The 72,089-nt window shown below is 38.6% G+C and overlaps 1 protein-coding gene across 1 annotated transcript; it reads left to right on the top strand.

Moving 5' to 3' along the window:
• Positions 1–34,204: 34,204 nt before the first annotated feature.
• Positions 34,205–66,657, top strand: THBS2 (thrombospondin 2). The gene is made up of 22 exons (XM_062572201.1): positions 34,205–34,265; positions 35,446–35,520; positions 36,495–37,051; positions 38,581–38,665; positions 42,713–42,909; positions 43,769–43,909; positions 44,166–44,262; positions 45,440–45,610; positions 46,437–46,613; positions 47,915–48,088; positions 48,528–48,655; positions 48,757–48,909; positions 49,967–50,185; positions 53,186–53,293; positions 54,612–54,771; positions 55,846–55,964; positions 57,456–57,690; positions 60,802–61,029; positions 61,501–61,772; positions 62,761–62,858; positions 65,160–65,299; positions 65,943–66,657. Exons 1-22 carry the CDS (start codon positions 34,259–34,261, stop codon positions 65,948–65,950), a joined length of 3,549 nt encoding a protein of 1,182 aa, XP_062428185.1. The 5' UTR covers positions 34,205–34,258; the 3' UTR covers positions 65,951–66,657.
• Positions 66,658–72,089: the final 5,432 nt, after the last annotated feature.

Below are 72,089 nucleotides of genomic sequence, written 5' to 3'. Positions count from 1 at the left end.
TTTTCTAAGATATGACTTTTTTATGAGTCTTTTTCCTCTACCAAATTCAAACTCTAATTTTTCACTTAAGTTCAAGCAATATCCTTTTTCTAGCCTAAAAAAAAAAAAAAAAAAAAAAAATGGAATCTTGCATACAAAAACTCCTCAAGGTCACAACTGCATAATTCCATTTTCTTAGAGCCTCTAAGTTATCTCTCTATTGTACCCATTCTCTGGTTCCTGTTACTGTATTGTATCAAATATAGCCAGAGTATCTTCACTTTTAAGGCCCTTCATGAGCAATCTGTATTCCCATTGTTGTTTTTCTGCTCAGGCCTGGCTTCTGCTGTTCATCATGTTAGTTTTATTTCAGAGAAGATCTTAGTTCTTCCCTTCTTCATGCTAGTACTTTACATTGAGGAGACCTCTCCATAAATGTCTACAAAGCCATATCATTGCTTTCCTTATGGTCATTCCTTGGGATTCTCCTTCAGAAAACTCGAGAGCTACACAGTCAATACGGGGTTTAATATCATCCTGCTCCTTCCTTGTGTTCCTCTACATCTACCTTATCTCACATTGTGACTTTAATTTTTTTGACTTAAGAATTGACTTCTGTTTTGGTTAACTGGGCTGTGATCAAGACTATTTTATCTTTTCAAAAATAAACAGAAATAAGCAAGAAAATTGCAAAAATGAAGAAGAAATACTGAAGCACATACATTCTCTTTTCCACATAGAAATTTATCAGTACTTAGCAACTCTCCACATGTCAGAGGTTTGATTTAGAATGAGACCTGTGAAGACTGAATGCTGATGTAGAATTTACCGAGCAATATCAGTTTTGTGAATCTGAACAGAAAAACTTGTGAGCATATGATTTAAAAGATTTGCACTTGCAAATGCAGTCACAGTCAGAACTTACAGGACAGAAGCAGGAGCAAAAGGACACAAAGAACTAATAATCAGAACAGGATAATAGATCTACAAAGATATGAGTAAGCCCATATTTTAACCATACGGTTTTCTTGTCCCATGTTCTTTATCAAGAAAGAAGCCAGATAAGTCACCACTATTTTTATTTATTTCTGGCATTTCACTCATGTCTCATAACAATTCTTCCAAAGAACAATTGCCTCTCAAGATCTGCCTTGTATGTGTAGGCAGATCAAAAACTAAGCCAATGCACCAAAGTGCCTTTTCAACCTTGGAAGCATAATGCAGTCCAAGTTCTACCATGATGTAATCGACAGCAGCATTAAAGAGCCAAAGAAAATAGATATATGTCAGCTGATACTGTTAGGACAATTATATTCAGGAAAAATTCTTAGAAGACAGAGCAGTAACACAAAATATGTTTGATATTTGTAAAATGCCAACCAAGTGTTTGTTCTGTCTCTTTGCACATGTTAAATGTAGATCCTCACATTATCAGCTTCTTCACAGTTTTTACTGGCAATTAGGTAATGATAATTTATAATTATATTCATTTTCTTTATATATGCCCTTCCTCTTTGAAAATGAACTGTCTGAGTGAACTGCAGTAGCAGCAGTAAAAAAACCACACACAAAAAAAGCCCAAATAAAACCCCTTAGAAACTCTAGTACAGCCTGTATTTACAGCAATCAAACTAGGGGTGGAATTTTGACTGTCCTTTCTGCTCCTCCATTCAAAACTCACAAATGCACATTCCCATCCTGATCTCCCTGTCCCTGCAGCATGCCATGACCACACTAGGTTTCAGGGTAGGGTTCTCTCCTGACTGTTCTCTTCCTGGTCCCATTATTCTCCTGCTCATGACCAAGCAGCCAGCAGGCTTCAACAGCAGCTGTTGGGACTGTCCCCTCAAACACGCCAAAGGACTGTACTCATTACAGTACTACCAGTAGTAGAGCAGGAGATGTTAATTTGAATCCCTGGGGAGAGAACAGAAGACAGGTTTCCCCTTACCCAGGAGAGTATTCTAACTAAGAATATTCATCAACTCCTTTTTCAGTCATGCTTTACAGTCAAAACGGCACTGGCTATACCCCAATCTGCTGTATGTTTCTTTGGATTTATTTCTATTATCACTTTAGATGAAGTGGTCATGATGAGTTAGATTTAGGCTGCTTTGCCTGTATGTTGTAATCCCTATAAAGTGAGCAATGTGATGGTGTTCAGCCCAGGCGAAGAGGGCAGCTCTTCCACACAGTTGCCCAACTTGAGGTGTCTATGAAAAGCATTTAGGCATCTGTGACCTCTAGACACTCCAGAAAGTTGAAGAGGGTCTTTTGTATTCTTAAACTTAATTTAGGCATTCAACGATAAGTTGGGTGCTTAGATGTATTTTTTTTTTGGGGATTTTATCCTTGAACAAATTACAAAGGCCATGACTCATTCAATTATATTTTATTTTCTAGTTTTATAATTCTTCCAAACAATTTTCAACTCCTCTGTTCTCAGAAGCTTTTCGCAAAAATATTTATTTTGGCTGACAGCAAAATTAACTAGTGACATCTGTCATGGATTGGTGAACTGAAGAGTTACAAACAATAAATTTGGGTATTTGTGATAGGTATAATTTGAAGTACCTTCTCATTTCTCCTGTGACACTAACTGACTTGTGCCCCTAGCTTTCCAAGGATGCAGTTACTATGAAGAAACAGACTTCATCATTCTCTTATGTTTTCTAAAACAATAATGATCACAAGTCATATGCAAAACAAAACTGTAAACCAGTTACTGTGGAGGGAGATTCCCTCCCTTCTAACCAAAAAAATAGTTGTGAATGATCTTTTTTATCTCATGACATGGCAGTCCTTGAAGAGATTCAAGCCACTTGTGCTGGGCATTAATAAAAACATAGAGTGGAAGCATCCGCTCCATGGTATCTCTTTAAATGCAAGAACATAAGTAGTGTTGTTGACCTCACGAGGATAGGTAGGTTCCTAATGACAAGCAAATTTGCACTGAGGTCCAAATAAATAGAAGAAAACATAAGAACAAAATCGAAGAGCCATTGTTAGCTCCTTTTCCTGTCTCTGTGTTATTCCTGAGAGAACAATTGTATTTAAAATTGCTATTTTACAGCCCTTTACTCATCTTTGGCTTCTCTTTCCTTTTATTTCCTTGTTTCTAGGGGGGGGAGAGGGGGGGAAGGGGAATATCCAGACAGCTCCTTTCATATTTTCATTTATAGTCAACTCCATGAATTACTACTGGAAAATTGCTTCACTGCTCTTATAGACCCATAAAACTTTTAAGTAATCTTACTCAGAGTGGTAAAACATGCATTTGTCAGTAAGGTAAGCAAATATAATTTGGACACACATAGGGATCAGAGCTGTTGAGTAAGAAGCTACTGCACTGACTTTAACTGCAATTTAAGATCCTTGAAGAAAGGAAAAGCAGAAAGATGATGGAGAAAGTCCAGCTATGATTCAAATAAAAGATGGAAAAGCCATAAAGGAGGGAGAGAGACAGCACAGATTATAGAACATGTGAAACATACTCAGGGCAAAGGAAGGCAGGAGAAAGAAAGTTTCAAGGGAAAAGAAAAATTGAAACAACATGGGAAAATTGAGGTGAGTTATTGAGGTGAGGTGAAATTGTTTTAAAATCAATGACAACCTCTCTTGACTTGTATTCTTGGAGTCTAGTTCATAGTGCAAGTCCTGGCAGAGAGACCAAATAAGAGGTGTGAGCTGAAGTGCTTGGATTACCTTGAGAAATATTTCACTTTACTTTTTGATAAGGAAAAGATATCTATGTGTGAGGAATGCTGGAACTTTATATGAATATAGGCTTTTAAATTCTCAAACACTATCATGACCCTAACCCTTTGCCAGCTATAACTGATATACATTCTGGATGGGATTAGCTGAATATAATTTTAGCCACTTAAAAGTTAAATACCTGGCCCAAGCTCGTTGCTCCATGTACTGTTAGTGCAAGTACAACAGACAAGCATCTCCAGAGAATGATTCAAGACGTCCTAAGTTTGATGTCTAAGTAAGATGTGCTGTCCTCTGCAGGGGCCACTGTTTCTATCCTGCCTATAGGCAGATCCCGGGCAATTAACTTTTAGACAGTTAAGTTAGGAGATAAATCCTACACTCTAGGCATATATTAACAGACTTTGTAAGACTCATCTATCCTTAAATAAAAATATTTTTGTTGTTGATAGTATCTATGAAAGATTCATCACAATCACATAGCAAATACAATGCTTTTATTTTTTTCTCTTGTGGGTAGTTCAGTAACAGCAATAAAAAGCAGTGTTGGGAAATTACTCAGTAAGCCGCAAAGTAAGAAAGAGTTTGCACAATAACTTCAGACAAGTTGAACAAGTAGTCTGAGAATTCTGCTTTATAATGTTCTTATTCTTACACATTCTCTGCAAGAGTCTCATTCTAAGGAGACATTTCTTTTCTTGATGAATTCTAAAATGCAATTTTCTCTTAAGTGCTACACAATGTATAATAACTGCCACATTGCTGTGCTCTGTAAGAGGAGGTTGTTCAACTCTGCTTTTTGTTACTTTGTTATCTTTTTTTTTCTTTTTTTCCCCCATTAGAAAGCCCTTCACCACTACCACATTGCTTACGAAGTTGAATTTATAAACTGTGGTAAGAGTATTGACGTCAGTGGTATTGTTCCATTTATCTCTCATACTTGCTCCATTAATGCTAGTTCACTCTGTGGAATTTTCATAGTCTGGGCAATGAAAATAGATGAATCAGTCTCACTTTTATTCCTCGTAGATTTGTCATCATTTCATTACTCAACAGCATCCCAAGAACGTGTCATTGTCGTGTCGCTTAGCTTCAGCTGTGCCAATGCTATTGTACTGGCAGAGGGCTTGAGACAGAGAGGCTGAGAGGGCTTGTGTATTTGTTGCAAACATTTGCAGATGTTTTGGTATTCTTTTACCTGGAACATTACGGCAGCTCTTAGTTAGGAGATAAGTCTCTGACTAACTCTAAAGTAGAGCTTTTTCACCCAAAAGTTAAGTGACAAAATATAAGAGCCCTGTCTTACAGTGGAAGCATAGCTTTCCTTTTGACCCCAAAGTAGCTTCCAGAGGATGGAGCCACTTGGTTCTTATTTATTTATATCATCCAGTAATTCCCTTTTCAAATACAAGTAAGTTATTGCAGTAAGAGCCAGGCCCCAGGTCCTTTTCCACTGACAAATTCCTCATCTACTGGGCTGCAGGGTCATGCCCCTTTTAAGTGCTTTCTTATTGGCAGATTCAGATTAGAAGATTCAAGTAGTTTTCTGCACAGTGGGACAGATTCTGAAGGAAAGGAGCAGATGGAGATGGGAAATGGAGCCTATCTCTTCCCTCTGCAGCCCGCTGCACACCATCTCTTGCACACCTTTTGCCCTATGTTTAAGTCCGTGGTTAGACTGCTTTCGGTAGCAGTTTGATCTTCATAGGTAGTGGAAGGAACTAAAACCAGATCTCCCACATACTGTGTGTTTTTTTAATACTTAAGACTTATTAACACTTAATAAAAAGAGTTTTTTTTCCCCCTCTAGCTAGATTTTAAAAGAAAGCAGCAGCCAGTGCTGCATTTTTTAAGGAGCTTCTTGGTAGTGTGTTATGTGTGCTCTAAGGAAACTAACAGAACTGAGCCCTTAATAACGTTCTTAAGCTTTTTAAGCAATGTGTATTATTTCTGTTCTGATCATGGTGAGCTAGACACTGAGCTACTTCAACAGTTCTCTGCAATTCCTCAGGCACCTATGAGATACCCAGAAAGTTTCAGCATCAACTTCTGTAGTTTGCCTGCCTCCGAGGTTGGTTGGCACCCGGAGCAGAAGGGTTCAGAATCACAGTTTTGGATTTATGTCCTGCTTTGGGACCACAAAGTCCTTGAATGAGAGAGGAACTCAGAATGAGCATTGTTACTTCCCACATTGTCATGAGACTTGTGACAACAATCTTTTTTCTTAAAACCATAAGCGATGTGATTCTTGGAAGACCCCCAGCTTTCAGGATTTTATGTTAGAATTCTACTATATGGCTCAAAAATCAGTAAGCAGCTAAAACTTCCAAAGCGTGTTATTCCAGTAGTCTTGTGACTTTTAAGTTATCCTTGTTACCATTTAGATGGACAGAGGGGACTCTCTAACATTTGGGTTTGACAGTTCCTGAGCATGAGGAAAGCTTTGAGAAAATAAGACATGACCATTCTCCTCAGTACTCTCACCCTATGACATTTTCCCCTTCTCTTTTATAGTCCTAGTCAGTCTACATCAGTGGTAGGATTTGAAGGATATCCCAGGCCACACTGGAACCCTTTACGCTAGATGTTGTGTTATCAGTCCCTGTTTCAAAAAACTATAATGTTATAGGGAAGACAGATGGTAAATGACAGAAAGATAGACATGTCAAAATGGAAGATGCAAAAGGAAGGCAAAGAAGTAGAGACAGTGGGATTTTGTGGTTGCTGCCCTTAGGGATGCAACTGGGGAAGGAGAAGAATAATTTTCTCCTGGGCATCACTCCCCTCCCCACCACATGGCCATGGCTCTGCCTTGGGATGCTGTGGCCCTTCGCAGGGCCTTGTTGATGTTGCCCTCCTTGTGACTACTAACCCAGCACAGTGTGGTAGCTGTTTGCACCGTGCTTGGATCAGCCAGGGTTGTTTACTTGGCTTTTGTGAAGCTGAAATTGCAGAGACCTGTTTGTGAGGCTTTCCTTCAGGTACTGCGAAACAGGAAGGGAGTTTGTTTTTCTGTAATGGGGTATAAAGCTGTCAAGGGGTAACAGGAGGTATTGTTATTTATATCTTAACAAAGAAGAGTAAACCAACCTCTCCAGCTAATCTGCAGAATATTTTGTTCCTTCTTCCATACTTCTGCAGGATTTCAAGAAGGTTGATATGAATTTGTGGCTCCCCTTTTATCTAACAATAAATTATAAACAGAAGTATTGCCTGGAATGTTTTAAAAGAACCATGCTAGGACCACAAGTTGCTCAAAAGTCTGCAATTCAAGTAATCTGAGGACGCTGAAAAAAGCTTCCAGGGATGTGTGGTTAATATTCATCATTATCTGCATTTTTTCCAACATGACTAAAAAGCTTTTAGGCCAGTCTTGCATTCCCGCTCACCTAATCCAAATGATGACACTGTGCAATCAGTCAAAGTGAACGAAGTGTGCTTTGTAAGCACTCAACACTTCTCATTTTCTAAGCCCATTCCACTCATCATTCATGTGTTGAGAAACATGGCATTCACCTTCCTGATTTCTGTTGGCTCTCTCCATTTAGTAAATCACATCCCAAAAGTACTCTTTGATAAGTACAGAGTAATCTCTAACATTGCCAAGTATTTTGCTTGTGACCAGTTTTGTTTTTGTGTTTCTCTTCTTAAAAATCTTTTTTTTTTTTTATAAAGATGAATACATAACACTATTGTTTTCTTTGGGAGAAAGTGAGAAAGTATTTGTTATTTAATACTACTTGGCAGAATTTTAATGGCTACCAGGGAAAAATGGTCTGAATTTGTGAGTAAGGGACTAGGTAAGAGCCAGACCTGAAGTAAAAGCACAGCTAAATGAGAGGGGATAGTACAGGCACTGCTGGTCAGTGGGTCCCGGTGCTGGTGCCAGGGGCTGCCCACAGTAGGGCCAGGCTTGTCCTTGCCATCTGGGCTTGTCCACCTGCCCTGAGGGTGCAGGGCCCCAGGACAGCTGGGGCAGCCCCAGGCCCAGGGGGTGTTGGGCACTGCTGTGGGGTCGGGCCAGGCAGGTGGGGGCCCTCGGGTCGGGGGGGGGGGGGCTATCAGGGGTGTGCTTAGGGTCCTGGCCAAGACTCCCTGAACATCAGATAACAGGATTTCCATCATTAGGAGTATGTATAGTATTATTGCCTCTAGGGTGCTATAGGCATTTTAAAGGCAGAGTGAGACAGACAGACATGATGCACAAGGCAGATGGTTTCTCACAGTTGCACGCTATGGGGCAGGGCTGCTCGAGTCATGGTCTGGGGTCAAAATCCATCTGCAAGACATGATCAAGTAGCACCCTGCCACTGTGGCTACCAAATGAGCATGGGAAGGGCTGGACTGCTGGCCACTGAAGGGCAATACTCAAGAAGTTCCTGTGCTCATCTAAGTCTGATACTGACTTGCTAACTTATTTTATCTTCCCACTCTTAAAATAGCCATGCTATGTGAGAAAACAGAGGAATGTGGGATAATCATATTCTCAAGGATAGAGAAGGCAGGTGTAACATCACCCATGTCCTGAGTCCTGTCCAAGCTGCACTCTGTGACCTCATTGCTGCTTGGGCCTGAGCTTTTTGCTGCAGCTGTTGCTCCGTGCCTTGCAGTATCAGTGGCTATATACATGACTTCAGATATTAAGGGGAAAATGACAACATACACAAAGTAGGAATATAATGGACACTAAGCCAAAGAAATCATCTGCCTGCAAAGCAGAACTCACTGCCCTACTTGTGCATTTTGGTTCCACTAAGAGCATTCGTTTGTCCAGTGCATAACATGGGAAAGGCAAAAAGTGAAGGTATGCTTCTGAGCAGATGCACAGCAAAACAAACTTTGACCACCCCAGATGACATCTCCTACTGGATTACAGTAGTCTTTCATTTACTCAGAGAGCAGCAAATGAAAGGGGGAAGGGATATTTTCCCCAAGAGTAACAGTGACTACCAGCTTCTGCTAAGTTCATATTCAGTCACCTGTCATTCAAAAGCTCTTGCCTATCATCACAGTCTTTTTTGCAACTGAGAGGAGCAGCAACTGCTGGACTAGAAAACACTATTCTACCTGCACATCAGAGGAGCTACTACAATCCAGGTCTCACTGAAAACTGGGAAGTCATTTCCTGCTACTGTGACTCACAAAATCTCATGACCTCACTGAACTTAGGAGCTGCTGCTCAAGAATCCTGTCACAGTAGAAAGATACCCATGATTTCCTGACTAGTTGCTGAGAGAAGCTGGGATATGGCTGGGAAACAGGCTTTGTGATGTTTGCAAAAACTCAGTAAAAGTGGTGGGTCTCAGAAGAATGCACTGAGTAGAGCTGGGAGTATGGCAATTTAATGGTGTGCTTATGTTCAGGATTTAAAAAACGATAGTATGTGATAGCATGTGATGATAATAGCATCCTGTTTTCTACAGCTCCACTCAGCACTAGGGCTGTCCTAAAAGCCACAGGAAAGAAAAGAAAATCCTGCTGAATAAGACACTAAGCTGCCTGGAGCTGAGAGTTTTCCTTTTACTGATATGCATACTCTGTCAAACTGAGAATTTGAACCTAGTCATTCCAATTCACCTAAATCTTTGGTGCAAGACTGAGACTCTACCTTGCTAAGTTTCATTCATCATTTTAAGTGTTGGTTTTTGGGAACTACCACTGATCTGAGATCTTTCTGCTGACCCTTCACTGGAATGGATGGCTTGTCCACCTCAGTTTAACATTTGTGATAGTCACCTGGAAGGAAATAAAATGCTACTGATGACATAGATCACAGAGGTAGAGTGATTGGTAAGTAGCAACAGAGATAGACTTATAATATAGAGCATAATATAACCCATTTTTCTTCAAAAGAACTACATTTTACTACAGCTCACTTGCAATCTTATATATGTTTATTTAAGCATCATTGCCCATACATATAGATCAAGGCTTGTAATCTTGAAAAAAGAATTTGACGGACTAAGGTTTTGCAGCAGAGGAACAGCGAGGCTGCGCAGAAAAACCAGAATGGTTCTTAGCTGAGCTGGAGAAAAACTGTGATGGTAGCAACAATATGATTCATAGCTTTACACTCAGTGAAGCTGAGGCTGGATGTACTGGACAAATACCTAATGTTCACACTGTTGAATGAATTTTGAAAAACGGGAGAGGATGCTGTAGAGGGCTGCCCAAATGATCCAATGATTAGAGAAAATGTCTAGTGGAAGCTTGAAAAGTGATTGATTTCATGGTACCGACACAGGGAAAAGTTCTGAGTACCTAAGGACTTTCTAAAAAAAAAAAAAAAAAGTCAAAAATTAGATACTACAGTTGGACAAATTCTTATTAGAGAACAGGCATAATTTTTCTCTACAGTAAAGATGATTCTGTCACTGGATAGTGGTGGATTGTGATTCTATTACAAGAGAGAAAAAGAAGTAAGAGATTATCTATCCCTTGAGATTGCATGCCTTTTTTGGAAAATATAATTTAACCAAAAGCAAGTTACTGGGATCAAAACAAGGATCATGCAATAAAATGTAATGGCCCATCATATATAGGAAGTCATATCAAATGATCTAGTGATGTCTGTTGGCCAAAATATCTATCAGTCTCTTAGCTGATTTATTTTGAGATCTTCACAGTGATTGATGTCTTTGGATGAAGAGGTACTTTTGTCACCAGACTCCATAAACAGCAAAGAGAATTCTCTAATTTTTACCAAATTTTTATGCTATCTTAGTGAAAGAGCGATATCTCTACCTTCTGTTAATAAAAAAAAAGAACACATTTGGGACAGAAGAGAACATCTTAACTTTAACAAGAATACAGCAGTATTCTTGAATTAATTACAGTAGACTGATTCAACTGTGTGTTTGTATATTTAAAATTTTAATCCACATGGAATTATTTACTCCATAAAATAAACTGAATCAATAAATGTTTATTAGTCATAGGAAAATACTATGGATTAGTAACCAAACACATATTTATAAAAAGAAATGGCCTTTTAAGAACTCTTTTGGAACACTGGTTAGAGAATTATCTTGAACCTTTTTGAGAAGCTGCCATCATCAGTGTGTATCTTCCCCTTTCTTCTCTTGTTCTGCTAAATGTATGGATTTAAGATCTTTATTTACACCTGGCAGCTTGTTTGTTCATTTTATAAGTTTTGCAGAACTTAATCCAAAATATTTCAGAATATAAGTAAATTGTTTCCCTACTGTTTTATTCATTTAATTAAAAAAGACATTGATTTTGTCTTTTAGAAACAGCTTAGTATGTGAGTATACCATTGAATAACATGAGTTATAAGAAGAAATATATCTATTTAACAGTTCATTCTTAAGTAAATTAAAATCCTATAAATTATTGTAATAATACAGGGTGGGATATATTATCACGAACCCTCTTCTGTCCTGTGTTGAGTCATGTTTAAAATCTCAGCTTAACTTGGTGTGGACCTTGTGGAGGTCTCTGGTACATACAATCTCCTGCTCAAGGCCAGGCTACTTTCAAACTTGGATCAGATTGCTCAAGGTCAGTCACGTTTTGAATATCCCCGAGGATGGAATCCTATCCCACAGTCCCTCAAGGAAGCAGTTGCACTGCTTACTCACTTTCCAAGTAAATATTTTTCCCCCATGTTCAATGAAATTTCTGTTGTTGCAACTTATAAGTGGTGTTTCTTCTTCTTTCATTGTGTGCTCCTCAGAAGAGCCTTGCGCTTCCTCTCTGTCACCCCCGTTCAGGCAGTGGAAGACTGCTGCTCACCTTCTCTTCTTCCGGCCAAGCACACCCCAGTCACTCAGCCTCTCCTGGTATTTCACATAGGCCTTAAGCCACCACCTTTGTGTCCCCTCTACTGGACTCTTTCCAGTTTGCTGACATCTATTTTGTACAGGAGGGCCCAAAACCAAATACATACTCCCGAGATACATTGAATTCATGCTGCTATATGCTTTGATGTTGTTTGCCTAACATAATAACATATGAAAAGACAAATTAACTAAATAGGAAAACAAATTATAATTAAATAATGGAGACTGTGGCGTAATATTCATCTTAAACTACATTGGAAATGAGTGGGAGCTCGTTTCTTAGGATTTTCCAGAAAAAAACCCCACTAATTTCCACCTTCTAGGACATAAGCAATCAGTGGTCTAAAACTCAGGTGTTTTCATTTCTTGTTCCCTTTAAAATTCACTAGATTTTTGGCCAGTGATAGAGTAAATTTGGCTCTAGAGTTTCTTGTTAACAAATCCTGAGGCCACAGGACACAAAGTAATATTGTATAGGTTATTGTATAGGATAAAATAATCTTGTATAGGTTAATTTTTCTGCTTCAAATAAGTTCAAAAACTTTGAACTCATTAATTTTCTACCTCTAAATTTAATATTGAATCAAACATTGTCTGTCCAAATCATTCAAGTTTTATGCCAAAACAAATGTTATTTGTCTTCCACACCTGGCATACTATTGGCACAAGAGCATAAAACTGGCATACAATTTATATCCTGTTTTCCGAGAAGCTGGACTGAAATACAATAGTGTGCCTGGGTCTGATTTTTCATTGAAAATGAATGGCTCAATTATCTGGCAGTGCACAGATATGATGTGAGTGATTTAAAAACCACAGATACTTCTGATCTCTGCCTATCTCTGTTTTTTTTTTTTTTTTTTCTTTTTCCTTATGCTTTTTAGAAAACTGCCACTTTAGGTTCTAAAAGATAAGCTTAGTTTAATTTATGGAGTTGGATGAACTATATAGGAAGTTTCACATTGACTTCATGGGTTCACTTTCTCCTATACAAACAAACTCAGTGATTAGTGATTGCTCTGTGATTCTGCTTGGACTCATAGAAACGTCTGGCCTTTCACAGTTTGCTGATGGAAGGCAGGCATTTTTGCCTTGGTGTATGGTAACATAATGTGTTATTGTAATGACTTAATTACCCTCAAAGCAAGGTGACGGGCTGACACAATGGCCATAAAACATTTGGAGTCTGGGTGGAAAAATATGTGTCTGGGGAAAAGATCAAACAAGGGTTTGTTTTCTCTTTCTTTCTTTCTTTTTTTTTCAATGCTCATAGTAAACAAGACTCAGAAGACCTTCCAGTATTAGAAATCTTAATCTGTCATTTCAGCTATGGCAGTAAGTATATAAATAATAAGTGAGATAATTATATTAAATAATATTAAATATTAATATATTAATTATATTATGCATTATCATATGTTATGTTAATTATAAAAATATTAAAATCAGTGAAGAATTCATGATGTAGCTTATACTTTCTAACTTCTAACAATAGAAAAGTGCTTGCAACTTTGAATATGATTTTGCCTTCATAGTGTAAACATTGGCTGCACTCTTGGCTGTACTAAAATAAATCCATGGCTGTTCTCTCATTAACTTTAGCTAGGCCACAGTAGCACTGTGTCATCTCTAATTATGTTTGTCAAGGGCAGTTTCTTAGACGCAGATTCTTTTCTCTTGTCTACAGTAGAAATGTCTCTTGGTCCTCTAATATTTGCAGCGCTATAGTTGTAAATCTTCAAAATAGTAGACCAGGAGTTAACAGTCTCAAGGCTGACGGATATTAGAATGACATTGTTTTGGCAGACTTCATAGTTTTCCCTGGGTCTGACAGTAAGCCAGCCTAAGCAACCCTGACCCATCTTATTCTTCTTCCCCTGCACAACCCAACCTGCACTGGGTTATCAGGAGGCCCCACAAAAGCTTGGTAAAATGGTTCTGCTAGAGTAAAAACAGAGATTGAGGTGGCAAATGCTTCAGTTGAGATTGTTACCAGAAGCTGTTTGTTGAACTACACTCTCAGTAAGGCATAGAAGAATAAATTATGGCTCTCAGCTCTGACACTATAGTTTTACATAAATTTGTCCTTGGAAGTACCAACTGAAAGAGCTCCTATCCTGCTTCTTACCGACATCTACTTTTCTGAACCTCAACTACACTAAGAAAACTGTTTGTAGGACTGTGTCATACACAAGATAAATGAAGAAATCTGAATTAAAAACATACCTAGAAAAAAAAAAGAGTCAAAAGGGAATTGGGACAAGCAACAAGCAGTGAGGGAATGAGAAAGAAGCAGGAACACCTTAAATACATAGTGTCAAAAAAGACACACAGGACAAGGAATTTTCCTTGAATTTCAACTTTCCTTTTCAGAAAACAGTAATAATCTACTAGGGATGTGTGATCCTATATCTACTCAGAGATATCTGTGACTATACTTTTTTGAGTGCAATATGCATTATTGTGGACCTTCCCTTGACTACAGCATCAATTGGTATTGGGGCACCATATGTGGCCCAGCAGGCACACATCTGATAGTTCAACGTACCTTAATACTAGGAGGCAGCACGATAGACAAAGGTGGATGAATGAAAGTACTGAGCCATCAGGTATAAAGTTTTCCAACTTTATACACTAGTAATTTGAGAGATAGAGCTGAGGAAATACCTACTTAAAAGAATTTCCTTCAGTAAAGCACTGTTTTTTGTTGACGGGCAGATATGAAATATATTTAGAAATTACATGGATAGTTTTCTCTTCCCTAGAAAATGCTAGCCCTCAAGTAAAAGAATCACAGTTAAAAATACACACTTGCAAGTGAAATATAGGGCTTTGACAGTAATTATGAGTTTGTCATTAAAGCAGCTTTAGCTAAGTGCTGGGGCATATTTCAGATTTCATGCACTTGGGTAATCCCATTGAAAGCAATGAATCTACTCAGGTTGTTATTTATTGGCTTATGTGCCTTCCTGGCTGTCCTGAAGTGGAATCTAAGGTGGGAAATAAAAATAAAAAAAAAATAAATAAAAAAAGGAGAAAGTTTAATTAGACTAGCAGAAATTCATTATTTAAAATTATTGTAGCTTATCATGTCATTTAAACACAAACTTCATAGTCAGGAGTGTGAAATGTTGTTGGAGCATCTGCACTCTGCGTGTTTCCAGCAAGCAAATCTGGGGTGGAATATGAAAGCCATATTAACAATTAGTGGCTTAAAAAGTTAAGAGAAGAAAAACTGGTCCATTGCAAAGCTCGGGGAGAACAGAGAGAGCTGTGTGTTGCTCTCACCTTGAATATTGAAGACATCTGTGTACCATGCCATAAGCCATGGCATAGTGGAAAGCAGCTGGTGACTTTCCTTTCTGTAATTACATAATATAAAATAAAGAATCCTGGAGAAATTTATGAGCAGATCATCATCAAAAAAAAAAAAAAAAAAAAAAAAAAAAAAAAAAAAAAGTAAAAAGCAAGCTCTATTCCCCACACTCTTTATCTGTTGCTGTATCTTCCTTTCTGGAAGATAGAACGGACTGGAAAGGTGTGGGGCTTTAGGGTTTTCTCCGATTAGAAGACCTGTGAAGTTCCAGCGCCAGGAGATGAAACAGGTTAAGCCGAATAACAAAAGGACGAAATGTTGACATAAGGTATTATTCTGCAAGGACTACTCTAGTTAATTTTCCAGTATGGACAAACTGAGAGATTTTATAGACAGCATAGAGCTACAGGGATAACAAAACTCATCAAGCTCCCCTTTGGTTTTATAGGCATTGGAAGTGTGCTGTCTGTGGTGGCTGTGTGTCCCCATTTTATAGTTTGCTTAAAAGTGGGTTGGAAGAGGACTGCTACTGATGCAAGTCACATTCGAAGTTCCACTACTTGCAGAGGGGAATGCGTGGTTTTCACTTGCTGCTCTAACATGCTTTTCTTTTTTGTGCTTTCCCTTTCTGTGCCTGTCAGTGTGCTTGGCACAGATGGGCACCGTGACATTTTAATGTAGTACTGCTCACCCCACCAGCCTTGCCATTTCTGTTTCATTCCCAGTGGCAGGATCCTTCTGCAAACTGCAGTCAAGAGGTAAATACATTTCTCAATGCAACTAACGGTTGAGTATAAAGTAAACCTCAACAGACAAAAAAGACCTTGCATTTTTAAGCAATTCCATTATTTAGCAATATGTGATTTAGAAAATCAGTTTGCCCTCCAGAGATACTCAAAGCTTAGGTTTCTCTTCCAAACACAGTGGTGACTGCAGGGCAGTTTGCAGAGAAGACGCATTCCATTTTTAGGAAAATTTGGTAGCTTAATATGCAGCTAGAGATGGACAAAACAAAAGCAGGTGCTCCGTACTAGAGGAACGAGGTGGGGGGGAGATGATGATTTATGTTTAGAAAGGTTAAACATTTTTTTCCAGACTCAGGAATGTTCTTTTTTTTATATTTAGTAAAAGGTTTCTAAGAGGAAAAAAAATGTGGTTTCAAGAGGATTTTTTCCCCAAGACATATTACAGTTGTGCAAGAAATCTTTATTTTGTCTCTTCAAATTTAGGTCACAAATCTGGAAGTATTTGCTACTTATTTCTTCATGGTATGTTCTCCCTTTATAGCACCTTTCATGTTGCCCCAGTTTAGTAGAAACATGAGTGTAGGAAGCAATGGGCACTGTATAGCTGACTCGATCCTTGTAGGAATGTGTAGTTGCCCTTATTCGTAACGGTATCTGATTTGTATGGCTACTCTTGTAAAAAGCCAAATTTAATTACACTTTTTTTCCCCCAAGCATAAGGATTTTACTTTCAAAAAGCTTTAAACAATCAAAAATTCCACTGGTAGGCCTCAACTGGTTTGCATTTATTTTATTTTTTATTAGATATACATATATACACAAAACCTCTCTCACTCCTGCTCTGTCTCTTATTCCTGCTAGACCGACATTTAAAAGAAAAACATTTTATAAAAGGCAAAGCCCTTTATAAAGACGTACCCTTACCCCCCTCTGCAAATTGTCACTCTGCAAATTCTAACGTAGTGGTAGAGATAGTACTGCATCCTTGTTCAGCGTTCTTATTTATTCTATCCTGTTGGTTCATATATTGACTCATATAAAATACAGAAATGTTCTTGGAAACAGCTACTGCCCCCAGCTTCCCACTGAAGAAACTGTCCAGTTCCTATACGAATTGCTAAAGAAGGGAAATAGTAGGAAGTAAAGAAATAAGATTATTTTGCACCCCTTCCCACAAGCACATTGGATCTCTTTTATTACGGCAGAGAGAAAACCAAACTAGTAAGCTACATATACCTGTGGGGAAAGTTTTAGTTGACATATAATGAACATTTATTTGGCTTGAAAGATATTGTTGATTCTAGAGGCATTTCCTACTATGGCAGTTAAAATAGTCTCTAGGATGTGTCATATCTAAAACTGAGGAACTCCAAATGCACCATTCTACAAGCAAGTGGAAACTGGATCTGTGTTGTCCTCTGACCTTTCCATTGACATTTATCTGAACTGCTGCAAATTACTAAAATGCTGGGCTAGACTCTTAGTCTGATAGAAGGTATCTTCAGGAACATGGGCTGTATCGCATTATTGCTAATATCTAAAATTGGATATTGTTACTCACTTTGCTGTGTTTCATTGCATCCTCTTTCTCTACTTCAGCTAAGTCAGGTGCTCATGGCTTATTTGGATCATCTAGTCAGACAGTGTGGCAAATAGCCCACGAGCAGATTCACTTCTGCTGAGAGTCAGGTCTGTGAAATAACATGATTTCAGATGAATGCTTATCTAAGCCTGTGGGAGACACGGAGCCTTATTTTGCTCAACAAAAATCTGAGTGGAAAGAATGGTTTTTATGACTTCCTCTCAAAGTCTAAATAAATGAAGTCTTCACTTCCTCACATGGCATTTCTCAGAACCTGGGATTATAGTACATACCATGTTGAATTAGGTAGAATATCAAGGCCATCCAAAAATGACATTATTTTTTCAGTAAGGCAGAGAAATATGTTTCTTGAGTAATTCATAGTGAAATAAATCTTTTTATAGCAGTTTTTTCCCATTTCCATTACCTTATTTTCTTCTCTACTCTCTAGAGTTTTATTTCTCCAGCTTTTCCTCCTAATCTCTGCTGTCCATCTTTTTGGATTTCTGGTGTCAGTCATAATTTTAGGGAAAAATCACATGCTCTTTGTGCTGATTCCAATCTGCACAGAGATCTCCATGTTTTTCACGCTGTAAATACTACCATTATACAAAGAGAGAAGTTTCTGTGACCCACCTTCCCTTTCATTCACCATCATTACTGGGGAATCCCAGGCCCATCTTTGTCTTTCTGGTTGGCTGGCCATGGACACAACCAGCTGAAGTTCATGATGGCAGCAATCAGAAGAACAGTTTCCTCAGGAAACCAACTGGAAGATGTTTGTTGCTATTAAAGAATGACATATCTTTCTCTTTCAGCTCTGTATCTTTCTCTCCTATATAACCTTCCCTTTGCTTTCACCCTGCCTTCTCTCCTTCTTCCCCTTCCATTGCAAGCTTCTAAAAATGGTTCTAATTCCTCACATGTTTCCTTAAATCCTCCTCAAATAACAGCCCCCAACCCATAATTATTTCCTTTGTTATGTTTGGAAAGGAGGGGATTTGAGCAAATCACATGCAGCAATGCTGTAACTACACCTACAGAACCAAGAGCAGACAGAAGAACAAAAAATAGAGGAAAGCACTGCAATTTTCTCTTCTCAGGAGGAAGCACTGAAGAAGTTCCTACTTTCTTAGTGCACTTTCCATAGCTTTGTATATCCTTTAAAATTATTCTATGTAGAAAGCATGGACAGAGTAAACAGCTAGTAATGAGGTAGCTTTACTTATTCAATATCACAGAAAAAACACTACAGCCCTACACTCTGAGCCCTGCTTTTAGAGCACTCTTGGTTCCTGTTTATGTCCTGTAGAATTCTCAGCATTCAGTATGGAAGTGCACACCCACACCACGAGTTCAACCTCTTTTCAGTGTCTTAGCCCAGATGACAGCAAATTAGTTCTGGACACATCCAAACCTTCAAGCTTTTAAAAAGACAGGAATCCTTTTGCTTAATGACCACAGTACCCTTGAATCTGGGCAGAGAAAAATCTGTCCACTTAAGACTCTGCTTGTGGGTTAATTCTTGAAATGGGCTCAGACCTACATGTGGGTAAAAATTTAGGTGATTCTAATTTGTAATATGGAAATTAATAGTGCTTTAATTGAAAATGTATACTGCTTTGCATGGATACAAATCCTCTATCTTTTTTTTCCTGAAAAGTACATCAGGCCCATTCCTCAGCCACAGAAAATCAGCACAGCTTTGACACAGACACTGGAAAAAAGCCAAATGAGGGTTGAAACAGGAAGACAGACCTTTTCCTAGCTGTTTGCATTCAGTGACTTGAACAAACAATGTCTGCATGCATTCACTGTGATTTTGCAAATCAATAGAGCACTCAAACGGCAGGTTTAGCTCAGCTGGTTAGAGCATGGTGCTGCTAATGCCAAGGTCACGGGTTCAATCCCTATATGGGATATGCTGAGGGTTGGACTAGGTGACCTCCAGAGGTCCCTTCCAACCTTACTAGTCTATGAATCTATGAAATGTCCTATTTGACACATTCATTAGTGTGGACAGTTTTAGCTGAGCTCATCTTGAGCACTATTTGTGCTTTTTCTGTACACTGTACCATCTATTTTTTCTGTACCATCTATTCAGATGATCTAGTAGATCTCAGTCACATATCTTACATTTGCTCTGGTGGGAGACACTTCTTCCTTTGCAGACTTCAGAGAGCACAGGTATTTTTCTAAATGGAATTATGTATCTTTTCCTGAAAAGGGCATCCAGGGTTTAGATATAATCAGTCTTTCCTTAATTGAATTCAAATGTTGAGACTCAATGTAACGTGAATGGAACCATGAACTGAACTTCACCCACTACAGATTTTCTTTATAGTCCTGAAGACTGTCATCCTTACAGCTGTGAGATACAGTACTGATGCGATACTGCACTGCTGGCATAGCAGTGTGCAAAGAAGTGGAACACATTGTGCAGGTCATGTAAAGCGGAAGCTTGTATTTCCTTCAGAGACAGTGACATCTGGAAATCCTGCCTCTCGTGTTACTGCGAGAAGGATCTCATCTGGGGAGAACAGAGAAGCTGCAAGTGTCATTCTGTGTATCATCATTTTCCACAGCAGGGGAGTCCTCTCAAAGTCAAACAATTCACTTTACAAACTCTGACATGTTTAATTAGAAGTAAAATAAATGTTGCATTTATGCAGGTCCAAAAGCGTCATTTTACTCCACGACAGGCACCCCCTCACATTCCAAACATTCAGTTATATACACCACCATGACACAGAGATCTGAGACAGGAAATGGAATTGGGAACAATCAGTGAAATATAACAGGTAAGGGAAGAGGGCAAGGAAATGAAACAAAATCTATTAGAACTCTGTGTTCCTCCTGGAAACTACTGAACCAACCTCAGATGATTTCCTTTGCTAGGCTTGAGGGGTAGGGAAGAGGATTTTTTTCTGACAGATCAGGTGTAAAGCAACTTGGCAACTGCAAGTAGCAACTCAAAGAGTGAACAAAAGAACAAAGATGGAGAAAGTCATCACAGCCATCACTCACACAGAGAGAGATGAGACAGTGAGGGAAGTTCTGTTGTCTTAATGTATAGCGTCACGCACTGCATGTCAGTAAAGATTGTTCTTTGTCCCAAATCCAAAAAAATAGTCAATGAAAAAAAATCTGCCTGCTCTATGCACTTTATACTTCATCAGCCAAAGATGGTTGCACTATAAGTAGCAGAACTTCTATATATTAAAAAGAAAGCTTCACATCTTTAATTCTTCCACTAGTCGATTTTTTTCATATACGCACATATTTTTTTCTGCAACGTTGTCAAGATTTTGTCCAAGATATCTGACACAAGCCAAGCAGCATTTCACTCGCTTAGCCTACTCCCCATTCAACATATTATCCACCACTTTCTTGGACAGAGGGAATAGTTCTAATGGAATATGTAAAAAAGCAGTTTTATATTTCTCATCTAAAATATTCCAGAAGGCTTTTACAAAACATGACAGAGGAAGGAAATAGCTGATGGAGATATTTTTCTCAGTTGGCTAACCACAATATATAAACATAAGTTATGATAAATATCAATACTGTTTTGTTTTTTTTCAATTAAAATATGTATTACATAATGCCCAAGGGACTGCTGCATTCTCACTCTTTACAGACTTTTAACTTTCCATTGTTTGTCATTTCTAAACTAGATGGAATTGAGAACACCATGGGAGTTGGAATGTTAATTTTCCTCAGTGTAACTGGTTAGAACTCAGAGACAAATGATATGTGTTCCTGAAAAGCCTCAGAATATCAAACTTCATTCAAGAGACTTTAAAAGAAGCTTGGAGCAGATGCACTGGTAAATCTTTGGAGTCTTAACTACATTTTCATGGAATCTCTCAGAGCTTTGTTAATACTGAGCTAGAGGGAACACCAAAAGCTATTACTTAATGTGAAACGAACTTCTGCTTTTGAAAACAAGAAAATGAGGTTAAGCTATCTACCATCTTCTCTTCTTTCTCTGCATCACCTGCCCTGTGCTGAAACCTTCTCTGATCCTGTGTCCCCTGCTCCCTTCTTATGCTTGTAATCCTCCTATACAGTCACTCTGACTCCAAAAAAGCATCTAAGGAGAATCTGGAAGTGCTACAAACAGCTCATTCTACAGGATCTATATGAGGGATCCTTTGTCCACACGACCTAGTGACTTGCAACTCTGGGTGCATTTATAATTCATGTCTCAACGCTCATCAGGGTGAGATCTGTGCATACTCCAGGCGCTTCTTCACAACCTCCTATATTCTCATTTCCCTGGAAGATAAGCCTAGCTTGCTGGTCAGGAAGGAGACATCACACTTTCCAGTCATCATGCAGTCTGGATGACCAGTGTCTTAGGACACTGATGTACGTGTTTTCTATGCAGTTCAATAGACTCTAAGCTTTAGGGCACAGCATTCATGTGCCCCTTCTTTCAGCTCATTTTGTCAGCCAACTTTGAGCTTTTTACTTAATCTTGAAAAATGTGGTAGTTGAACCCTTTCACACTACCTTTTTACCTAAAATGCCATAGCTGCTACGTATTTGAGGCATATCCAGAAATATCAGGTTTATTTTGGGAAAAATTTGAGTTATGGTATGAGCACTGGGTGTGCATATAAAACTAAGCATCAAGTGGCTTTACATGCTGCTCCTTTGGTAAGGCAGGGAAGTATTTGGAATCTATTGTTTAAATGTCATGTTCAGTGGGACACTAATACTGCATTGCAGCCTCAGGAGAGTAGCTATTTTCCAAACGGTCAGGGTGAACATGAATTTTGGAACACTTGGAATAGTCATCCTTTAAAGAGTAAACCACTCTCAAGCCCAACTATAATTCAGTCTTTATTCTGGCATTGTTCCCATTGAAGTCAATGACATTTTTGAATAAAAACTGATTAAAACCTGAATAGAATGATTAAAAACTGAATATGGTCATCCACATTTGTTCCATATATTGTAATGCTGAGACACTGCATGTTGCCATGTCACTTCCAGATATACATGTTTTCCTGGCAAGACTTCCCAGGCTGATGTATAGTTTTAGTGACCTCTCCACACTCCCTTCCAAACACAGCTGTAATGAGGAGTTACTTATGGCTGTCAGTTTAATTGAGGAGTTCTATTCATGCCTGTCTCTAGGATACAATTTACAGATGTCATATGAGATTTCTCAAGTCTCACGTGTGAAAGTAATAACAGAAAATCTTGTATGTTTATGGTGTAAGCAGCATTGGACATTTTCCCAATAAGTGTTTCTCTTAGTAGGCATTACTATATAAAAAGATTACACAGAACTGACATGAAAATATGTCAAACAGATATGCAAATATTTGCCTGAAAAATACAATGGATTGACTACATTTCATTTTGTGAGAAGTTTTTTATTATGCATGCTTCTTGATCGGAGGCTGCAAGTTTTCCCACAAGACTCCCTTTCTACCTACAGAGGTTTATACAATGTCATCACATTTTATCTTCGTGTTGCCTGCTTGAAACATGAACTGTGCTTTTTCTGAGGTTTCTACTTTGTCCTTTGAGTTGTACAGATTCCATTTCAATTTGCATGTGTCCATAAAGTATGTCCAAACGAACTTTTAAATTAGTACAGAATTAAAGGATTTTTCTTTGTTCAGCTTGACTTCAACTATCTGGATTAGTCAGAGATCTAGAGAGGAATCTACTAATGGTAGGATCACTCAACTGACCGGTCTAGGTAAGCACTCTGACTAGGAAATATTCCTTGATCCTCCCATTCTAAGAACACTCTCACACTGCAAGGGCTCAAATTCTATTTACTGTCTGCATAAATCTCTTCTGCTTAATCATTGGTGGTGTAGTTACCCTGATACCGATGTTTATCACAAGACATCCAGTTAAAACTGCTGTATATGTGTCATGAATGTTATAGACAGAGTAGATAGCAGCATCTTTAAGTTAAGACTACCCAATTCTGCTTTTAGTAGCTTTTAATCTTTCTGTTGTATATACTCTAAGCTGAACTTTTCTGTGTTTGAGGCTGTCCTAGGGCTTGTTTTTCAGGAAGTTTCTGAATTATGAATTAGGAATGTTGTTTCTGAGTTTCAGAAGTTTGAACTAAGAGAAAATGTCCTGTTTTGCCCACCTTACATCTGATTTGCCCAACTCGCATGTAAAAGTTGTGCTGAGGAAGCTCTTGTGCCCTCAATTTTAAGAATAACATTTCAAAATTAAATTCAAAGTTTGCTATTTTTGAGAATAAACAGCCACATTTTGTTTACTTATGATCCTTGGAAAAATCTTAGTCTGTTTAGTATTCATTGAAATTTCTTACTGATGGTCAGATACATTCCTGTTTGACTCGGCAGTGACTGCACTCCAGTGCCACAATACCACCACTAACTGGCTGCAGAAGCACAAGCCTCACAGTGCAGCTGAGTGCATCACATCCTTGGACCCCTGGGGCTGAACAGGCTCTTTGAAACTGCTGCCGTTGCTTGCATTGGTGATGGCTATTGCAACCAAGGGACTTTACTTTCCTGGGCTCTGAGTGTCCAAGTAGAGAAGAGCAAGAGGAAGCCACCTGACGTGGAATGGGCTAAGGCACAGCTTGGTAGTATTTTCAAGAGTAGAGACTGGTGGAGTTAGGAGTGTGGAAAAGTGTTGGCCAGGTGATAGTAGAAGGACAGAAAATCTGGGGACTAGACGAGAAGATAATCGAGAGGAGGAGATCTTACAATTAGTGTCACATACAGGAGACAGATAAGAGAATAGGGTAGTATATGAAGGAGCAAGAGATGGGGGTATAACAGCATAGGAGGCAAAAGGATGTCCAAGAGACAAGCTGTCGTGGTGGAAAATGCTGATTGATAGAGGGGTTTAGCACACTGACTCCAGAACTGGATTTCTCAATGCCCCAGTTCATGGCTGCCAGAGAAGCAGGACCTGTGAAATCCACAGGAAAGTGTAGGTCCGTCCCTATCCAAAGCCTAGGTCAGTCACTGCTTCACTCACCTTCTCTGCAGCTCCTGGCAGAAGTATGTACTGATGATCCAACCTATGGGTAACTTTGATTCAACATGAAGGAATCTCTAGATCTTTTTTTCAGTGGGTTTTATCTCTGCATAATGAGATGTGTTGCAAGAGCTGGAATGACCTGGACTTTTTACCCTGCCAACCTAATTGTCTCTAGGGCTTGTCTTGCTGTTATAGAACTTGAAGGTCAATGAGAAATTGAATCATCTTCATAATCTGACTTTCATGAGTACAGCACTGAGTTTAGTATCCAGATCTGCAACTGGATTTAGCACGTTCTATCTGCCTCCATTTTTCTGTGTGGGGGGCTCAAGGTCTTCATTCATTCTCTCTCAGATTTAAAGAAATTTTTTTGGTCTTTACTATTATTTTTAAGTATCAGGCATTTTCAACATTCTGTTCCTGGCTACACATTGAATTGTGAGATAAGGTAGCTAGTCAAAGATCACCTTATGACCTTATGGTGACTTTAAGCAGAAAAGGCCCAAGAGACCTTGGAAAGGGTAGATAGAAAGTAACACTTTAGGGGGAAAAAGTCTATTTAGGCTTATCAGAACACTGTTTGAACTCTGACATCTCATTCATTTACTGTGACCACAGCCTTTGATGCTTGTGCATATTTTGTTCATTTTGGTCCTCAGTAAACACCTCCAGATCTTGGTTATTTTAAACTTAGTTTTAGGAGGGAAGGAACCATCTTCTAGAAATTTCTATGTCTCTTTGTTGACCACAGAAGGAACTGGTTTAAGACTGGCTAAGATGTGCATGACCAGCTTCTGAGCTAAGTAAGACAAGTCCTACTTACAGTTTATATAGTTAGGATAGCTCCCGATCCATCACAATTGGAATTTGGGAAGATCTCATTTTCCTATTTGATTTTTTTCTTCCTCAGGAAGCATAATCCCATTCATTTTAACATTCTCATTACAGACCCTCTCTTTCTCCTCATAATAATAAACTTCTGCTTATGGAAATATATGCAAGAAATTATATGCATAGGCAAATATCTAGACCTGACTCCATTTTCTTTTTTTCTATAGTGATTTTTCAATGTAACCTAATTTGGGATCTGAGGGTGGAATAATGAAGAAATAACATAAGCACAATTCTAATTAATTGAAGAGGGTTTTTTTCAGTTTTGAGAAAAAGTATATTAAAACCAAAGAAAAAGACAAATACAAGGCCTTTTGCTGTATTTGAATGAGGGCTGTCTGATGACAAGATTAACATATAGCACATGATTAATCAAAAAAAAAGCAAAGCTTCACATTTTTACAGTTTTGTCTGAAACGGAGAAGACATATTGGATCTGAATTTCTTTAAATCAGCCTAATACAGGGAGACTGTAGTGAGAGACACATCTTTGAACAGGTGCACACTTAATCTTACACAAGTTCATTAACATGACACCATCATGGCCTCATCAACACACGGCCACCCATCCCCAGCGTCTCACGAACATTGACTCATTCCTACCTCTGTATAAACATTTACCCAACTGCACAAATTCCATAACATTCAACTTTACTTCCTTTCTTTTCCTTAATGTTGTGAACAATCAATGCAAATTCAAAACAAATTACACAGTCAGCTGATAAAAAAAGAGACAGTTTCTTGCCAGCAGAGCTTTTTTCTTGAAGTAGAATCAGCTTTATTCTTATGTGGTTTCCTAGAGGTTAGTATTCTGTGATCAAAACATAAAATAAGTAAGACAAGAAGAATTATTAATGTCCCTCTTAATTCAATGAATATCAGTCCACCCCTGTGCCCCACTTCCAGCACATCAGTGTTAACATTCATGAACAGGAGACTGAAGTGATTTTAAGAAAATAATATTGCTGGGGAGAAATGCAATTAATTACTGTGACATAGGTAAATCCAATGAAATACAAAGTAAACAAGAATATTAACAGCAGTAAGCCCCGTTGAATCACATCAGTGTTGTTTAGCTTATAACTTCTGTTGCAGGAGATAGTAGTAGAAATAATATGTTTTGTAGGAAGGAGGGGAAAATTATAGTTTTCTTATAGTCTTTTGGCTGATACAAAGCCAATTAGCTCTTGAGTGAAATGTAGAACCAACTACCGATCAAAGAATAGCCAATAATTTGCAAGAACTGGTGCAAAATCCTGCAGTGGAGATTTTTCCCAAGAGCATTAAGAAACATGCTAATGGATACATAAAGATCCATTTCAATAAATGTCAGCTGTTATTGCTATTGTGTGCAGAGATATATTGTTTTGTTTCTGGTGTATGTTATAATAGATTTATTTCCCCATTGCTTTAGTTTCTTCACATTTTCATTATACAGCCATATCACATTAATTAGTCTGCTATTATAAAAAGAGTAAATTTCTCCCTGTTGTCTTTTCAGGAAAACCAGATAGTTTTTTGAGCCCCAGTGGAGCACACAGCAGAAAGCAAAGCAGAACTGATTTTCTTCAAGTTTTAATTAGCTAAGATGCCTTTGTGAATTTTATGTGGAAGATGGCTTTCATTTCACAGCAAAGTGTATACTTACAAATATGAGTACCATCAGAAGGTACATTTTTCATTTGCATCCCCAAGTACTTGTGAGGGAAGTGACGGCATGCTGACTGGGGAGCTGAAATGCTACTGTCTGATGCCTCCAACCATTCACAGCTAAGCAAGACAAATTGGATTTTAAATATTCATCAACAATGCAAGTAACGCTATATGAACATTCCCATTAATTAATGTGCTAAGGGGAGCTGGGGTCTGTGTGTGGATTCTCTTATGGGGAGAAAAATAAGCAAAATCCAGATTAGAATAAGAAAATATATGGGAATTATTTGCTCAGCTTTAATCATCATAATCATTATCAGGCCACAACTGAATGAAGCTCTTTCTCCCAATGTGAGCCCCACAGCCAGCTATAGTAGTTGCATGAATTGCTTTCTTTCATCTCTTCAGTCCATCCTGTGGGACCCATGGCTTCATCTGTGGGAGTTTTCAAAATATGGAGAGATATCAAGTGCCCAGACTGTTTTCTGTGGCCTTTCAAACTTTTTGCACTCAATTTCAATTCTATGGTATGGTTTTTGTCATCCTGTTGGGGCTTTCATCCATTCCATTCCTCTTCCCAGTTGTGTCTCTTGATCTTTCCAGGATCTGCGAACCCCTTGTTTCAGGGATGCCTTGTGCCTGGTGAGATCAGACCTTGATGTTGGCCAGGCACCCTGCTGCAGCTACCGAAAAATGGAGGGCCAGCAGCGCGGTCCGGGAGGAGGGGGAGTGCAGTGGAGGCAGCACCCAGGGGCCTTGGGGCTGCTGTTCTTCAGGATATCGGGCAGGATATTGGGCAGGAGAGGGGCTCCCTCCCTCGCTTCCCACCTCGAGTCCCCGCAGACTCTGCCCCTGTAAAAGTCAGCACATATCACAGTGGAAATAACCCGAATTTCAAGGGACACTTGTATGGATGAAACAGGGACAGGGCACAATTCTTTTGAAAGACAAATATAGGTCTCATTGTAATAAGAAATTATTTTCACACTGAAATCATTCAAAAATTTGCTATTATTTGTTAAGCTTCAATTATTTGTTAAGCTTCAATAAGAGTTTTGCATTTCATTTTACCTAAATAGAAAGAACATAAGCCCAAACTTCAAAGATAGGTTGGCTCTTATCTCCTCCTGAAATGAACTAGTTGCCTGAACAACATTCATCATCCGGGCTGAACCACTATGGACCAAGCTTTGAATTATTGTTTTAGTTGTATCCACTTGCTCCTCAGCTAAAACTCCTATCAATTTCAATAGGTTTTACCTCAAAATAAGGATTATATCCAAACAGGATAAATGCTTTGAGATCTGGACTGTCTTTGAAATTACATAAATACAACAGATTGAATTCCATTTGACATACAGAGAGCATGGTACTGCAAATAAAATAAAAATGATAATATTATATCCTGAGAAATATGGACACCCTTAGATGCTTAAAAGTCAGTGCTATAGTGATACATTCTAGTCCTGTAATAACTGAAAATAGCAGTACCTTTGTTATAGTATAAGAAACTATGCAGCAAAGATGCAATAAAATCAAGTCTTTGGATAATAAAACTGTTCTGAAACTAGTAAAAGGTATTTTTGGAACCTAGAGCAACAACGTGGGATCTATTGAGTATTTTCAGTGTTCATTTGCATTAAGCTCAGTGGGAGAATGTTTGTTTTGGAGGCTGAAAATATTTGGCATTCCAAACAGGTTCAGCAACTCACATTTGGGAAAAAAATAATAATAAAAAATTACATAAAAATGTTAAGGATATATTTAACTGTTTGTAGATGTATATTTGTTGTGTTACAAGTACTTTAAGGAAATGAATAAGCAGTTTCCAGATTAAAATTTCTGTCTGGGAGTTAGAAGTCTAGGGCTCTATTTATAGCTTTTTCCACAAGTTATTGTGTGGTACTAGTCAAAACACGCAGGAAACGATTTAGCAAACTACTCAAACTTGTTTAATTTTAAATGTAAAATCATACTAGTGACAGCACTGAACATACTTTTATAAATAAACATTTTGTTGAGCAAAGAGAAGATTTGTAAAAGGGTGATAATAAGATTTCTCTCTGATATCATTATTGCAAAAATATACTAACTGGTACTTGCAAAGCATTTCTTCTAACAGAATGTGTTATTATTTGTGACTGGATACATTTTATACCTGGAAATTATTTAGGGAAGGCTGTAAATGGAGCGCTTCTTCCTCTGAATCAAAGAAAGGAAAATTAAGTATCTGGCTGTGATGTCCATTTTTTTTTGGACTCCTTATGCACAAGAACCTAGACAAAGCATACATAATGGTTTCTTAAAAATAACATTTTCCCCAATCATAGACAAATTCATTGTCTCTTGTGTAATCTAGTCCAGTACTCAAAATCTGCATTCATCCTTTAGCTGGAGTACTTCCAGGACGTTGTCTGAGGAACCACTAAAATCTTTCTTGCTATCAGTACAAGCTCATTCAGAAAACTGAACGGCTGAGTCACATGCTCATCTGAAGTCATCTGTTTTAGTTTTGTGACCTCAGTTATACTGAGTTTTGCAAACTGAACCTCAACAGAGAAAGATTTTTTTTTTGTCGTATCTTGTGTATTTGCAGATTGCAAAAATAAAAAAGTGTAATCTCAATTTTAACACTTAATGTCAGGAATCTTGCATTAATAGAAATGTAGAACATAAAGTCAAAGATGTTTCAGCAGCACTTGGAAAGGAAGCCTGGAGATTCATAGCTTTAAGGCCTTCAAGGACTGTTAAATCATTTAATCTAACCTATGTGACACAGAGTTTTACCCTATTGCTTTTATATTGATTTTAGTTACAGTCTTCTCAGAGAGGATCAGCAATTCCAGAGGCAATAGTTCACCTTTTGCAGAAGACTCACAGAAGGGTCGAGGTTGGAAGGGAGATCACCCCCCCCTGCTCAAGCAGGGTCACGTAGAGCACGATTCCAAGGATTCTGTCCAGATGGCTTTTGAATATCTCCAAGGAAGGAGACTTCACAGCCTCTCTGGGTAACCTATTCCAGTGCTGTATTCCAGTGATACAGTAAAGAAGTTTTTTCTCATGTTCAGATGGAAATTCCTGTGTTTCAGTTTGTGCCCATTTCCTCTTGTCCTATTGCTGGACACCACTGAAAAGAGTCTGTCTCTCTATACCCTCCTTCAGATACTTATACGCATTGATAAGATTCCCCCCACAGCCTTCTCTTCTTCAAGCTGAATAGTTCCATCTCTCACAGCCGTTCCTTATAAGACAGATGCTCCAATCCCTTAATCATCTTAGTAGCTCTCCACTGGACTCTCTCCAGTAGCTCCATGTCTCTGTTGTACTGGGGAGCCCAGAACTGGACACAGTACTCTAGATGACGCCTCACCAGGGCTGAGTAGAGGGGCAGGATCACCTCCCTTGACCTGCTGGCAACACTCTTCCCGGTGCACCTCAGGCCTTCTTGGCCACAAGGGCACCTTGCTGGTTCTGGTTAACTTGTCCACTAGGATTCCCAGGTCCTTCTCTGCAGAGCTGCTCTCCAGCAGGTCAGCCCCCAGCCTGTACTGGTGCCTGGGGTTATTTCTCCCTAGGTGCAGGACTCTGCACTTGCCTTTGTTGAACTTCATGAGGTTCGTCTCTGCCCAACTCTCCTGCCTATCTAGGTCTCTCTGAATGACAGCACAGCCTTATGGTGGATCAGCCACTCTTCTCAGTTTTGTATCATCAGCAAACCTGCTGAGGAAGCACTCTGTCCCTTCGTCCAGGTCATTGATGAAGAGGTTGAATTATACTGGAGCCAGTACTGACCCCTGGGGGACAGCGTTAACTACAGGCCTCCAAGTAGACTTTGCAGCACTTTGATCATGTGAAAATTATTATCTTTATGAGATTTTTTTATTTTTGCTGAAATAACATAGGAAATCGTTATATTATGCCAGTTTTTTCTTTGTTTGTTTATCTGGCATACAAAATGAAGTTGATCTTTGCTTTCTAGGACAGCTCATGAACTTGTACAATCAACACCGGAGAATCAGCATAGACGAAAATCTTTCTCATCATACTGCTGTCCTCTAATTCTGGTTTGTCTGTATGACATCATAGTGAAAAAAAATCTGCACAATCTAAATCAATGATCAAAGTGTTGTTTTCCTCCATGGAACTGCAATGATGGGAGATCTTTCCCAGGCTAATGGCTATAGACAATTAAAGGGTCTGTGAAATTACCTCTGTGGATATATTGTTTCACGATGCTCTTATACAGAGGCTATCATAATGCATCTGTTATTCCTTCATTGATGTTGGAGACTGTAAGACATGGGGAGATACCACTTCAAAGAACAAAAGATTAGATGTGGACACACAAGAACTGAGCAGCTTTCCTAAGACTGTCATTAGTCTGCTGCACGACCCTTGCAACTTACTTTCCTCTCTGTTCCTCTGTCTGGAGTAAATATTGACCTCAGTTGTAATGTATAACAGGTGAAAAAGGCATTACAGGAGGTAGTCCTTGCCATTATTATTGATAATGATGATGATTTTTTGTTGCTTATTCTCATCACGTCTGTAAATTTCTGTCTTCTCTGAATTAAGCATGAGGAAAATAAAGTAAGTCTAACTTTATTTATAAATAAAGTTTATATTTAAAATATAAAATCTAACCTCAGAAATTCTCATGAAATGTGCAACCTCCTTCTAATGCTTTCAGATTTTGAAACTCTTGCTCACAAAAGCAGCTCACATTGCAAACAGAGTAATCATTCATGTAAGTCTCCTTTCATACACATAAGAAATGCAGCATAAGGCCCACTGTTTTTATGAATTTGTAGTATTTAGTAAAAATCTCCAAAGTGCAGGTGGTGCAAGAAGAAAAAAAAATGGATAAAAAGAGGCAAAAGGAGGCGGTATAAAGAAATGAAATGTTAAGGACCAATGCACACTTCTGATGTTCCAGTCTGAAGTAAAATGCAATGAAAACTATTAGTGTGAGACTACTGTTATATCACCAGTACATCATTACACGGTCGTAAATCTAACTTCACAATTTCTCTAACTGCAGTTGCTCACATTCACAGTGTACTAAAAAAGCAGGTGACTGAGAAATGTGAATGTATCTCCAGCATTTTCATACATACATTGGCTAGCTGGGGAAAGTAGAGTGTGAATTCATTTTAGTGAGCCTTTTTTTTTCGGGAATTTTGGAATGAAAATGGTGTTTACCTCTTTAAAGGTGGCCAGAAGAAAGTTAGCAGTGAGCATTTTCACAGTCATGGAAAGAGCAGAAGCAAATCTATTTACTCAAATGTCACTATCCTAAATCACTCAGCTTGAAACAATAAGTTATCAATCCCTCATTCCTGTAACACCCCCAGAGATGGAAAGAAGAGTTTTATTATGTGGTAACTGGTTAAAAACAATCAGGATTAAATTTATCCATTTACTTCCCACTGCCTTTTTACTAACTTGAAAACCTCTACTGAAAAAAAAAGTTGTTCTTATATGAATGTACCAGTAACAAACTGCTTTAATTCAAAGATACTTTCTAGGTCACTTCAGCTCAGCGCTGCTCTCTCTTCTCCATCTCTAAACTCAGAGCAGCTTCCTGACTGAACAACATTGTTAGTGCTGTTCAAAGTCCTGTGGAAAACACATCACACAGCTACGTATAGAAAGACTAAATCTTAATGTAGTGGAGTGATGAGTAAACTCAGTAAAATCTGAGGTTTTGTGAACTTCATTAGCTATTTTTTAAATTCTTGAGTTTTCACAGAACCAAATGTCTTATAAAGACAAAAAAAAAAAAAAAAAAAAAAAAAAGAAAAAAAATCATCTCCTTCCTAATTTGACTCAGTCCCTTGGACCCTGTGAGAAAAGGAAGATCCCTTGGCGCCTAGTACACTGCAGGGCCAAGGCCAGACAAACTAGAAGTAGCTTCCATTGCAAGAGGGAAAGCCAGTGATACTTGAGCTGGCGTTTTCTATGCTAGCTACAAATTGAGCCTTTTGAAGTCTTCCGAGTTCTGAAACATCAGCATGTTTTTCGACTGAAATTTCAAACTGTGATGAGTATGGTAATTTCTCTCTCTCTCTCTCTTTTCTCTCTCTCTCCCTCTCTCTCTCTCTTTTTTTTTTTTTTTTTTTTTTTTTTTTTTTTTTTTAACATTTATGGGATTTATCTGCCTATAGATTTGGCCACACTCCAGTTTCTGGGTTCTGCAGACCAGTTCCACATCTCTTCATGTCAGCTGCAGGACCTTTCCACAGATCTTGTGGAAGCCCGGGTCAGGCCTCAGCAGCGTTGATCCCAATCTCCTCGTTGGACTTCCAAAATGTTTCCATGCCTTGGGCAGGTTCTGCGGACCCATTGCAAGGACCCATTCCCCCGCTTTGTGTGGAGCACGGTGCGTGCAGCTGTGCCCGCTACTCTTCAGTGGGGCAACCTGCTAGTGTGCAAGGTGGGACTGGATGGACACTTTGGGTGAGAAGACACTTCAGTCCTCTCAGCAAGATAGGAAGTGGCGTAAGAGAGCGAGATTCCTTATGTGCTGCTTTGAATAAACCTCCATGAAAGAGGAACATGCCCAGGAAAGCCCACTGCACTCTCGTGGAGCTCAAAGGGGATGAGTGCTTTGGGTAGAGGAGAGTGAGATTAATGGGGGTGCCGAGGGTCATCTGAGAAGTCGCTGGCTGTCTTGCAAAGGGCAGTTTACAGAAGTGGGGGGGGGGGAGGCGAGAAGACTGGGACACATCTTGCCTTTTGAGTTGCCGCCGAAATTTAAAAATAAAATGCATGAAAATAAGAGGATGCAGCCCTCGGGAAGGCTCAGTTCTGGGGCAGAGCTTGCAGGCACAGCGAGCTCCCGGTCGACCTTTCCCCGAGGACCCTGCCGGGCCGGGCCGAGCCGAGCCGGGCCGGGCCGGGGGAGCCGTGCTTCCCGCCCCTGGGTCCCGGCCGCCCCCAGCCCCGGCGCCGGCGGCTCCGCAGGGCCCGGCGGGTCCCGCGCCGCGCCGCGGGCGACAGCGCACGGGCGCCCCGCGGCAAGGCAGGCTCGGGCCGGCGCCACCGTCCCCCGCGGCCGCGGGGCTCCGCCGGCCCGGGGCCGGGGTCGGGGCCGGGGCCGGGGCCGGGGCGCTCGTCCCCGCCAGCGAAACCGCGGTGCCGGCAGGGGCACGGCGAGGCTGCCTCCCCCGTCGGCGGCGCCTGCGGAGGGCCGGGCCGCCCCGGCGCCGCCCGCGGAGGGCGGGCGGGCGGGCGGGGTGGCGGGGCCGGGCTGCCCCGCAGGTAGGCGAGAGCCGGGCGGGCGGCGGGGAGGGGGCGGCGGGGGTGCCGGCGCGGCGGGGGTGTCGGCGCGGCGCGGGCCCGGGGGCGCGCCCCGGCGCCGCTGATTGACGGCGCGGCCCGGCCCGCAGCCCATAAAGGCGGCGTCGCGGCGGCGCGGCGGGACGTGCGCCGGCGGCAGGGCACCGCGCTCCGCACCGCACCGCACCGCACCGCGCTCCGCACCCCGCCGCGCAACGCCCGGCCCCGGCGCCGCCGCCACTACCGCCGCGGAAGCAGCCCGCTTCTCCGCGCACCGCCGGCTCCCCCCATGCCAGGTACCGGGACGTGGCGGCCGGACCCTCCGTGCCGCGGAGCCGGCTGGCAGCGCGGGGGCGGCGCGGGAGCCGCGCTGCTGAGGCGCGCTGGTGGGGGTGTGTGTGTGGGGGGGGCTGCTGCGGGGTGGGGGGCGCCCCAAAGGGTAGGCGGCACCTGCTGGCGAGGGCAGCGGGACCCGCCGGCGCGGGCGGGAGTGTTTTAAACGAGTTGTCGGCGCCGTGTGCCACCGCGGCAGAGCGGGGTCCGCGATGTGAAAGAGGCGTCTCGGCATTTGCAGGTAGACGGCTGTAGCGAAGCACGTCGGGGAACCAAATAAGAGCCCTGTATGGGAGGGGGGAAATCCCCGTCAAAGGTATTTTTCCTGAATCCTTCCAGAAACAGTGTGCGGAGTTATTTGAAGTGTTGAGATAATATGACTGCATCCAGAGGAATGAATGGCTGCGCGTTCCGGGTGACTCAGTCTGCTCCATTCATTCTGGGCGCGCACACGCGTGCAGGCACAGCTATACTGCTTTTAAGGGTGTAATGCCACTGGACAAAAGGAGCACCACGTTACAAAACACTTTCTCTAGATAGGATTGGATTTGGAGTATTGTAAGACTGGGTAAATGAGTGTGTCCGTGTGTCCATATGAGACGGAGAGAGGAGTTTATATGATGGCCATGGGAAAAGGTACTGAAAAGTATCCCTAGTATTAAGAACTAGTAGTTAATGAGATCCTGTTATCCTACTCCATATCCAAAGCACAGATGGAGCAACTACTAGGCTGTATCTCATATCGTCTGTAGTTCTTATCCAGCTTGTGGAAAATCTTGGAGAAAATTACATCATACATTTTCTGCATGTCTTTCCTCTGCTCGTTGTTAGGGACACTTACATGCAAAGGAGCTTTATTTTCAAGACTGAATCTTCTCTCCACTTCATGTCATAATATTTTACTTTTGACATCAGAGCTACTCCCAGGCTAAGGAATTGTGGTGTCATAATCACCAGTAAGAAAGAAGCAGTAGAAGCAAACAAACTCTTAATTGCAATGAAAAACGAATAAATTATGATTTTATGTATATAGTTGGTTATAATGAGAAATATTTTTATGGCATGCTATGAGGCAAATTAAAATATTTGTAGTTGATAAAAGGTTATTTCCTTAATACTTACTACTTTTTGGTTTATTCATAGGAGTTATGCTACAGAGGAGTGGGCTGTTGTGGCTAACTGTCTTGATAACCCTGTGGGCTGCCTCAAGTGCTCAGGGTAAGTTCTGACATGTCTTAGAGGGATGTAGAATAACTTGCAAAGTTAAAAGCTGGTTTAAAAAGTTGGCTTAACTGAGCTAGAGTGTACAAAGTAATCATTTTTTTAAGTGCATTCTTTTTTGGAAAAGCATAGCAGTTGCTGGACTTTTTTGGGTAGATGCATCTTACTACTGGTGAATGAAGATTTGCTAGTAAATATCTAAAAATTGTTTTCTTTAGCAAACCTTAATCTAAAAGTATGTAGTCTCAGAAATAATTGCTATGATGTTTTCTTCTGCAGTGTAAACATATGGTAAAAGTAACATAAGCAGAACCACTGAGTGAGGTGTAATTTTTAAAAAGATAAAGGTAGGAAGAAAAAGCAAATTTAAGTGGAATGTAAATTGGCACAATGCCAAGCCCTCATTTACCTCAGACTTCTTGGCCTAAGTTCTTAAAAAGTGTATCTCTAGCTTCCTGTTGACAAAAGGCTACTTGCTTCTCAATATCTGATTTTTATTAATGACTGTCAAAATGTAGGAATTGGCTTAACTTCCTTATTCTCCCATACATACATGTATATAAAATATATATAAAATGTACATATATACATACATACATATGTACATACAAATATTTAATGATTACATTGTTATATGCATATATATGCATATGTATATGCAAACATACATGTGTATATGCACGAATGTGTGTTATCTAATACTATAAAATATATATGTGTTTATATAATCAAATGTATATTTATACCAGCAGACACAGAAGGAGAGAGTTACCATGTAAATGAAAATGACAGATGGAAAATATGATTCTGACTTGCTAGTAAATGTAGTTTATCTGTGGAAGTAGGAAAGTACTAAGCTTGCTCTTATTCTTCAAGTCTGTCATATAACTGCAACTGCTAGGTGTAGTGTGCAGAGTTATATTTCTTACGACAGTTTTTGTAATCACATTGTTGCACACTGACTTTTTCAGATGGTGACAAGGAAGAGGAGACTACCTTTGATTTACTTCAGATCAGTAACATAAACCGAAAGACAGTTGGAGCAAAATTGTTTCGAGGTCCAGATCCCTCTATCCCAGCATATCGTTTCATTCGGTTTGACCATATACCTCCATGTAAACCAGAGAAATTAAAAAAGATTGTCAAACTTATACGGCAAAATGAGGGCTTTATTCTTTCAGCCACTCTGAGACAGGACAGGCAATCTAGAGGCACTCTTCTTGCTTTAGAGGGTCCTGGCATCAGTGAGAGGCAGTTTGAGATTATTTCCAATGGCCGAGCCAACACCCTGGACCTTATCTACTGGGTGGATGGCTTCCAGAATGTGATTTCCTTGGAAGACGTGGACCTTGCAGACTCGCAGTGGAAGAACATCACAGTGCAAGTAACGGGGGAGAATTACAACCTCTATGTTGGCTGTGACCTCATTGACAGCTTCATCTTGGAGGAGCCTTTCTACGAACAGCTCAAAGCAGAAAACAGTAGAATGTATGTGGCGAAAGGAGCTATTCGGGAGAACCATTTCAGGGTAGGTAGCTTGGAGAAATGAGGTCTGTGGTAAGGTAAGAATGTAGCTACAATAGTTTGAGAAGACAATAGGCACACATTTGTTTGCACAACAACCCTTGGATGTGATGGGGTCATAAATGTTTCCAAGCAGAATTTTCTTCAGAGTATCTTTTGGTTGATTGCTGGATCTAGACTGTGTGAATTTAGGTGTTCCTGAAAGCAAAGGACTGATAAAGTGTAAGTCAAGGAAAAGTGAATACAACCAGTATATGGGCTTTCCTGTGCAAACATCTGCTTTCTTCTCCAGCTGTAGGACTTCTGAATATGTCAAATTTTTGTGGTGATGTGTAGAACTCTTCGGCAATTTCCTTGAAGACACATTTTTGCTGTTGAAAACTGTCCAGTTCACAGGAAACTGTCAGTATTTGTGAATTTTTATTTGAAAAAGCAGCGTATGGGGTGGGGAGAAGAATTTTTGAAGCTGAAGTATATCATGTCAATTCATCCCCCAAAGAATATTTTGGTTTCCCATTTGAACAAGTTTTACTTGCAATTTTTAAAAAATACCATAGAACTTGGAAGAAAAGTAGAATGGAGCATTTTAATCAGTCCTATAAAATTATTTTTTTTCTTTTTTGTGGAAAATGTTTTTGTTTCATTTTGTTTTAAAATGAAGGAATTACACACTTTAAAGTTTTCCTATAGAATGGAAGATCTACTTCCTGTCTCATAGTGGTGTGATCTGGTCTAAGTGCTTTAAGGATATTTTCTTTTCTCTTGCAGTTGAAATCAAATTTGAACTCATGATTTCAAACTTTGAAAAGCCCTTTTTTCATCCAATTCCGCCATCTAGTTTCCAATGAGAGCATGACATGCTAAAGTCTGTAATTAGCAAGAAAGCCAGAAAGAAGTTCTTGCCCTCAGCCATTCATTCCTGCCTCCATGACTAAGTTGGCCAGTCACTTCTACTGACAGAACTGTTTTTGGAGCTATATAGTAACCTGGCTCACTGAAATAATCTGTGGTTAACATTTTTTTTTTTAGATATTTTTAAAGTGAAACAGATACTGGTCTGTTTTATAGTTTTTTTTTTCTCAGGATAATGTCAGCACAACAGAGTGGACAGTGGAGTATGGTACTTGGGAATGAATGGCTAAGGACAGAAGTGAGGTGGTGCACGAACGTCATAAGATGTCTGGCCATCATAGCCAATGTCTTGTGGAACTACAGCCTGAAATGAAGTGTGTTGTATGGAAACAGAGATTTGAACTCAGAGCTCATCAGTTACTGTTTTATTATGACCTATTTCAGAAGACATCTAGTTTTGTTGCTTATAGTTTCAAATGTTTTATAACAAGATTATCAACACAATTTATAACTATATGTCAATGGTTTACTGCATTGTAGGGTGTGTGCGTGTGTGTGTTTGTTTTGTTTTTACAGATTTATCTATGCCTAAATTCAACCTGTAGCATGGGGATGAGATAAACCAGCTGTTGATCAATCTCATCTTGATGCAACTTGTCTTGTAACTGTTCTCTATTGCAGGGTCTTTTGCAAAATATTCAGTTAATCTTTGACACTTCAATAGAGGATGTTCTGCGTAAAAAAGGATGCCAGAGGACCCAATCAAGTAAGGATTTCTTCTCTCACTAATATGGTTCAATTAACTCTGAAAATGAGAAATACCAATGATGACATATTATCCTGAGACCATGACACAGATCCCATTGAAACTGTAGAGAATTCTTGCCAAAGCAAGTTCCTTTTGGTTGTAGTAGGAAGGCGTTCATTAGTGATCATAAATACTTACTAAGTTTTTGTACTAGAGCTCATGGGAGGTACTGCCTGTTTGACTTTCCAGTGTTTGTAGTTTTCAGGAGCTCAGTCAAGAGTCAGAGACAACTGATTGCATCAGAGGAATATGGTGGGTATGTGAGGCAGTCAGGGCTTTGAGGTTTTGTCCAAAACTCTGAAATTCCATTATTTATGTTACTTTGCCATGACGTAAGATACTGAGCAAATGAGTGAACTGCTCACCTCTTTTCCTTATTTGTTCAGATGAATAAATAATTAAGCAGTAAGAAGGCTTACCTTCTTCAAAAAGAAGCCAGATTTTGAAATTTTTGCAATGAAAATTCTCATATAGAGATATGTGTATGAATATGTTTATAGGGTGTGTATGCATATATGTATGTATGTGTATACACATATATCTCTATATCTGAACTTACTATTCTATTTTTCAATCTTGATAAAGGATATTAGTTGGTTATCTCAGACATTCTGGAGGTGTCCCATGCTGCAAGAACTCAAGTATGTTGATGTGTTAGAAATGACTCACGTGGGCTGGAACATGGCCTCAGATCGCTCAGGCCAGAAGGCATGCCTTCATTTGCTGGTTGTGGTCTGTCCCAGCCAAGCTGTTTTCTATACTCAAAATTAAAACAGAATCTACATGTAAGTGTTATACCATACATTTCCCAATGTTTCAGGGTAGAAAAGGGAAGAAAAAAGACAAGAGGAATTCATGAGAGAGGAAGCTGATTGTGATGCATCTGTTCCAAATGCAGAGCAACTTAGAATTACTGATTACTGTTCTTCTGCCTTTGTTAGTGGAAGAAAATGTTTGAGGAGCAGGACAAGCGTGGAAAAATAGAACCTATATTGATGTCTAAGTCCTTGTAATCCCAATAGAGGGATTGCTTTACGAAGGATACAGTTCAGCTATCCTGCTTCATTTTTCTGTAGAAACAGAAGTCTAAAAAGCCCAGGTAGAATCTTAAGAGCATATTCAGCTCTCCAAATAGCCTCATTCAAGAGGCTGGGGTTCTAAATGTAGATAGATTGAACCAGTAAAACCAGCTAAGGGAGATATCTGCAGATCTTTTGTGTTGTTGTCATTGGTTAGAAACTGCAAATTGTTTGACCAAGTGTTTTAAAGAGTGAAAATGAAAACATGATACACTTCCAATGTAAAGGAGAAGCCAATGGGAATATCAAGGGAAAACAGAGTTTTACATGCTAATGCACTTCTTACGAGGGGTTCTTGTGCCCTTTAGTTGTTGCGGTTATAGTCAGAGTATTTTTTAATGTATTTTTCTTATCACATCTGTCAACTACCAATTTTTCAGATCCAATAAAATATACAGATTTTTCTTTATTTGATCATTCCTTAGAGCGGTTTAGCAAAAAAACTCAGTTCACTTTCACTATACAACACCAAGAGAATATTACAAGATGGAAATTGCTTGTCCAAAGACAGATGAGGGCTTGCAGCAGTCTCTGGCTGGAGGTCTACATCAGAATGACCTAAGATACACACAGCTATTTTCTAGCATAGCCCATCTGATTTAATGACCACAGTTCAAAGGCCAGGGGTTAGAAATATGCTACTGACCACAAGGTACTCAAAGTATTTTTGCTTTATTGGCCACTCACTCACTGAGCTGAGGTACAGGTACTAAGATGCCAAATTCACCAGGGAGTGGCCCTTGTGATGGACAGTGAAGTGCCCTCAGCTCTGAGGGTAAAAGAGACCCACTGCTTTTTCAGTTATGGGACTGTATTATCGTAATATATCTTCAATCCCAGTTGGAGAAGGTGCAGTATAGTGAAATGGCACCTTGGGATTGGTGTTGGTTTGAGGATAGGAAAGTATCTGTAGCGTGGTAGTTGCAGATGCTTTAAGGAGGACTTCTACATATGCACTGGGTAGAAGAGGTTACTAAAATGCACCTAAACAGATATATCAGTAAAATCCCTCCCTCTGCTAGATCAACAGAATGGTATTTGCATATGTGAAAGGATACACAGTCTGCTCTTACCGTTTCTCATTTTAAAGATGATGTAGTCCTTAGGAAATTAGCAGGAAGCCAGCAGCAGAGAACTGATTTCCCAGTGATCCCCAGGCATCTTCTTTCACTTACTGCCAACTGCCAGTAGGAAGTATGGATTTAGTTCTTCAAACACAGTTTTGGTTTTTGTTTCCTGCTGAGATTGCAGCTTTAATAATGTCCGTAGAATGTTCCAGTCAAGGCACACTCTACGTTGGCCTGAAAAATATGAAATTATTGACCTGAAAAATGCTATGGGGGTATCTGAGAAACCTAACGTTTCAGTGTGGTAGGAGAAATGCCATCTTTTCAGGGAATCGAGAAGTAGTTGAAATAAACAGTTATGACAGACAATTCTGACCTGTTACGTGATATATCATTTTTTCCATTGTGTAAGTGGAGATTGATAATTATTTCAACTTTGGAACACTGCAGATGATTCGTTGTACACCCTGGCTAGCAGCAGATACTTCATAGCTTATTGAAGAACACATCAAACCAATCATTTTAATTATGATTGAGAAGTAATTCTTTAATGTCATTTTATTGGTTGATCCTTTGTCTTGTATTTTTAGACTTTATGAATGAAGATTGCTTCTGCTCCCATTTCCTTTATTTGTACATTTAAACATAATGCTTTTTTCCTGTGATACCTCGTGTGATTTGTGTTGTATAATCAAGCATCCTCTCAAGTCCTCAATTTTTATAGTATTGCCACCTTCTGTGGCAATATAAATGGTGAATAGCATTGGCTTATTTAGAAGCATGCCTTTTATGGCTCACATTCCTATGCTGATTTCTTCCTTATAAATTGCTTTATGCTTTGCTTCTCCTTTTTATTTGGTAACCATGAGTTCCTATAGTATTACTAAATCTGGTAAACAAGTCTTTATTGGGAGACAGGGGAGGATGGATTTCTCTGTAACTGATACCAAAGATGAACATGTCTTAGAGTCCCTACAGAAAGCTTCCTGGGAAGCCAAAGGATATTGAACTGGTGAAGAGTTAAGGCAAACTGTATTATTCAGTTACCAGTATTGCAAGGAATAAAAAAGCTCACAAAATTTCAGTTTAATGACAGCTATATGGAGAAAAATCTGATTATTTTATTTTTTATTTACTATTGATATTTTCTGTTTTATTTTTTTCAATAATTTGCTATAGACAGGAAGATCTTCTAAACTTTTTTTTTTTTAAAAAAAAAAAACACATTCAGTTCTCCCTATATAATACACCAAAATTTTTATTTTACATAAGGGCTTCCTAATGGAGGAATATTTGGAGGGCCAGACCAACTATTCAGCCTGATCTTAGCTTGACCTTCATTTCACTTCAGAATTAAAATATCATTACAATCACTCCTCTGAGTATGACAGCAGGCAGTGTGACACAGAGCAGCCCAGAAACTGGTATAAATTGCAGAATGGTCTGAATTTGATCCAAGTAACCATAGGATGAAAGGGCAGAGCAATGGCAAAGGTTTCTGTAAGGAAGCTCCTTACAGAACCATCTTTCATGGTTTCTGGCTCTCAGAGGATAACAAGTCTTTTTTTTTTTTTTTTTTTTTGATATTGTATCCTTTGTTACACTTTCTTCATTAAGGGGTATGTTGCACTGCCAGCAGTGTTCTTTAGTGAAGACTGTGTGAAACAGAGCTTGGCTTTTAATTTTGAAAAGGAAAATTGGAACCAGCCAACATCTAATCCCTCTCTTTTATTAATGAGTATAATACAGCATGAGACTGTTCTCTATCTACAGATGCCAGTTGGTGATTGCGGCAGGCACCTGTAACCTCTGAAAGAACATTGTACACACAACTTCTTTTTTCCCTCTCTTCCTACCAGCTGAAGTGAACACTATCAACGAGAGCACTGAAATCCTTCACTTGAGCCCTGCTGTCACAACTGAGTATGTGGGTGAAAAACCAGAGAAGAAGGCAGAGTTTTGTGACCGCTCCTGTGAAGAGCTGGGAACAATGTTCACTGAGCTCACTGGCCTGCGCATTGTGGTGAACAACTTAGCTGATAACCTTCAGAAAGTGGTAGGTACCTGTAAGCCTTAAGAACTGAAAGAGGTCTGTTATGCAGTACTCTTTGCTCTGGCACTTTGATCCATACCAACAGAGAGGAGGAGGTAGGTAAGGGTATCTGTGTGCGCATCTGCATACTTGTCTGTGTATCTATGTTATGTAGATATAACTTACATTTTTAAGGTGACTACTAAAGTAGTTCTTGAGAATAAGCTCTTTAATTAGGCTTAGCTTTCACAAGGAGGGTTTGAAAGAACATACAGACATACAGACACATATGCAGGGTGAAATCAAGACTCTAAAAGATACTGCAGATTTGGCAATTGGAAGCTAAGGAACCCAACCTTGCCTGTGTACTATTAAAGCATTATTACCATGTACATACCATTTATAAACACACCGGTAAGTGGCTACACAGGGCACCTAACTAAGTAAATGCATGGAATTTTTGCAGTTAAAATAACATGGTGACATTTTACTGAAGTCTGTCCCTCTCCGAATTCTGAACGAGTTAATCCTTTCTGAAGGTTGCTTATCAATATACTGTATCTGTCTATATATAGTATACTATATATACTATATCTCAGGAGTAAAATCTTCCCATCTAAAGAAGAACCATACTGGAAAAAAGAAACCTGCTAAGAACAGCTTTTCCTTAGGGTTGCTTAGCTGTGGTTGTACTATTAGCTGAGGAATCACTATGCAGTATTGCAGTACTTGAAGGATTGTTTTCTGTATGTACATAAATGTGTAAAAGTACAAGATTTTTGTAATTGAATAATTAAATCCAGTAGTAGGGTTTTATGGCTTTAGTCTTTCTTGAAATGATTTGCTTTACAGTATTCTTTTTTTCATTTATTTCATCTTTTAGTCTGAAGAGAATCAAATTATGTGGGAATTGATCGGACCAAACAAAACACTCAAGAACCAATCAGTTTGCTGGCAGGATGGCCGTGTCTTTTCAGATAATGAAAGCTGGATTGTAGATAGCTGCACCAAGTGTACCTGCCAGGTAAGACTTTGGAAGCACTCTTCTCTGCAGAAGTCCCCAGCAGATTTACTTCAACTTAGTAAATCTAGATCTGGTCTGAGTTAATACTCAGATCTTGGCCCAGGCTTACTGAAATATATCAGAAATACTCCTCATTTCCATGACGTTTAGAAGAAATCAAAGAATTTCTGTACCATATAAAACTTTCCAGAGATATTTACCTTTATTTGCTTTTGTATGTGAACATAAGCCAGTATGTTGATTTCTTTGCCTGTAGGATTCTAAAATTGTGTGCCATCAAATCACCTGCCCCGCAGTCTCTTGTGCTGATCCATCTTTTATTGAAGGTGAATGCTGTCCAGTCTGCTCTCATTGTGAGTATTTAGCCAAGGAAAAGGCACCCTTTGACAATTTTTAAAACCATTACTTGTAGGTTAGAGGGTCCAAATCAAATAAGAGGTCCAGACAGGTAAAGTCAAAGAAGAACTTATTTATTCACCAGAATCATACAAAATAATGTGGGTGGTCTAACTTACCTTCTGGAGGAGTTGTTCTCTCTTCGGTGACTATATATGTAGCTTAGGTGTAACCTGATAACTTACCTAGCTAAGCTAAGCACAAAAAGTTAGAGGCATATTCCTCCCCCATCACGTTTTTCAACGCAAGGCGTTCTGATTTTTGTTAGTTTGCACTGTTTGCTTTTGTTTCTTTTCCACACCTCCTGATCAAACAGATTAGGATGTCTTCCTGCCTCTTTATGGAGGATATGAAACATTTGATTGGAAATCTACAAGTAGTTTGATGCAATATTTATTAAGAGTGCAAGTTATATTTGCTCTCTGTTATTTTGATCCTGTTACTCTGTTCTATTTCCTCTCTTTGATATAATGGTTTACTTGGCAGAACGACATTGGCAAGATGTTGCAGATTGTGAACTAGAATGACAATTGTTTTAGTAATTTCACTAAATTGTTTTAATAATTTCACTAATTTAGTGAATGTGGTGTGAATTCAGTACATCCCACTCTGTACTAGACAGACCTATTACAGGAAAAAAAATCTAGCAATACTTTTTTGATTGCTTAAGATGTTCTAAATAAAAATGAATACGCTAGAATATATTCAGAGGTTTTTGCCTATTCAAAGCATAGGGCACACTCCTATAATGTGCTGTTGTTCGCATTTATGGTTGTGTTCAGAGGTGGGGCCACCTCTCACAATATTGACCCATATTCCAAAGTTAGGGGCGTGTGGGAGCCAAGTGCTTGGCTCAGTCCATTCTAGAGATGGTGTCTTTCTTCCTCCAAAGATCAGTGCCGCAAGTAAGCATACGACATATAGGAAAATTTAGACTCAAGATTCTAATCTGAGATGACCTCTGGTTACATTAAAATAAATTTCCTGCTTCAGTGGCAGCTTGGAAAAACAGAACAAGAGAGAGCAAAAGCACAAAGCTTACGTTCCACAAAGGAGAAGTGGAAACCCCCAAAATAGGAGGTTAAAAGCAGCAGGCAGTGCTAAGCCCTTTTTCTTTAATCTTCTGTTCTGCAGCTGATGACAGTGAGGAAGGCTGGTCACCATGGTCAGACTGGACAAAATGTTCAGTTACTTGTGGCTCTGGCACTCAGATGCGGGGAAGGTCGTGCGATGTTACCAGGAGTGCTTGCACAGGCCCACACATCCAGACAAGAATGTGCAGCTTTAAGAAATGTGACCATCGCAGTAAGTAATAAAATTCCACCTCTTCAGAAAGCTTCTTCCAGCTTCTCTGAGCAGAAACAATCTTCTCTTGGTTTTCTTAAAAACACCTGATAGTCAGAACTATATGTATATGTATAATTACAGTAGCTATCATTAGATTTTTTTTTTGTCATTTATCCCCATTCAAATTTCCTTCTTTTCCTGACAGTTTAGTATGTACATGCATTCCAGGCTGAATTATGTTAAATGAGAAGTAGTGGGTGATCTTTTTTTCACATTCAGACTGGAGTTTCTTCTTTGAACTCATTTTGGAGGCAACATGTAATTCGTGTTCATATATGTAGAGAGAGGATATTGATCTGCCATTCATTCATGATTATTAGTACATTCTATTTCCATAGTAGTGTTTAGGAATACAATAATTATAGGAAAGTTTTTCAAAATATCAAACTGTTTTAGTATTTATTACACTTAAAAGTATCAAACTCTCTCCCTAGAACTGTAACTCATACTGTTGCACAGAGCCTCTCTATCTATGCTACTATGTACCTAAAATTAATACTCAAGCTACTAATTGTCCAAATGTTTGTTTAAAAGAAGTACTTGTTCTATTGGACAAATTATTTTTAAATAAAATAACTAACATCCATGTTAGTCCTATGTTGGTCATTAAGATTCTTAAGAAAGTTGTACTTGAACATCTGAACTGAAATGTTGGGCTTTGTAAGTGACAGTGATAGGACATTCATATATGGTGAGAGGCTTATTAGAAGCATAAGTTCATAGTGAGTTTGTATTCCTGCTGCAGGTGGGCTATTTCCTTGAGTTTTGTTCTTTTCTCTGGCAGTACGTCAAGATGGTGGCTGGAGTCACTGGTCTCCCTGGTCTTCCTGTTCAGTAACCTGTGGAGTAGGAAATATCACTCGTATCCGCCTCTGCAATTCCCCCATTCCCCAGATGGGTGGGAAAAATTGTGTGGGGAACGGTCGTGAAACAGAGAAGTGTGAGAAGGCTCCATGTCCAGGTAAATCTGTGGACTTAAATCCAAGATGAAATTCAGCTAGACTGTTACTGCATCTTCTCTTCATATAGATCCAATTTATGGTGAATTTTATGGCAGAAAATATAATTTGTAGCTTAGAGATGAAATCCCACCTTTGTTTGCTCTGAGTTTAGAGATTTAGCATGAGGTTCAGAGGATAGTGTTTGTGGAGCTTTTGGGGGATTGGGAGTGAGGAACCTGGGATTCCTTTTGTGGTCCTGCCACTGACTGGCTCTGTAACCTCTTGAAAGTCACAACAGTTTTGCATGATTTAGTTAAGTGTTACCATGTTAGTTTGTCTCACAAGGATGTTTTAAGAATGATGACGATGCAGCCTGAGGTTCTGTAAACCTCTTAATTTGTGAGTTGGCCCTGAAATGTTAAGAGTTTGAGAAATCTTTTTGTAATTCAATGATTCATTTCTGCAAAGCACAAAGGTAAACATTTTCTTTCTTAAAAGAGGTCGTAAAATATATTGAGTATAGACACACATGCCCCCAATAATATGTATATGTGTATGTATTTTAGACTTATGCAAGCCATACTAAACCCATTCTGGATTGTTTCTTTTGTCCTCATCTTCTTTCTTTCTTTCTTTCTTTCTTTCTTTCTTTCTTTTTTTCTTTCTTTCTTTCTCTCTCTCTCTCTCTCTCTTTTTTTTTTTTTTTTTTTACCAGACGAGAATAATAGCTGCAACAAAATGTAATGGTCACACTAAAATTGTATGAAACAGTGGACTTATGTCTACGTTCTCACAGTAGTAGAATAGTTAGTTGCATTCAATTAGTATATTCACAGAGAATAAGAAATAGCACCACATATAATCAGTGGTCCTTTCTGGATTAAATGAATAGTTAGTGAACAAGATGCCTTCCTGAGAACACTGTTGCTATAAAAAACCATAGAGCTCTGGTTTATCAAGGCAAAATTTTGAATCCTGTAGTCATGTGCCGCTCTCTGTACGAAATGGAAGGTTAGTAGGGAGCTTTGAAGTCACTGTGCTTGTTCCTATCAGTTTAAGTGGAAATACACAATGTCGGTGGGCACTGCTTGTAGTTTTGAGTTATTGGCCAAAAATGCCTATAAAGCAGCCGAGTATTTATTATGTGGTTGTTTGTTTCTGAAGTATTGTTATCTCAGTATCAGTCTGTGCCAGCATCTTTCTTCCTCTGTGCAGTGAGAAGCTGTCTTTGGTTAGGAATCTGAAGAAGAGATTGTTGTCACTGTCACCAAATGTTCTCAGTGTATGGCTTATAGTGCTCTTCTCTGCTTGTGTATTCCAGTGAACGGTCAGTGGGGCCCTTGGTCTCCATGGTCTGCTTGCACTGTTACCTGTGGAGGAGGACTTCGTGAGAGGTCTCGCCTGTGCAACAGTCCAGAGCCACAGTATGGAGGAAAGCCATGTGTGGGAGATGTCAAACAACATGATATGTGCAATAAGAAGGATTGCCCAATTGGTTGGTATTTAGTCAGTCGCTATTCATAATCTACATAACTATTATTGCTGTTATTTCTTTAATGGAAAACACATGAACTGACATTGTGAAATCTGCTAATTACACTTTTGTTTCAGGAAAGCACTTCTGACTTTCTCGATGCTGTTTAGATCAGTGAGATTTTATGCATATTCTTAATATTGAGCTTACCTGAACAAGTATGCCTCTCTATCAGGTCTCAATATGCTGTAATATATCCAACTCGATGTAGCAATCTGTAGTATTTTTACATTCAATTAATATTTTATTAAATGGATTTAATAGCCCTAATTCCAAGGGGTTTATCTGAGTGTATTCCAGCATGTGTGATCTAAGCTAAAGAATAGAGAATACCTGTTTTTTAAATGTAGTCTTACAGGCCTTCTATGCTCCTAACTCAATGTACACTGTCTTTTGCCAGATGGATGTTTGTCAAATCCTTGCTTTCCTGGAGCAGAGTGCAACAGTTACCCAGATGGGTCTTGGTCATGTGGGCCATGTCCAGCAGGCTACCTTGGCAATGGCACAGTCTGTGAGGATCTTGATGAGGTAGACCTGATTTCTGTTAACATCAGGAAATCACTGTAAATTTCTCATTGTTTGTGAATTATACAGTCATCTAATTGGGTTCTTTCTCTATTTTTTGGTAGTGTATAGCTGTACCAGATGTTTGCTTTAAGGTGAATCAGGTCCATCGCTGTGTGAACACAAATCCAGGTTTCCATTGCTTGCCATGTCCTCCACGCTATAAAGGAAGTCAGCCCTATGGGGTAGGACTGGAAGTTGCCAAGACAGAGAAGCAGGTGAGTGATGTTGAAGAGTTTGATGGCTTAGAAATTGTGGCATTCTCACTTGAAAATATCTGTGAATGGAAAAGGTGATAAACTTGAGTGCCAAGCAAAGAGAGCCTGAAATAGCTAACTAGCTCCAAAGTGTTTTTGGTTGAAGTGACAAAATATTGACTCTGACTTTTTTTGCAGGTCTTATTTTCTCGTCATCTACACAGCTGGATGAAATGAGCATAAAATGCTAGGAGCAGGTTTTACTTCCCGGCTGAACACACTTTATTTCTCATGTCTAAATACCTACACAGGGAATTTGGAATTGTAGAATTAGGATAATTATCTTCATAAATACACTGCTGTGAATGTGGATATTGTCAGACATTTGTCTGAAGTTCTTAATCCCTAAATCTCAGTGGGTTAACATCTATGTGCGGGGAAGGATAGAAGGAAGTAGAAGTGAAATTGAAGACTATGGTTTGATAGACAGTTAAGACAAAAACATTGAAACAGATGTCATGGGATGCCTTCTTTCTGCTGTTGAGCTAACCACAGATAGATTCAACATGTGAAGTGTAAATGCAAAACATATGCTAAACTTAAACTCTTCAGATACTGTCAATAAAAATAAGCAAAGTGATAAGAACAGGTAATAAAAACTTACAAGAGCAGAATGTGAAAATTCATGAGGCAGTTTCTTTGTTTTAAAAAAAGAAAAAAAGATAGCACTTTCAACCTAACAGGTAGAACACCAAAAGAAACATGTGAGTATGGTCTACCTTCTGTTATAGAAACTGAATGGGGATTAATGACATCTGAAAGAAAGCAGCTTAAACTAATCTCTTTAATTGCTTTTTGAATAGTGTCCAATGTTTTCTGTGGTTTATTTTAATTATTTTCATTATACACATTTTCTGGAGTTGTGAACTGACAGAGCTATATGGCTTGCAACCACAGTTAGATTACACAGTTTCTGTCTTTAGGCGTCTAGGTAACTGGTCTGGTTTTGAAAAAACCGAGGAATAGAGTTGAATGCAAGTATCATCACCTTTCAATAAACATTCTATATTTGTTACAGGTGTGTGAACCTGAGAATCCATGTAAGGACAAGACACACAACTGCCACAAGTCTGCAGAATGTATCTATCTGGGCCATTTCAGTGATCCCATGTACAAATGTGAATGTAGGACAGGTTATGCTGGTGATGGACACATTTGTGGTGAAGATTCAGATTTGGATGGCTGGCCTAATAACAACTTGGTCTGTGCTGCTAATGCTACATACCACTGTGTGAAGGTAAGTAGAAAAAGGGTGATAAAAAGCCACGTCATAACCAAATTTTCTTTTTATAATAACTTAATTTTCTGGTAGTTGCTTTTATTTAAGCCTTGACTGTTTTAGCATGCTCTTTTTTCTTTGAGGTGCTGTGAAATGTGTATCCATTTAACTCTAGACCCAGTAAGGGATAGGGGATTCTCGTGATGAAATCCAGAGTCCTCCGCTTTGGGCTTCTTCCTGTTCAGCATATAGGGAAGGTTGGGATGCCTCTGAATAGTACACTGAGCAAGTGCTGCCTAAAGTGCATGTATGGAGCACACAGCTAGCTAGAACTAAACAGGAATCTCTGGTAGCAGGTGAGTAAGAAATCCTACTTGCAAGGCTTGTAACAAGATACTGACAACCACTTCAGGTCTGCAACTCTGAATCACTTCTTGAACTACCTCTTCCTTTTAAAGAGTTAAGCAGAGTGCCTCCTCTGTGAAATTTGAATTTAGAGTGTGAGATAATGTTTTGACAAGAGGAACCTAAGAGATGACTGAGTAGAAAGAGTAACAGACGGAGGAGTTCTTATTGCAAGAGCTCAGGGGGAAAGGACGGAGATTCGTCTCTCTCTTACCATTCAGAAATGTGGAGTGTCAGCTCTTGGCCTCACCGGGAGGATGACCTACCTTTCATGTTAGCTTTAAAGCTGGCATGGGATTACTTTCCACCCTTGCTGCTGAGGATTGCCATTGTAGTGAAAAATGAAAGACTGCTCTGCCAAGGAGAAAATAAGCATCAGGGAGCCTGAAAATATTTGGTTGTAGATTTAGCAGTAGCTACCTGTCATATATGTTCCCTAGGATGATGGTCTTATGTTCGTCTGAAGCACCCTGTAGCTCCTCTTTGGCTCACTGGCCTGGCGTTCCTTCCAGTGGAAATTAAGTTGCTGAAAAGAGATGAGCACACTTCAATGTCTCATCCTGGTGGGGTTACACTGCTGTGTGAAAACAGACTGAGTGTTGTTTGAAGGTCACAGGTTTAGATACACCCTAAATGGCGGGCAGGTAGTTCCCGGGATCCTATTTATGAGTAATGACCACACTGGTGATTGGTAGTTGAACGACAAGCAGAACAGAGGGGCATGAACTTTGCAACAGCAAATTAAGCAACTAGGATGAAGTGGGCTTTACCTGAGCAGGAGGCACACCAAGAGCTCAGTTTTAAATACCTGTCAATGGTAGCACTGACATTGCTGGATTACTTGCATCCTTTCACTAGGGCATGGGCCTAAGTATTTTGCTGAATCAGTCGTACCTGCAAGGGCAATACATTCTCTCACAAGGGTGTTTTTTCTTTTCCTTTTTTTTTTCCCCCTTTCTTCTTCAGCCCTTTGGCCTCTCTGTCTCTGCATTAAAGCCATTTACCTCTAAAACTATCATGAACTTCTAATACAATAACTTTCAATTAAAAATATAATGGATAATAAAATGAGACAAGTTGCACAAAGGCTAGGAAAGTTGGAGATCAACTTTCAACAAGATCAGCTGGCTTAATGAGAGAGTTGGAAGTCACTCAGGTTTCTACTTGAAGTCATGAATCTGGCTTTTATCAGCAGAAGGGAGGTTCAGACATTGGTAGACATGTGAGCTTGTAATACTGAACTTCTTCACCCTTGCTGATGTCTGTTCATTGTGGATCCAGCCAATTCAGCAATCACAGATCATATATTCTTTCTTCTTGTCATCATGATCTGCAACACATTGACTCAAGATGTAACACAATTGAGCAATTTTCATTTAAAACCCAACATGCTGAAGCCATTCAGAAAAAGCTGTTTCCCAAAGTTGATTCATGTGTTTCTATAATATATGTATATATTGATCTAATAGACAAAAATGCTTTATTTAAATGGAGAGGAATGTCTGTTAAAAATACCAGGTTTTCTCAGATTAAAAAGAGGAAGCCAAAATTTCTTTCTTGGAGCTGTTAGTGTCTGAATATTAACTTATTATCTAATCAAAGCTATAAGAATTAGACAAGTAATTGGAAATAGTAATAAAAACTCTTAGCAATATATTTTAATGTAAATTTCTTTCATTTACAAGAAAGTTGCTTTTATTTTTCTGTAAGAACTAGCGTACTAACACACAACTTGGTAAATGAGTAAGTAGAAGAAACATTTTTTTTTGTGTTTGTGCCTCAAGGAAAAAGTGACAATAACATAGAGGATTTTATAGATATGCTTACATTTAGACAGTGGTAGAATTACAATTTGGTTTTATCTATTAATATTAATATTTAACAAGAAAAATATATTATAATATATAATATAATATATTAAAAGTGTGGTCATTTATTTCCATTTTTTTCCAATCTAACCTCAGACTTCCTCATTTAAAGTAATAATTCTTTACAAATCTATGATACAAAACAGAGATATGTTTGACTTTTATTTTGAAAGCCATGGTAGTATTGAGAGTGCCAAGGTGGTACTTCTAGAACAGTACAAAGGCATGTTTCTCAAAACTCTTGCTTACAGTGTTCTGTTTCATTGCTGTGGACTACTTCATTGCAATAACTTTCCATGTGAACAACTGTTTCTGAAGATCATATCCTGGCATGTATTTTTATTTTTATGGCAACAAAACCTGATCATTTTATATGTAAAAGCTTCAAATTTACTTCATGAGCTGTCTGTAGAAAGTTGATAAAACAGTGCATGTGTATGTGATGTGCATGTTCTCTGCTAGAAGTTCTGATCTAAAATTTACTAGAAACATCTCTTTAACAGCAAAAGAGTTGGGAAATAGAATGACCTGCAGATACATTTCTTTCTTTACTTTCATTACTTTCTTTACGGTATGAGTTGAATGAACTAATGTCTTTGGCAACAAACAAACATAGAACCTTTGAAAAGTACTTGTGGTTTATTTTCTTGTTTTGTAGCTCTAGTATACCATATCTGCTCTTCTGCCCAAGCAAGTCAGTCTGACATAACGTAAACATCATGTACTCTTTATTTCTTTTGGACAGGATAACTGCCCCCTTCTACCTAACTCTGGCCAAGAAGACTTTGATAAAGATGGCAAAGGAGATGCCTGTGATGAAGATGATGACAATGATGGTGTTGAAGATGACAAAGTAAGATGCATTTCTTTGTCTTCAGAATGTTTAGGTCTTTTAAGGATAACCATTACTAAAGACAAAAGCATTATTGTTCAGCTGCATTGTTCAGCGCTGCTTTCTCTGAATGATGTCTTCCTCCTGGGCTGAGAAAGGTCAAAGCTGAGTAGCACTGGGCAGAGGAAATCAGACCTGGGGAACCCTGAGCTGAGCTACATGCTCCATGTAGCTCTCATCTTCTGTGATTCAGTGTGAGCTCCTCGTTCAGCTGTACGCAAGAAAATGGGAAAGGGCATTTCAGTTTAACAGATACTGGATTTTATATTTTGTAATGGGAGAATGATAGCACCTTTATATTCGAAAAGCAGGTAAGTGCTATATCTGAGGTATGTTGGGAACATCTTAAGGTATGTGTAATAATACCTATAAACATGGCCAACATCAAGTGGAAATGGCAGGTGGAAAATAACTAGCCTGCTCCATACTTTTCTCCTTTGGATCTGCCCACAAGACTGAGATTCTTTTACTTGCAGAGCCTAAAAGATAGACAGTCTAAACCTGTTCTCTCAGCACCCTCTATAATCAGGGAGAGGACAGAAGCACCTCCACAGTGGGATTCAGCCTGCCTTTTGTAGGCTTATCCCTGTAAAAAAGTATGTAATTTAGGGATATTTGAAGCATAAAAATTGTATTTAGTGGTAGATTTTTAGATTATGGACTTAACTGAAATGAAAATTTCAAAGTTCTCCTAAAAGGAATAGTCAAAGAAAAGAATATGTTGAGTCAGAGTATTTCATTTCACCTTTGCCTTTATAAATCCTTTGCACTTTGTTATCATATGCAAGCTAAGGCAAAATACAAGAAAAAGAACCCTTTTTGAAATGAAAAAATCAAAACATTTCATTGATATTAGCTCGTTCCAAAAAAGTCAGAATATTGATTCTAGTTCATTCAAAAAACAAATTGGTGAAGTTGGCCTCATTTTTGCAACACATTCTGATTTTTGGAACAATACATATACTAGTAGAATACAATTCTGCTGAAATATCTGAGTATAGAGACATTTTAACACACTGTTGCCCTCCTACTGTGATGTGGTACACACTTTGCATGCTTTATACAAAAAATACATGGTGAGGCAGGCTGCACAGAAACAGTTCATTTACCACCAAGATCTCCAGTGTAGATGCGCGCTTGTCCATTGGTAAAATAATGTATTTTCACTTTGACCTATGCCAGGATGAATAGGAAGAGAAAAGTTACTACTTCATAGTGTGCTCTCATGCCCTCAGTTCAAGTTGTAATTTATATTTTTCAATCTTTTCTTCCTCCCTAGGACAATTGCCCTCTTCTATTCAACCCTCGTCAGTTTGATTATGACAAGGATGAAGTTGGTGACCGCTGTGATAATTGCCCCTATGTGCACAACCCGGCTCAGATTGACACGGATAATAACGGAGAGGGTGATTCATGTGCTGTGGATATTGATGGAGACGGTATGTTTTTAGTGAAATTAATCTATTTTTCTATGGAAACATTGCAAAGTGCACAGCACTCCAAACATATTTTGTTTTTAAAATGTTATTAAAGAGACTTATTTTATTTACCAGTGCCTATGTGTCCCAGTTTTGGTCAGAATAAGAAGGGGAGAAGCATAGAAATGTTTTTAAAAAGTGATATCCTTGCAGCATTTCAAACTTATGAGAATCCAGAAATACTAGAAGCTGAAGAAGAAATCAAGTCTTGTTTTTTTTAGTAAACTTGTAAACTTGTGGGTGCTTATCTGAATTGAACTTTTAAATGTTTTAAAATCCTCTCATCCTACAAATCATCAGGTTATTAGTAATACTATGAGAGCTCTATATATCCATCAAAGGGAAAATGTAATGTCATGTTATTCACTGAAAGACTGTACAAATATCCAGAGACCATGTAACATCGAAGATCCATGTGTCTGTTCTAGACAGCTATGCAAACATATCTTGATTTTGCTTCTTTTCAGCATATTTTTGTATTCTATTCAACATATTTTGAAGGGGGTTATCAATTGAATAATGATATTTCCTGAGGGAGAACAGTTTCTGTTGAAAATCTGGTATGCTGTACAATGTGATGCACATGTTTAGTAAGACAAAATCATTTATTACTGAGGTGGCTATATATTAATGCAGTTGCTGCTATATGGAGCTCTTCAGAAATTCCTTCACGATATAGCTGTCCATTCTGTGCAATTTCTCAGAATGTCTGGAGAGAAATTACAAATCAAATTATTCAAAAATGAAAATTATTCCAAAATTTCAGATGTAATCAGGTCTTAGGCTAACAAAATCTCTTTGGAAAAGAAAAACAGAAGTGTTTATTATAACAAGAAAAATGGGATTGATACCATATTTTTTTCTAATACTAGTCTTTTCATTATTTCATTTTTCAATGTGCTGTTGCAGCAATCAGAAGGCTGATGAACCCCATAAGAGCCTTGCTTTTATAGTGGTGACTGGTATTGTATATGGCTATCTGTGCTGGATGCTCTATCATACCAATTTCTCTAATTTTTTTTTTCCTTCCCTCAGACATTTTTAATGAACGAGATAACTGTCCTTACGTCTACAACACAGACCAGAGTGATACTGATGGTGATGGTGTTGGCGATCAGTGTGATAACTGTCCATTGATGCATAATCCAGACCAGGTAAATGTTGGAACAAGGGTAGAAATGAGAAGGAACACATTTGCGGAAATAACTGGAGCTGTTACTGTTTCTGTTTCGTTACAGTTGCATAATACAGGTAGACTGAAAGAACCGTACTGCGTACGTGCACCTGACATTGTCACGTGCGTGGTCCCTACTGCAGTATGCTGCACCACTTTAAAACTGCATTAATATTTAACTGGAACCAGTGGTCTCTGATCACCTGACACATTGTGTTACTGGTGCTAGAGATGTTCTGTGATAAAATATCCCTTGTTTTACCTGCACACATACATAAATCACACTGGTGTTGTACTGTAGGCTTTTTAGCAGAACATATGCGGTTATATATATGATATATTTCCTGCCCCTGAGGAGACTCTGACTAAAGGGAAAAGGCTATCTAAGTGATAGAAAGCTCAGCTGTTTGTCCAGGGATATAGAACAGTTCAGATGAGTAAAAGGGTGAAAAGAAGAAACAGTAAAACATGTTTTTTCAATACTTTTCAAGGCTATGACACTTCATTCCTGTCTCTTGTGCAGGTGAATGCTCTGGGATTTATAGTAATAAAGAGTAAATGAAATTTGCTTCACATAATAATATTACTGAGGTCAATAACAGTCTTTCATACCATAATAAAAAAAATTACTGGAACAGAAAGATTTATATGAGAGCTGCACAAATTACACAGAACTGAATTGTCTTGAGATAATAAATAAATGTGAGAGAATATTTGGCTGTTTGAACTGCATACGGTCACGCACACCTGTATTTTGTGCCTGCAATATTAATTATTTTCAAGGGAAGAACTTTACAACACAGCAGTCTGTTTTATGAAGTAATTACATCAGAGTTGCAGGCTTTAGTGTATTGAAAGAATAATCCTGTGCCCATTTCAAATTCTGACGTTGTTACAGGAATTGCTATCAGTCCCTCTTAGCTGTAGGGCTGAACAGAGGGATCTTTATTGCTTTTCTCCCATCTCAGGTTGTCAGATCAGTTTGTATCAAATGATGGGGAAGTAGAATGACAACGCCTATAGTTCTTTTGTACCCTCAAGCCCTTTGAATGTTTTCTTCTCCCATGGCAAGTCCAATTATTCTCAGGATTGCATTTAGTATGCCTGAGTTTGTTGGTCCATGTGCACGTAAGTAATGTCAGGCAGACAGACACATCACATAAGTGCATTGCCCAGTTTGCAACATCCTCATGGTCCAGAGATCATGAGAAAATGAGATAAATGAAGAGTGTGACCACATGCCTGCCCTGGGTATATCTTGGGGGCCAGGTCTGATGCACTGATAGCAGTGTAAGCAGCTATACTAATCTTGTAGTTTGAAATTATGTTTATATGTTCATGCTTTAAGGATAGATGCCATGTCACAGAGAAGTTCTTGAAGAGAAATGCTGAGAAATAAAGTAACAGATTATCCTTACTTTTACTTTTATTAAAAATTTAAAAAATCACTTTCTTCCTCCTTCTTTGGTAGACTGATGCAGATAACGACCTTGTTGGTGACCAGTGTGACAACAATGAGGACATAGATGAAGATGGTCACCAGAACAACCAAGATAACTGCCCGTACATCCCGAATGCTAACCAAGCTGACCATGATCAGGATGGTAAAGGGGATGCCTGTGATCCTGATGATGACAATGATGGTGTCCCTGATGACAGGGACAATTGTCGCCTCAGATACAACCCTGAGCAGGAGGACTCTGATGGTAAGAACAATATAGTATGAACTTGATTTAGTTCTTAGTTTCCAATTCTGATCTTAAGGTATCCATATTTGTTTAAGAGAGACACTTCAGATGAAACTGAGCTGTTTTTGACATGCTAGATACCATGGACATTGATAGAACTGCACTGGCCAGCCTGGCTCAGAGTTAGAGCATGAAGAAACCTCTTGATTGAGAGAGGGTCAAACACTTAAAAGTTTACTTATAGAAAAACATATCTTTTCAAAATATTTTTAGATAGTGTTTTATATTTCCAGTTTTCACTCTGAATTGAAATTCTTAAAGTCTTAAAAATTCTGAAAGTCTTAGAAAGTTAAAACTGATTTGCTTTACTTTCGAAGCAAACTGTTTTCTGAAAATTAAAATATAAAAAAGATGATGTACAGATCTGTTCTATGTTAAAAACCAGAAAATATTTTTTGTATTTTTATAAAAAATACTGATGAGCATCTTTTCTAAAATTTGCCTTACAGGTAAGTAGCTTTAAATCTGTCTTGATGTACAAATCTTTTTTTTTTTTATGAAAATATTTTCCTTTTCTCCTGTTCTTGTTCTAAAGTGTTGCTGGTCACCCTCAAATGGTCCAATATGTTCAGCAGTATTTCAGTAGCAAAACAGTGATAATTTCACAATAATAAATGTAATTTAGAAATCATTTATAATCCTTTGAGAACTACTGTAATATAAGTAATGATATCTTTGCAATGAATACATGTGAGCAATTTCTATCCTGAGTTATGCAACTTGCTGGGTCATTTTGTGGTTGTATTGGTGAAACTGAAAGCAGAATTCAGTTCTTAAACTATATAGTTGTATGTACATTTAGAAAGACAAAATCCTGAGCCCTGACTGATTTCCTGGTTAAAAAAAACAAACAAACAAACAAACAAAAAAAAAATGTTTGTGGTAGGAAGCTTCTGGTTGGTAGTCAGTAGTAGCACTTGAATTACTTTACCTTTCAGTCCAATGATATAATGGGAGTATCTTTGTACTTGCCAGTCTCTGGAATGGTCCTTAATTTCAGGAATATCTCAAAACAAGGGTGGGCCCGAAATGGATAGTTTGTTCCAATCGGCCATCACCTGGATTTGCAAGCGAGACTACCTTTATGGATGGTGTAAGTATTCACAAAAAGAGTAAATTGAAATAGTTCAGTCAGCTCATCACTGTCATCAGTGGCGGGCTCATCACAAAGCTTGGAAAAGAGATAAATGGAGCTAAAAGATGCTCCCACGCTCTTGAAGATGTGAGCATTTAAAGACGAAGCCCTGGAGAGAGCTGTTGGACGTGGCTGGGTAAACAAATACTTTCTAACTTTCTTGAAACAGCATCAGTGTTGTCAGCAGCAGCTCAGCACCAAATGAAATGTCAGCAGGCCTTTCAGTGAATAATTACATTTTCCTATGACTCAAGAATTACCTCTTTGATGTTGGCAGAGAGAATAAAACTGGAAATTCACTATTTTTCTCTTTAAGTGCTAAGATTGGGGAAAAAAAAAAAAGTGCGGGAGCACACAGCTGGTCAGGATTCGGAGTTCTCCATGGCCGATTGCCAGAGTGGAAAGTGGAACCATTTTACCACCTATCTGAACTTCAGAAATCTTTGTGCTATTAGATGCTTTCCTTCACCGTTTTTTGGGGGGGAGGGGTTCTGTGGGGTTTTTTGTTTTTTTGGTGGTTGCTGCCTAAAATTCTTTTCTTTCTGAAAGCTTCATACTTGAATAATACTGTGCTGGCTACACACATTAATTTATCTTTGCTTTGTGTCCATGAAGCTTAATAATGGATTAGCTGGATCATTGCTCTTTCCCATTGCATTAATTCCCATATTCTTAGAGCAGTTGTAAACGCTTAAGATTAAAAAAAAAAGCAGATGTTCAGCTATATGAGGATAGAAACTAATTAGCTGGTGATTCTAGTTTTACATGAGTACCTAGGGTAAGATCCAGTGGTTTCTGTTGTGAACGTCAAAGCCATTTGCTAATTTGTTTCTGTACTTGTCTACCCAAGTCTAATGTCTTTATTTTAAGAGTTTGCACCATTATATACCACTGAATAACAGTGTCATTGGCCATGGTACTTTTGGAGGTGAGGGTGGGATACCTCCTTTCACTATCTGCTGTTCCAGACAAAATACTGCTTTGCAAAATTACTGGCATCTACTGGTTTCCACCAAATTTGTAGGTAAATTAAGAAGGGACATAATTTTTAGTTTTTCTTTTAATATTGAGCATAGTAAAAATATTGATTTGCAGCTCAACTGTGGCTGAGTGATAGGTATTTTTAGGTTTTCTAAAAGGCTTTTTGCAGTTCGGATAGCAATACTTAATATTTCCATAACTCCAAGTCTAGTTCAGCTGGATACTTCTTTTTTTTCTTGCATCTTCCTGAAGTACTATATTGTTTCTAAGACAAATTGCTCTAGTACAAATAAAAGAATGACTAGACATGTATACATATTTTACTTTACTACTGTCCCTACTTTCTTTTTGACATAGAGGTGATATTTCTGTGATCTGAAGCACCCTTGATGGAATGCTTTGGAAAGAATCTTGAGGCAGAGATAAATGTTTTAAAATTGAATATATTCAGTAGTATATAGGGATTTAGTAACGGGTGGGAGGATTAAGATTTTCAACACTATTGCTTGAATTCACTTACATTGCACCTATTTAAACATGACCTTGTATCCACATCTGGGACAAATCAAACTTAAAATGTGGTACATGCCAATGTCAGTGTAATTCACTAACGCAACTTCCAACTCCCCCAATCCTGATTCTAAAGCAGTACTATGGGCCAGATTGATCATTGTCATAAACCCATCAGCAGGACAATTTTATTAAGAGTGATTTTGGCCCTCATCTAAGTCAGTGACTCCTGAGTTAGAGTATGACCTCCAGTCTTTATGAGCAATTTTTCAAATGGATTTTCAGAGAATGAGGCTTTATGTGGAATCATTTGGAGTCCTCTCTGAGAAAGAGGAAAATAACATCCTTGTATGCATCACAGATTTCTTTCATTAGTCGGAGAGCTGTTAGGAAGGGTGAATAGATCACAAATAACTGTGTTTGCTTATGCATATTGCTAATAGGTGATGGCAGAGGTGACATCTGCAAAGATGATTTCGACAATGACAATGTCCCAGATATTTATGATGTATGCCCTGAAAATAATGCCATCAGTGAAACTGACTTCAGGAAGTTCCAGATGGTCCCCTTGGACCCCAAGGGAACAGCTCAGATTGATCCCAACTGGGTTATTCGCCACCAAGGCAAGGAACTGGTGCAGACTGCCAACTCTGATCCTGGCATAGCTGTAGGTGAGTATCAAATGTCACCCAGCACCTTTGGAAAAAGTAACTAGTGATCTAGGGATTAAAGAAAAAAGAAGAAAAAGGGGATAAACACACCTTTTTGGTGCTCCAAGCTTGTGACTGACAAATGGGAAGAGTGTATATGCCCAAATTAAGAATAGCTCTGTACTGTTTACCTTTTTTTACCCTTGTAACTTGTCATTGACTATTACACATAAAATATCCAGTCCAAGAACTTGACAAAAATATAGTGCCTGTTGTCTTCAATGCCACTTGTAGGCAACTTATTTCCCTCTAGAAGCCTCTATGAGCTAGGTTGGCAATCATAATTACCCCTCTCTTAGAGATAGGGAAACAGAAAAAGATAGTTTATGACTCCTGGAGAAACTCAGTATCGGAGCTAGGACTTCTGAGCATGGGCAGCCAGACCTGATGTCCTGACTGAATGAATGGTTTGTGTCTTTCATCCTCTCCCAGGCTATGACGAGTTCAGCTCTGTTGACTTCAGTGGCACCTTCTATGTTAACACAGACCGTGATGATGACTATGCTGGCTTTGTGTTTGGCTATCAGTCCAGCAGTCGGTTTTATGTCCTGATGTGGAAGCAGGTCACTCAGACCTACTGGGAGGACAAACCCACCAGGGCATATGGCTATTCTGGTGTGTCACTCAAAGTAGTGAATTCAACAACTGGTGCTGGTGAACACTTGAGAAATGCTCTCTGGCACACAGGAAACACCCCTGGACAGGTGAGAGGTTCAAGACTTCAAGCTAATGATGATGTGCGACTGATGCCTCAGAAAGAAGAGGGGTATCTAGAAATGAATTTCCTTTGATACCTCAGTTACACTAAATTATCAGCTTTTCTTAAATTGCCATATTCTTATTGTCAATAATTCTATTGTTTCAAAGAAAATATCATGCATAAAAATATATTTGGAAAAAATTACATATATAAAAGGGATGATGTAGTGTGGTCCAAAGAAAAAAAGTAGATCTCTGCTGTCCACAGATCCTTTGTGACCTCTATATCGAAACTTAGACACTTGCTGCTTTAATATTCCAGCTTGTTTGAATTATACTTTGTTTAGAGTTCAGTAGTCAATGAGAGCTCAAAAAAAAAAAAAAAAAAAAAAAAGAAAAAAGAAAAAAATAAAGAAACGAAAACAAAGAGGGAAAGTTTGCTGCTGTTCCAAGTAGGTCCTAGCTGTGGAAGAAACTTTTGCGTATTGGAAATCAAGTTAGTGGGGCTTCATGTATGCATAGGAATTCCACACCTTGGATTTCGCTGCAGGAGCAAGGCCTTGACAGAGTGTTACTGTGCCGGTTCTGAAAGAATAGGCTGCAGGCAGCAACATCGGTGCACGCTGCAGTGCTTTTCCTTCAGCTGAACCGCTCATGCAGATAAGAGAAAGCATCAAATCTGGCAGTGTGGGTGTGTATGTGCAAACAAGCAGGACTTCCTGAAGGAAGTCTGACTAGATGCTGTAATGGTCTTTACTGATTTCAAATGTGAAACTGCAAACTGATAACTGATAGCTAACTAAAGACAGGCATTATCATGCCTTTCACTAGAGGTGAACCGACTGTAACAGGTGTGGTGATGACACCGTCAAATTATTTTTAGTTTCACACTCTGCAGCAAATAGCCTGTGGCTGTGTATCAGTTACTGTAGTGCATATACAGTTACTGTAGCACGGTCTGCTTCTAAAAAGGCATTCTTATTTCTACTGTAGGTGCGTACTTTGTGGCATGATCCCAAGAACATTGGCTGGAAGGATTATACTGCTTACAGGTGGCATTTGATTCATCGGCCTAAAACAGGATTAATAAAGTAAGAAATGTTTCTAGGCCTCTCTCTTCTAGTAGCATAACTTTTGCTGTGTTGATATAACAGCTATTTTATTAGTTTCATAGTTCTGATCATGATGATCCTTTACAGACTGTTTGTTTTATTATTGGGGACATTTTGCTATCTTTAGAATAACAAAATATTCTAATAATATTTAGAATAATACTTTCTTTTTTCAGATTTATTTAATTTAGTTTCAGTGGTTCAATATTTATATCAGGTAAATATTCTAAAATTAATAAAAAAAACTTTCTCAATAGCTCTTCTGTAAAAGGACCAAGAATTCCTAAGCAAACTTAAAGCCAGGTTAGAGTATGAGATTCCTCCCAGCCTCTGGAATTTAAATGAATGAAATTAATTAGAAACATCAGAATTGCCACAGGGGAGCAGGCCAACAGCCTGTCTACTTCAGCATCCTGTCTCCAACAGTGGCTTATATGAGATACTTCAGAAGCATCCACAAGCACATCTGTAATGCACGTAAAAAAGAGCTACGGCATATTACTTTCCTTAGACCCAGCTGTTTATCTGATGTTTTAGAGAATGAGCATCGACTGTCCATGACATTTTTATCTTGCACTAGCTGCTATAACTGAAGTATGATTTTAATGAGGCAGAATCTGACCTTACCTCTTAAGGCCTGGTTATTTTGTACTTTAGTTTGAGCAGGATGCTTTCATTTGGCTGTGTAAGGCAAGAAATAGACTAAATTGAAAAAAAAAATTATCTTGCTTTTGGAAAGGAAAAAAAAATTTTGCATATGCTATCAGTCTTTATGCGTCAAGGTGTGAATGAAGCATTGACTAATACAGGTTGAAAAGAAACTTAAGTTGTTCATTGTTCATTCGTGTTACTGTTACCAGTATCTTCCTTTGAAGAGTCTAGTCAGTGTCAGACAAAAGTTATTGCAAATGGCATGCCATTAGATCAATCTACCCTGACAAATTCTATGGTCTAGGGCATTAAATTCCTTCATTCGATAGGGTATGCTAATAGGAAATAAATAAAAACTTACAGCTGTATTTGTGAAGTAATTGAAGATATTATTTGTACAGAAATAGGAATGTGATATTAACATGACTGGAGCTGGGTGATTATTTTGATGGGATGAATAGTTTATTGATCTCTCTTTCTATGTGTTTCAGGCTGTCAGTTTTTGCAGCCATTCTTTTTGTCATCCTTTCAATACTGTTTTCACGGGGCAGATTCAAGTTTCTCAAGGCAGATTCATCCTGGGCTTTGAATTTCTTTTAGAAAACAAAGCATACCTCAAATCAGAGCATGTCCTGGACATGTGAGAGACACAGGTTTGAATTGCCTTTCTGCCTAAGCCAAAAGCTGTTCTTAACCTTTGAGTTATAAGGAGCTACATGAGTGTGTTACAGGGAGCTGCTTGAGTGTTCCTCTTGTGAAGCCCTTCTACCTCATACAGCTAATGAAACACCAATTTGAGAGGACTGTAGTCCTCTCCTCCAGAGAATGCTCTAATCACTGTAGAGTCACTTCACATTTGGCCCAAAGACTGTTTTAGGAGACTGAGAACCTAAAAACCTTGACTTACTCTCTCGTAGGAAGTGCAAAATCCAATTTCAAGGAACTAGAACCAGTCTGGTAGAGGGGGAAAACAGAGAGGTCTTTTGGCCTCTAAGGGAGTGCCTGGATCACTTATAAGTTGGAAAAGGAGGATTTAATTCTCACTTATTTGTGAGTCTAGTTGTTTTTGTTCAAATGCTTAAAGAATAGGTCTTTAGTGTATGATTTGACTCTTAAAATGTTTGAAATTCAACATATCTCAAATTAAATGTTTTGTTTTACCCTAAAGGAATAGTTCTTCCAATTTCTTATGTTGGCCCTTGCACCAAAAGATAAATAAATCAGTGACTCATGCAGCTGTAAAGACGACTTTGTTAGGTGATGTGGCTAAATCTTGTGTTAACCTCTGAGTTCACAGGGACATGGGCTTATCAATGAATGATAGTACATGACATAGTTCATTCCAGGAGACATGACTCTTACTGAATAAAGAATTGGGAAATCTTTTGCAGATGGTGTGCATAAAATTACTTATGGAAAGCCCTACTGCTTCTGATTAATGTGTTATGGCTGGCAGCCAGGTGGGCGTGAGATAGAATTGAGGAGCGATCCTTACAACGAAGCTGTGCTATCTGGTGCCTTATTAAAAACAAATTCAGAGTCAGGTCTTGGAAACTCTTACCAGTCCTTAGCACTGGACACACTCCATTATCCTCTTGTTCTAATTTGTATGTTTGTTCTTTGTTACAGAGTTTTAGTGTATGAAGGGAAGCAAGTCATGGTGGATTCTGGACCAATCTATGATACAACCTTTGCTGGTGGACGATTAGGTCTTTTTGTCTTCTCTCAAGAGATGGTCTATTTCTCTGACCTCAAATATGAATGCAGAGGTTAGTAGTCTGGAAAATGCTGATGGATTTGATACCTATGTAGCAGACATGAAACATGGAAATTAAAAGTATTCTTTAGTTACAGAAAGCAATTGCTAATACAGCATGTAGTAAACTTTGATTTGTTAAAATACCATGGATGCCTTTTGCCCCTATAGTAATCTCAATTTGAATAACAAAACACAGATGCTTAAAATGAGATAGAATTCTAACTATATATCTTAGTCAGAAAACTATATACATATCCACTTTCCTTTGTAGGCTATTTCAAAGCCTTTGGGCACACAGACTTCTGGCTCACCCCTCTTTTGAGAAGCATAAAGGGGAGACCAGATATTTTTAATGAGCTTGTCTGTGTCTTGAAATGCAGCAAATGCTTTCCCAGGTCTTTTTATATATGATTACATATATACATATGTACAGAGAGAAAGAGAGAGAGAGAGACATAAGCATGCATGTGTGTATCTATATCTAATCTGCTTTTATATAAATGTGATCACATTTGTAGGAAAATGCAGAAAAGGAAGCATTGTGCTGCATCCATTCTGCTGCATCATGATGGAGTTGTGTTCCAGTCTGAATGAATTTTTAAATCAAATAAAGCAACCACAACAATTAACTACTTTTTCTCCATCTCTTTCAGATGCTTGAGCAATGGTTGCTGCATTACCAGCAAAGTACTGTAGATGCTGTGCAACCTAGACACCTCAGTACATCCTGGTACTCCCAGTTTCTATTTTTGTGTACCTCCTTCTCTGTCCTTGTGCTCCACTGACCAGGTACCTCCCTGCTGCCAGGAGTGGCTCAGCCATCCCTCCACCCAAGTGCCTTCTCACAGCTGGGACAAAACCATGAAGCTGAAATGTGAGCATCCGACCCACCACTGAAGCAAAAAGCAGATTGATACATTAGAACACTTCTGTAGAGTGAAAACTTAGCAAGACATGTTCGTTTATATGTCTTTTTAAGGAATAACGTTTACATATAAAAATGTAATTTCTAAATGTATTTATATATATGGAGAAAAAAAGGGGGGATAATGATTATTATTCATTGTCTTTAAGTGAGGAAAAAAGTGTTTGAATAAGTGTTTAGTGTATGATTGACACTTCCTTGCTCTGGTCAGGGCTAGACCTCAGTAACATAAAGCTTTTAATTTCAACAAAATACGAGGGCTGCACCAACGGTATCTATACTAACAATAAAAAGCCTTTGGAGAATAAAGTGAAGGTCAATTAGGAAGATTCCTTGGTCCAAAAAGATGTCCTTCAGCTGATGAGGATGCTTTTAGTAACCTTAAGATTAGAGCTGGTATAAATGTCAAATTTGAAACCTAAAACATTGCCTATTATCATGGACTTAGCTCATTTCTGTTTGGCTTGAATTAGAAACTCCCATGTGACAGGGAAGAGTGATCAAGTTAAACATCCATGGCTATCACCATTGTCAGGATGACTTTCATAAAATGATTTCCGGTTGTCCCATTTCCATCTTGTTTTGCATTCGCTCATAATAAAAAATATTCCATGACCATGTGGAGCTAAATGAACCTGAACCACTTTCCCGTGTCTGCTGCAAAAAGCACTTTGACATCCTGAACCCTGATCTGGGTTTTTGAAAAGGTGGCAACGCTACTACTATTACTTAATTTGGTAACATATGAATTTAAGGTTCCAATTATAAATATTTTGTTAATATTTATTATGAATATCACATTGAGCTACTTGATAATTTATTTTAAAGCATGTCATACAATGCATTAGTAATACACTTACAAATAAAGATATTTTAAAGCTATTTCAAAAAGCATATTGCAGTATGTAGATATTGTCAAAGCATGGCATACACAAACATATAATTTCATGGGTTATATTCATGTATGCGTTAAAGCCGAATGAATAATAATAAGGAATTTATAAATGGAACCTTAATATATAGCCAGTTACCCTAATTTTAATATTTTGTATTGATACCTATGTCTGCTGTATATAGAAGTTTTTAAAATAATGCTGAAGGGATACCAGTGTTTATTCTAAACAGATACAACAGTTATTCAGATATACAATAGTATAAACATGTTTAACATTTTTTTTGTTTTGTTTAAGTTGTATGAGCTTTGTTCATGAAAAGAACATTTACTGATGTAATTTTATTCATAGATGGGTTTACTCATGGCATATACAGTAACTTCGCCTTCTTGTAGGGCACAGTGAGCTAAATGTCAAATCAGCATTTTCTCCCTTGAAATAGATTTTGTTGCTATATACGTTAGAAAGAAATCCAGTTTCTGGCTTTATTGCACATTTTATAATGTTCATATTATCAAATCTTTTTTTTGATTTTTTGATTTTTTTTTCCAAATCCTCTTTATGAGGTTTTTAAGTTTGTTTCAGTTTCTTCCTTTTGGTGTTTCAAATTGTATCCCCAAGTTCAGAGGAGAAGGGAGGGTGACTTCATTAAATGTAATGATTGTAATGGCTGTGTAGGGTATTTTGTTTTCTCAGAGAGACATCAGTGTGGGGATGAAGATGTTAATATTTAGACTGTATCATAATTTTCCTATTCTATGTAAATTATTTATAATGTTTTTTCTTTTTTTCATTTTTTCCTTGCAAGTGTGTGTGTTTGTGTGTGCGTGAGAGAGCATGAGATCAATGAAATTTCACTTTGTTTTGCCAAAGTTTGTAAATAATTATTTATTTGTTTACATGGACGGATTCTATCATTTAACGTCCTGATTCATTTAGTCAGATCCTCATTTTTATATATATATTTTAAGAAACTAATGATAGGAAATAAACTGTAAAAAGGTTTTATAAGAAAAAATCTCTTTACCTTTTTTATAGTTACGTTTCATTAAAAAAAAAGCCCCTTCTCCAAAGCCCTCAGTTAATTAAGCCTTTTGCCTTGCTATAAACCATTTCATTTCAAACAAACCAACAAATCTATTGCTTAATTACAAATCATATAGTATTTTTTAAGGATATAAAGGGCAGCTTTCCTAGTCTTACTGACAAAGGACATCATTCCATATGAAGTCTTAATCTAGCAAACTGTCCAAAGTTTTATGTTGTTGTAATTGAAAAATTTGGGTCCTTCTCTTTTTTTGTTGGACTCGTACACATATTCTCTGTATTAGATCTTGGCCAATGTATTTGAAAAAATATATGATCCTATTCTGTAACTGTTACTGCTACGAGTCCCATTTAAGTCACTGGGTATGTTTGTGTGAACAAAGATTGCCTTCCAGGTGAAGAATTTCAGGAAGGAGTGCCTAGGGACAATCTCAACAGAATAAGATACATGGAAAAATTCTTTGCATTAATTTTTTTTTTGCCATGAATAAGAACTGCTCCCATGGAGGGAAAGTTGGATTGCGTTAGTAAAAATAAGAATGTTCATCATACTCAAATGCCAGTTTGGCAGTATGAACTCCAACTATATTCTCTTATAAATATCCCAGCAATTCACTTTCTTTGGGCTTTGGTTTCAGTGAGAGCTGGAAATGAGAGGTTTTTCTGATGGCCTAGCCCAAATACTCAGAACACTACCCAAGAAAGCCATATACTCTTCACCACAGTCTTTTGATGGATCCTTTGAACTGCTTTTTTGAATGTTAGCTCTATTCTGCTGCAAGGACAGAACTGTTTGACAATAGTCAGGAAATCAAGAGTGATTAAGATCTTGCTACCCCTGTTCCCTAGAGTCCCATTTAAATTTATTGTGTGGATCTGTGAGAATAAGGTGTCATCAAGAGTAAAAGTTTTGAGCATAAACACTTAGTGATGATTCAGATGGTAAAGAATTCTTTCATGACAAAGCCCTGAAAAATAAAACTGCTGGAAATCAGTGAAACTGTAAAAACAACAGTGTAGCAATAGGACAGAGCCTCTGTGAAAAGTGGAGAAGGAAGGTCTAAAGCAGTTCATAAAAAGCAGTGGCATCCTCTGACCTCTAGTCACAGTTCTAACTTCAGGCTCTTGAAGATGCTCAAGAATATTTAGTTAATTAAAAAAAATCACATATATTTAAAGATTTTGCAGCCTCCTCAATTCTTGTTTCCAAAGCGATATAGGCATGGAAGAAGACCTGAAATTCCTAGGGAGGAGCTGTTTTTCTTACTATAGGAGTAGTGTGATCTGAGCTCTGAGTATGAAACTAGCTTTTGTGTGATACTAGACAGATTTTTTTTTTTTTGGTTTCCTGAGCATCACCCTCCTATCTACTAAAAGTCAATAATGAGGAGGAAATGAAAAGTCATTTTCATGATCTCTTCATATATCTTATTGTTTCTGGGCCAGCCAAAAAACAAGGAAATCCTGAAAGTGCTCTGAATGAAGTTCTGACAAGACTTCTTGTCCACTTTTAAAATATGACTATTTCAGATAAACTTTAGATAAGCCTCTGAATTCTGAAAACTTAAGCTGAACTCACAACCTTTACAGATTTGTTCATCTTTATAGTGACACATTTACAATTGTTGCTACTGGAAAGGAAGGAAAAAACCTGCCTAAGGATTATACCTGTTATTTCTCACCTCAGGCAGCCTGAAAATTAGAATGATGAATGCTAACATCTGTGTCAACTACTTGCTAGCTGCACAATGGAGCAGGAGGTGAACAGGATATCACAGTCAGTGGTCTAATCCTTATCTTGGTCAATTCAGTGGGAGTTTTGCTGTGGATCTCAGCGGTATCTAGCTGAGATTCAGGATTTCACTTGCAGAGAAAACTTCCATAGGGAAAGAGCTCTAATGTTCGCTGGGAACATCTGCTTTCTAAAGCCATCTGAAAAATAAATAACTATATAATAACTTGGCAGTCTTATTCATAAGGTAGAGAAGACCACCCTTGTTGATCAGGAAGGGGAACTTTGAAGAAAAGGAGCCTAGGGTCTATTAAAGCAAAAATCCGCTTGATCCGTTATCCTGCTTCTTAAAAGCCACCAGTACCAAATGTGCCAGAGAAAGATGTAAAATCCTTATAATTAAAAATGATATGTCATCAAGCCTAGAAAGGAAATGTTGTTTCTAGTTCCAGGCAGTTAGTGGTTAGTTTCTGCCTTGGTGCAGCTTATTTTATACTAATATAAATTCAAATATTTTTATTAATCATATAAATGTCTCATCTCACTTTTTTATTCCCATTCTTGGCCTTAGTAAAATCTTTTGTGAGTTCTGGAGGTTGATTACATATGATGTACAATATAAACTTCCTTTTACTAATTTCCAAATCTGTTACTTGTTTAATTTCATTGACTGACTTTGTTTCTCACAGACTTCAGAAAGGAGGGAGTACTATATATTTCATTATATGGAAATATATATTTCATTATATATCTTTTATGGGTTCATGCAGTACATTAAAGGTAGACAAATTTTCCTCTGCTTTCTGAAAGGGTCAGCTGCCATGTTGTGATTCTGTTCAGGTACAGGATGCTTACCTATGGTTATGGCCCTTTGCAGTTCTCTCTCATGTAGACACATACATGCATGCACACACATACATATATATGTATGTACGTTTTTTATATATATATATATATATACACACATATACACATATAGGCTAGGTTGCTTTTCTTAATATTAAGTAAATAAGTACATAAAAAAGAATGCACAGTTTGCTCTGTGTATGGACACAGAGGATCGTAAATAGATCAGTGCTGAGCCATATTAATGACAAAGAAGTCCTTTAAGATTGTGAAAGCACAAAAATACAGACCTAAAGTCTAGCCCAGGAAGTCTCACAACTACAGTCTATCAGATGTTATAAGAATACAAAAGGTAAGTGCCATTCTGTGCTTTTCTTATTCTTAATGTTTTTCTTAGACATCTGCTACTAGCCATCATTGGAATCAAGGCAGTGAGTTGGATAGATATTTGATGTAACCTTTTACAATCTTTTATTCAGTCAGTGGTCACTGACCATTTTCCAGCCGTCTTGATATTTGTATAGCACTGTTCGGTGCTTTAGCTAGACATGAACAAGTTTAATGGAGTTTATTTAGAAGCAAGTGAATTCCTTTTCCAACATCTGCTGAGCATTTCTGGAGTCTTTTCATTACCGTTGAATGCGCCAGTCCCTGGACACTGGAGACATGCATTGCAAATCACACTTTCAATCTCAGCAACAGCTGTAGTAAGGTAACTTGGAAATTGTTTACAGCCACTTAGATTACATAGTCATTCAGTCACCTCCAGGAGTCTCAACACTCCCTTTGTGAGACAATTTCCGTTCTTTAAATCTTGCTGACCCAAAGGGGAAGAAGAGAGAGGGCGGTAAGCTGCAGGCACGGTCAGCTGCCGGGATGGATAAGTTTTGACCAACGCCTTTTAATATATGTGAAGAAAAGGAAAGCCAGATTTGTTCAATTTCATGCAAGGCAGGGTCCTCTCAGGTCCTGTCTTCTATGCATTCAGCCCACTTCTCTTCCTCCCATATCTGTTGTAGTCTTCTTGTTAGCAGAAACAACATCCAACAGAAAATATAGAGAAGGACCTGTCGATCATAAATACACAGCGATTCGGGTAATGACACGAACAATCTCAGGTTGCTTTAGCAGATATTCAGGAGCAGCGAGTATGAATTAGTAAGACATACCCTGCTGGTGAGACTTGAGTATGTTACAGCTGAAGCAAATTAATCTGTCCTGATCTGTGAGGAGTCAGCAGCAGTGTCTTGGCTCTGTGATTTTGCAATCAGAAGTAAAGGATCACTAGCTGGTCATGGACTTAATTGAATGTGTTTAATCTATACCCAGTAGCTCAGCTCTAATGCTGAAAAAGTGG

The sequence above is a fragment of the Rhea pennata genome, chromosome 3 (genome assembly GCF_028389875.1).
Source record: "Rhea pennata isolate bPtePen1 chromosome 3, bPtePen1.pri, whole genome shotgun sequence".
NCBI classification, from domain to species: domain Eukaryota; kingdom Metazoa; phylum Chordata; class Aves; order Rheiformes; family Rheidae; genus Rhea; species Rhea pennata.
This window is presented reverse-complemented; position numbering and strand designations above follow the sequence as displayed.

Coding starts and splice junctions, on each gene's coding strand:
- THBS2 (XM_062572201.1), top strand. Junction 46,614..47,914: donor TGAGAAGGCTCCATGTCCAG/GTAAATCTGTGG, acceptor TGTGTATTCCAG/TGAACGGTCAGTGGGGCCCT. Junction 54,772..55,845: donor TGTGGATATTGATGGAGACG/GTATGTTTTTAG, acceptor TCCTTCCCTCAG/ACATTTTTAATGAACGAGAT.